This window comes from Danio rerio, chromosome 10 (genome assembly GCF_049306965.1).
Source record: "Danio rerio strain Tuebingen ecotype United States chromosome 10, GRCz12tu, whole genome shotgun sequence".
Lineage (NCBI taxonomy): Eukaryota > Metazoa > Chordata > Actinopteri > Cypriniformes > Danionidae > Danio > Danio rerio.
This window is the reverse complement of record NC_133185.1, coordinates 27704310-27765257: the sequence shown is the minus strand read 5'-3', so window position 1 is coordinate 27765257 and position 60948 is coordinate 27704310. Positions and strand designations below refer to the sequence as shown.

The 60948-nt window shown below is 34.7% G+C and overlaps 4 protein-coding genes and 5 non-coding genes across 19 annotated transcripts; 5 read left to right on the top strand and 4 right to left on the bottom strand.

Moving 5' to 3' along the window:
* Positions 1 to 6105: 6105 nt before the first annotated feature.
* On the bottom strand, positions 6106 to 13390 carry ap4m1 (adaptor related protein complex 4 subunit mu 1). Of its 4 annotated transcripts, none has more exons than XM_021479156.2 (15): positions 13087 to 13390; positions 12829 to 12914; positions 12628 to 12734; positions 12434 to 12530; positions 12217 to 12327; positions 11941 to 12021; positions 10334 to 10396; positions 10187 to 10253; positions 9958 to 10011; positions 9757 to 9863; positions 9584 to 9675; positions 8538 to 8582; positions 8402 to 8452; positions 8175 to 8330; positions 6106 to 6640 (listed from the first exon to the last, which is right to left on the bottom strand). In XM_021479156.2, the coding sequence occupies exons 1-14, from the start codon at positions 13142 to 13144 to the stop codon at positions 8201 to 8203; spliced, it is 1149 nt and encodes a 382-aa protein (XP_021334831.1). In that variant the 5' UTR covers positions 13145 to 13390; the 3' UTR covers positions 6106 to 6640; positions 8175 to 8200. The 4 variants fall into 4 exon arrangements, with proteins under 4 accessions (XP_021334831.1, XP_073769894.1, XP_073769893.1 ...); XM_073913793.1 differs by having other exon boundaries at positions 12434 to 12525; XM_073913792.1 differs by having other exon boundaries at positions 8213 to 8330; positions 12434 to 12525.
* A 35-nt stretch (positions 13391 to 13425) lies between these two features.
* On the top strand, positions 13426 to 19628 carry and3 (actinodin3). 2 transcript variants are annotated; one of them, NM_001025511.1, is made up of 5 exons: positions 13426 to 13584; positions 17475 to 17529; positions 17622 to 17663; positions 17777 to 17931; positions 18829 to 19628. In NM_001025511.1, the coding sequence occupies exons 1-5, from the start codon at positions 13564 to 13566 to the stop codon at positions 19441 to 19443; spliced, it is 888 nt and encodes a 295-aa protein (NP_001020682.1). In that variant the 5' UTR covers positions 13426 to 13563; the 3' UTR covers positions 19444 to 19628. The 2 variants fall into 2 exon arrangements, with proteins under 2 accessions (NP_001020682.1, XP_009303536.1); XM_009305261.4 differs by lacking the exon at positions 13426 to 13584 and adding an exon at positions 17276 to 17308 and having other exon boundaries at positions 18829 to 19626.
* Positions 19629 to 19883: 255 nt separating this feature from the next.
* On the top strand, positions 19884 to 19965 carry trnal-uag (transfer RNA leucine (anticodon UAG)). The gene has a single exon. It is a non-coding gene; the product is annotated as a tRNA-Leu (tRNA).
* Positions 19966 to 20191: 226 nt separating this feature from the next.
* Positions 20192 to 20265, bottom strand: trnat-agu (transfer RNA threonine (anticodon AGU)). The gene has a single exon. It is a non-coding gene; the product is annotated as a tRNA-Thr (tRNA).
* A 223-nt stretch (positions 20266 to 20488) lies between these two features.
* Positions 20489 to 20570, bottom strand: trnas-gcu (transfer RNA serine (anticodon GCU)). Its single transcript has one exon. It is a non-coding gene; the product is annotated as a tRNA-Ser (tRNA).
* Positions 20571 to 20779: 209 nt separating this feature from the next.
* LOC137496629 (U8 small nucleolar RNA) lies at positions 20780 to 20912 on the bottom strand. Its single transcript, XR_011017108.1, has one exon. It is a non-coding gene; the product is annotated as a U8 small nucleolar RNA (small nucleolar RNA).
* Positions 20913 to 22009: 1097 nt separating this feature from the next.
* Positions 22010 to 22091, top strand: trnal-aag (transfer RNA leucine (anticodon AAG)). The gene has a single exon. It is a non-coding gene; the product is annotated as a tRNA-Leu (tRNA).
* Positions 22092 to 22699: 608 nt separating this feature from the next.
* Positions 22700 to 29865, top strand: vamp2 (vesicle-associated membrane protein 2). Its single transcript, NM_200005.1, is given in 5 exon segments — positions 22700 to 22926; positions 26205 to 26307; positions 26406 to 26564; positions 26738 to 26789; positions 29520 to 29865. Coding segments are annotated over 5 exon segments (333 nt in total). The 5' UTR covers positions 22700 to 22924; the 3' UTR covers positions 29537 to 29865.
* Positions 29866 to 36747: 6882 nt separating this feature from the next.
* per1a (period circadian clock 1a) lies at positions 36748 to 57470 on the top strand. Of its 7 annotated transcripts, none has more exons than XM_073914087.1 (20): positions 36748 to 36908; positions 39709 to 40135; positions 44014 to 44267; positions 44376 to 44497; positions 45421 to 45622; positions 46520 to 46711; positions 48282 to 48360; positions 48441 to 48547; positions 48624 to 48777; positions 50206 to 50449; positions 51594 to 51702; positions 51793 to 51931; positions 52132 to 52250; positions 52436 to 52603; positions 52694 to 53014; positions 53272 to 54212; positions 54293 to 54461; positions 54566 to 54749; positions 54960 to 55110; positions 55517 to 57470. In XM_073914087.1, the coding sequence occupies exons 2-20, from the start codon at positions 39831 to 39833 to the stop codon at positions 55712 to 55714; spliced, it is 4158 nt and encodes a 1385-aa protein (XP_073770188.1). In that variant the 5' UTR covers positions 36748 to 36908; positions 39709 to 39830; the 3' UTR covers positions 55715 to 57470. The 7 variants fall into 7 exon arrangements, with proteins under 7 accessions (XP_073770188.1, XP_073770187.1, XP_005172684.1 ...); XM_073914086.1 differs by having other exon boundaries at positions 52433 to 52603; XM_005172627.5 differs by having other exon boundaries at positions 51790 to 51931.
* Positions 57471 to 60948: the final 3478 nt, after the last annotated feature.

Below are 60948 nucleotides of genomic sequence, written 5' to 3'. Positions count from 1 at the left end.
TGTTGATCCTGGACCATCATCATTTAAATACAGTGTAAATTCACTACTGTTTATCCTGGACCATCATCATTTAAATACAGTGTAAACTCACCAATGTTGATCCTGGACCATCGTCAAATAAATACAGTGTAAATTCACAAATGTTGATCCTGGACCATCATCATTTAAATACAGTGTAAATTCACTAATGTGGATCCTGGACCATCATAAACATTTAAAGACAGTGTAATTCATTAATGTTGATCCTGGACCATCATAAACATTTAAATACAGTTTAAATTCACTATTGTTGATCCTGGACCATCATCATTTAAATACAGTGTAAATTCATTAATGTTGATCCTGGACCATCATCAATTAAATACAGTGTAAACTCACCAATGTTGATCCTGGACCATCATCATTTAAATACAGTGTAAATTCACTAATCTTGATCCTGGACCATCGTCAAATAAATACAGTGTAAATTCACTATTGTTGATCCTGGACCATCATCAATTAAATACAGTGTAAATTCACCAATGTTGATCCTGGACCATCATAAACATTTAAATACAGTTTAAATTCACTATTGTTGATCCTGGACCAACATCATTTAAATACAGTAAAAATTCACCAATGTTGATCCTGGACCATCATAAACATTTAAATGCAGTGTAAATTCACTAATGTTGATCCTGGACCAGTGTCAAATAAATAGAGTGTAAATTCACTATTGTTGATCCTAGACCATAGTCAAATAAATACAGTGTAAATTCAATATTGTTGATCCTGGACCATCATCATTTAAATACAGTTTAAATTCACTAATGTTGATCCTGGACCATCTTCATTTAAATACAGTGTAAATTCACTACTGTTGATCCTGGACCATCATAAACATTTAAAGACAGTTTAAATTCATTAATGTTGATCCTGGACCATCATCATTTAAATACAGTGTAAATTCACTAGTGTTGATCCTGGACCATTATCAAATAAATACAGTGTAAATTCACTACTGTTGATCCTGGACCATCATAAACATTTAAAGACAGTGTAATTCATTAATGTTGATCCTGGACCATCATCATTTAAATACAGTGTAAATTCACTAATATTGATCCTGGACCATCATAAACATTTAAATACAGTGTAAACTCACCAATGTTGATCCTGGACCAGTGTCAAATAAATACAGTGTAAATTCACTACTGTTGATCCTGGACCATTATCATTTAAATGCAGTGTAAATTCACTAATGTTGATCCTGGACCCTCATCAATTAAATACAGTGTAAATTCATTAATGTTGATCCTGGACCATCATCATTTAAATACAGTGTAAATTCACTAATGTTAATCCTGGACCATCGTCATTTAATTACAGTGTAAATTCACTACTGTTGATCCTGGACCATCATAAACATTTAAATACAGTGTAAATTCACTACTGTTGATCCTGGACTATCGTCAAATAAATACAGTGTAAATTCACTATTGTTGATCCTGGACCAATATCATTTAAATGCAGTGTAAATTCACTAATGTTGATCCTGGACCATCATCACTTAAATACAGTGTAAATTCATTAATGTTGATCCTGGACCATCGTCAAATAAATACAGTGTAAATTCACTATTGTTGATCCTGGACCATCATCATTTAAATACAGTGTAAATTCACTACTGTTGATCCTGGACCATCATAAACATTTAAAGACAGTGTAAATTCACTACTGTTGATCCTGGACCATCATCAAATAAATACAGTGTAAATTCACTAATGTTGATCCTGGACCATCATTATTTAAATACAGTTTAAATTCACTAATGTTGATCCTGGACCATCATCAATTAAATACAGTGTAAATTCACCAATGTTGATCCTGGACCATCATAAACATTTAAATACAGTGTAAACTCACCAATGTTGATCCTGGACCATCATCATTTAAATACAGTGTAAATTCACTACTGTTTATCCTGGACCATCATCATTTAAATACAGTGTAAACTCACCAATGTTGATCCTGGACCATCATCATTTAAATACAGTGTAAATTCACTACTGTTTATCCTGGACCATCATCATTTAAATACAGTGTAAATTCACTAATGTTGATCCTGGACCATCATCATTTAAATACAGTGTAAATTCACTAATGTGGATCCTAGACCATCATAAACATTTAAAGACAGTGTAATTCATTAATGTTGATCCTGGACCATCATCAATTAAATACAGTGTAAATTCACCAATGTTGATCCTGGACCATCATAAACATTTAAATACAGTTTAAATTCACTATTGTTGATCCTGGACCATCATCATTTAAATACAGTGTAAATTCATTAATGTTGATCCTGGACCATCATCAATTAAATACAGTGTAAACTCACCAATGTTGATCCTGGACCATCATCATTTAAATACAGTGTAAATTCACTAATCTTGATCCTGGACCATCGTCAAATAAATACAGTGTAAATTCACTATTGTTGATACTGGACCATCATCAAATAAATACAGTGTAAATTCACTACTGTTGATCCTGGACCATCATCAAATAAATACAGTGTAAATTCACTATTGTTGATACTGGACCATCATCATTTAAATGCAGTGTAAACTCACTAATGTTGATCCTGAACCATCATCAATTGAATACAGTGTAAATTCACTAATGTTGATCCTGGACCATCATCAAATAAATGATGTGTAAATTCACTACTGTTTATCCTGGACCATCATCATTTAAATACAGTGTAAATTCAGTAATGTTGATCCTGGACCATCATAAACATTTAAAGACAGTGTAATTCATTAATGTTGATCCTGGACCATCATCATTTAAATACAGTGTAAATTCACCAATGTTGATCCTGGACCATCATAAACATTTAAATACAGTTTAAATTCACTAATGTTGATCCTGGACCATCATCAAATAAATACAGTGTAAATTCACTATTGTTGATCCTGGACCATCATCATTTAAATGCAGTGTAAACTCACTATTGTTGATCCTGGACCATCTTCATTTAAGTACAGTGTAAATTCACTAATGTTGATCCTGGACCATCGTCAAATAAATACAGTGTAAATTCACTAATGTTGATCCTGGACCATCATCATTTAAATACAGTGTAAATTCACTAATGTTGAGCCTAGACCATCATCAAATAAATACAGTGTAAATTCACTAATGTTGATCCTGGACCATCATCAAATAAATACAGTGTAAATTGATGTTTGGCTTTCTTGGACAGATACAAAAAAAGTGTAAAAATATGATAGTAATAGTATTATTCATGCGTCACCACTAAATATACTTGGGCCACTGTTAACATGGGCGTCCTGCTCAAGTAAAGTGTGTAGGAAGCACTGACATGAAAACAACAATGCCTATGGAAGCCTCCTACCTTACCTAAAAAATATTTAAGGGCTGATGGTATACAGTGGATAATAAAACTTATCAAGCTGACATTTTCACTGTATGAATGGAAGAAAATGAGATTAAAAAGTTTTTGTCAACTATATAAACTAATTTAACAGCATCTAAAATGGATCTGAAACAGAACTTAAGCTGTAACTAATACAAAACCTACTTTTTACAATTTTTTTTATTCATTCAGTCAATCTCCAGATATGGCGGGAGAACTTTTAGCTTAGGTTAGCATAGATCATTGAATTGGGTTATCCTCTTGCTTGAAATATATAATAAAATATGACTTTTGATAATTTCCCCTTTTTAAAGTCTTCTGTAGTTATATTGTGTACTAAGACAGACAGAAATAGTTGCTATTTTCTATGTCAATAAGGCTAGAAACTATATTGTCATTCCAGCGTAGTAATCAAGGAAGGTTGGAGCTGTACCATGGCTGCAGCAGGCACAATGTTATTTCACAGTGCTGTTACCTAGCTGGGGACTATTTTCAGGTGCTGCATAAGATCATCATGCTATTCTCATTATCCCAATGCACCTGCTGCAGTCATGCTACATCAACAACATTCCTTGAGCCCATATTCCAAAAAAAAAAAAGAGGAGTGGTCCTTTAATGTTTTTCAGTGTAAATCCTAGTTGACCACACAACATCAGTTTGTAATATAATATGAATATACTATATATTATTCATCACCTTTTTCTGAAACTAAAATATACTGCAAAGTTCACATGAGAATGGTAAGATACAAGAGCTCACCTGTGCTTTGATAACATAGGGGGTCAAACATGTCAAAGCGTTTGATGTATTTTTATCCAGCAGCAGTGTGGAATGACATCAAAGGAGTGATATTTTCCTCTCAGAGGATTTTTCCGACAGTGTATTATCAACACAATCATCATTGTTCGGGTGGGCTGTTTGTGAGGTTGTTTTTTTCTTCCTTATAATTATAGCTTGGAGGTCCTAACTTCACAGAACATTGCAAAGATTTCCCAACACACCAGTTTAAAGAGATAGGGAATTTCTTTTTGCTCTTGTTGTCAACTGAATCTTTACACCTCAGATGAGATGTTAGACCAAGCTGCATTTTAAACCTGTTTGACTTTCTTTCTTTTGTTGAATACGTAGAATATATATTAAAACATGTTGGGAAAAGCAGCCATTGACTTTTTTTATTATTGTATTTTATTTATTTATTTTGTGCTACTTTGATCTTTCTTTAATGTATGCCAATGGCTGCTGTTTAACAAAATAAAGAAAGTCAGAAAACCACTTAGTGTTAGTAAAGGGTGAGGGAATTGCCATTTTTGGGCAACTATCGCTTTAATGTTATTACATAATGGTGACAAAAGGGTCTCCATCAACAATCAGATAATATTTAACTTTTACATTATGTTTTTTTAACGTGATTAGATAATTTTGATATCTGGACGGGCCTGCATAATACATTATTTTTACTTGTTTTTGTGGATCTGTGTAAAAGGGGTCTTTTTGCCAACATTTTGACAAAAACACTTCTGTAAACTGCTGTCATTTAAACGTACCCTAAGACAAGTAAAGACCTATTTATAAGACGAGAGGTCAAAATTATGAAAAATAAATTGGCTGACTTAAATGCATAATAATGTCATATTTTAAATTTAAACTTATCTCAAAATACTGACTACAAAATATGATTTACTTTCTAAACATGATGACTACACTACCTGACAAATGTTTTGCCATCTATCCAAGTTTTAGGAACAACAAATAATAACGACTTTTAGTTGATCATTTGGCATCAAAAGTGGATTATATAAAAGGCAAAAGCCTCTAGATTACACTTATTTTAACAAAATAAAATATGATCATGTTTTGATTTTGAATTATTTAATTAGCACCGTAAGGTCTGACTTTGGTTAGACAAGTCTTGTCACTTAACAGAAATAATGTCCTTTATAATATATAAGGTCATGGTGAAGTGGGAAAAAAATGAATGTTGTGTATGACTCCCATGAGCTAGGAGGACTGCATCCATGTCTCTGCAATGACTCAAAAAACTTATTTAAACAGTCATCTGGAAGGGCAAAGAAAGCAGTCTTGCGGGACTCCCCAAGTTCATTAAGATTCTTTGAATTCATCTTCAATGACTCCTCCGTCATCTTACCCCAGACATGATTAATAATGTTCATGTCTGGTGACTGGGCTGGCCAGTCCTTGAGCACCTTGACCTTCTTTGCTTCCAAGAACTTTGATTTGGAGGCTGTGGAGCACCATCCTGCTGAAGAATTTGCCCTCTCTTGTGGTTTGTAATGTAATGGGCAGCACAAATGTCTTGATACCTCAGGCTGTTGATGTTGCCATCCACTCTACAAATCTCTTGCACGCCCCTATACCGAATGTAACCCCAAACCATGATTTTACCTTCACCAAACTTGACTGATATCTGTAAGAATCTTGGGTCCATCTGGGTTCCAATAGGTCTTCTGCAGTATTTGTGATGATTGGGATGCAGTTCAACAGATGATTTATAAGAAAAAATCTACCTTCTGCCACTTTTCCAAAAGATCAACTAGAAGTCACGTTATTTGTTGTTCCTAAAACTTGGATACGCGACAAGACTTTTGTCAGTTAGTGTATATTCTTACATTAATTCCTTCACTATTACATGCAGTTAAATTCCAAAAAATATAACACCAAACTTCAAAGTTTAAATAAATCATTTATTTGACATACACATCATGTGGATTATTTTAATTTACATAATATAAAGCCGCAAAAATGGACCATGTTTCATAGGGATAGGACTTTTTCACAGTAAAACTGTACACAATAATATTTTATCTCCAAAGATCTCTTTGTTCAGTCTCTCTCAAATAAAAAGTCAAAGAAGCACAACTGCAAATATCATATGTATATATACTCACCAATTTTAAAATAAAATGGTATTTCAAAAATGTTTTGTGGGCTAGCCAGGCACATAGTTGCTTCTTCAACCCTTAGTAATGTGCAGCATATATTAAATGTTTTCTCCATCTGGCTGGGTCAGATCCGTATGGTATAGGAGTCAGAATGAGTGACATATCGAACCCAGCGTTGTGACAGTCCAGTCTGTGTTGGAGAGAGTCGGAGGAAGCGGATCTGAAGGCCTGTGCAGGTTTGCTTTGGCAGTTCGAATGACATACTGACCGGTCCCACCTCCAGCAGAGAGGCAGAACTTAGTCCAGGAACTTCCACCTATGACATCACAATAAACCATTAGATATGAATGACAATTTGTGTCAATCATATTCTGCTTTTTTCACACCTGTCTATTCAAAATCAAATTCTGGGCTGTACTTCCATTTTGAGGAACTTTCATTCATAAGAACTGAAAGAAATCACTTTAAATAATAAGGTTGCGCTAAATAATCCATAAACACAATGGTAATTAAGAGGTACATTATTTTTATCTGTCATGTAAATAATGTTACACCTGAAGGCCAAAGCTCTTTTGATTTTTGATTTTCTCTTTGTATTCTCTACTGTACAATAATACGCTACCTGTAAAAAAGTCCCAAATTTTTAGCTAAAGCAACTTTAGCTTTGATTATGGCATGCATTCACTGAGCTAAAACAATTCAATCTGTTCAAAATGTTTCTGCAAACACTTATTCTTTTCCAGAGTTTTCCCAGAGCATTAGATTCTCAATAGGGTTAAGGTCTGGACTCTGTGATGGCCAATTCTTGTGTACCCATTAACATGTTTGATCACACCGGTGTGATCAGCATAGGCTGGTCACTGAAGTGTATGATCACATCGGTGTAGAAACAGTCTGCGGTGCTTGTGATGAATCACATAAAATCAGTGTTTTCGAACAAATAGTAAAACATTTAGTTTGTAAAATACACGCTAATGTCTATGGAGTTATAATTATTAATTATTATGTAATATAACTGAACAATGTGCTTTATTCACATAAGATACAGACTGTTTATGCTACTAGAAGATTTACTCAATTCCTCTCCTAGTTAAAGTCATATATTTTCATGTATTTCAGAGGAAAATTATGAACAAACATGCTGTAAATCCAGCATCTCTTATCTCTCCCGCAGCATAGACATGGCGGTGCCCATCACCAGTAATTTATCAGATAATATGTTCATTATTTACATGTTTAAAAGATGAAATACATGTTCTTCCACATATCTGATAATCAGAATATCAAATATTTCCCAATACAATCAGGACGTTTGTCAATAATTTCAGAAAAAAGAAAGAACAAGAAAAAAACTACATGTACATAAGTCATTGGGACTGCCATGTGTCATATGATAAATTCGATGCATTGCCATGAGAAGTTTAAAGCAATGCATTCTTCTAAATAATGGTCACAATAAAACAACCTTACACAGGAGGCTCAGTTGGAACATTTAGAACTTGCGTGTGAGAGGGTTAAGAAATGAGAAGCTAATCACGAAATCAGTTAGGATTGAATAAATTGTTACCAGTTAAAACATAATAATCCATAATGTAATTACCTAATGGGAGGTTCTTACCTATTTCCTTAGTTAAACTTATGTAACTTTTTTTGGACAGGCAGTATGTTATGTCCGTAATATTGCTGCGAAGGCCTATTTTTATGTAATATTGCTGCAAAGACTTGTTTCATCTTTAAAATTCTAGAAAGTTTCCATTTAATATTCAATTGATGAACTTTGAGGAGAATAATACAAAAAAAAAAAAACACTTCACTGATTTTATCAGAAATTTATCCCATTATTAAATTACCAAAGAAAAAAAGGGGCACAATTATATCACAACATCACATTGAAAAGTGCTGATAACTGCGCTCCTCCTGGAAAACGTGGGATCTCCCAGAGCAGGGCTTTGTTCTTCGGCTGCAGTTCAGCTGTCTGATCAGGACTACTTAGCTCCTGAGACATACTGTAGAAGACAGAGTGAGATTAGGTGGTCAATAAGACTTAATAACACTAATAATCCTGACAAGATCTTACCTTACAGATCCTTTTGGCACGGGGACAGTAATGGAAACATTAAGGGCCGTACTGCAGCACAAAGTAAAAACAATAATATGTAATTTTCAAGAGAATAGGTTGCTTGTTTTAAACAGCATGCGGTGTGTACACTAACCTTTTAGGTGGAAGATCACATCGAAGTTTGAGGAAGATCAACACCCTGCAAATAAAAATGATTAGAAATGTTCAAAGAAGCTAGAGGAACCTTGTTTCACTGTATTTGGCAGTGCACAAAAATTAAACTCTTTTGGGAAGAGGTGAGAATTATAAGTGGAAAAAAAACTATAGTAGAAGCGAACAAATATTTATAGACCTCAGCTTGCTTTATGCCAAAAGATGTGTAGCTTTGCTATGGACAAAGATGCAAAGACCAAACGCTACTCAATGGATAAAACAAATGTTGTCAAGTCTGCCATTAGAAAAAATAACTTAATATACTAAAAGCTAAACAACGTGTATTTGAAAACATATGGAGTCCTTTCATTTGTTATATCAAAGAAGTGGAATTAACAGAGGAAGAAGTTGATGAATACTATTTGATGGATAATGCAGTTCCAGCTTTATAGTTCTGCATTGATACATTACTTAATATATATTTGCTTTGCCTAGTACTTAGTATGATTATAATTGTCATGTTTGAATAGATTACCATAATTGAAAAAAAAAAAAAGAGGAGCAGTTTTTTTATTTTATTTATTTATTTTTGTTGTTGTTTGCTTTTAGTTTTTATTATATATATAACAGGTTATATATATTAACTGAATTTATGAACAGGTGGCTCAGTGGTTAGCACTGTCATCTCACAGCAAGAAGGTTGCTGGTTCGAGTCATGGCTGGTAAGTTGGCATTTCTGTGTAGAAGTTGCATATTCTCCCTGTGTTCGCATAGGTTACAATACTAAGATAATGTATAAATTGGTTCGTTTAATTCAAACTATATTCAGAACATGCAAACTCCACACAGAAATGCCAACTGACCCAGCCAAGGTTCTAACCAGTGACCTTCTTGCTATTGTGTTTTAACTTTGAGGCTTTAAAACATCACAACTCTTTACATGCTTTTTAAAGAAACAAGTAATTAAAACCTACCTGTATTTAAAATGAAGTTCACAAGTATGCATTAAATAAAAACGAACAACATTTCATTAATCAGTTTACCCACCTGTTCACATAATCCTTCTCTACAGAGGGGAATAACTGAAATGGTGGTGCACACGGCAGCTCATCACACAGCTGATACTGCATTATTGTTTGCTAAAGAAGAATAAAAAAAATCACAAACGGTCCATGCGGGAATTATTCTAAAGAACATTAGTCTGTGTTTCAAAAATGTACCTCTCCTTGGCTTGGACAGACTTTTAATATTCGGAAAGTATCAAATTCATCCAGTTTTACTGCCTGATGAAATCTGCACTCATCCACACGTACAGCTGAACTATAGCCTAAAGAAACAGATTTAAACAGTTGTAATTAAAGATACACAGCCTCTAGAGATGTGTATGCAAATATTATATTGACCAGTTTTGCATATTCAACCTTTCAGCTGCGACTTTCCAATATTGAGCTCTTCATTCAGTCCAATCCGCATCTCTACAAGAGTGATACACAATCATAGAAGTGAAGATCCGTTTACAATCTGCATTGGCATGGACCGCAATATGAAATCTAGACTTTACTAGAACTTCTATGTCAAGCGGCTTTAACAAAATCTACATTGTAAAATCGCTATATATATTAACTTGAATTGAATCTGTAGCAAACTCACCTGAACAGGTTGGAAGAAAGCATTTTATCCTAATCTCTCCCTGAATATCTGATTTCATTAAAACTCCCTGAAAAGAAGAAAAACGTGTGAAAAATCTAAATGATCAGTAGTTTAATGTCAAGCCATGATTCATTGAGCTTTACTTACATTGGAGCCAATAACCACAGACAGCCTCTCTATCACATCCACAAAGATCTCATTCTTTCCCCCCTGCAGCCAGAAAGACAAACGTAGGTACATTTTTATGCTATGCTAATATTGATTAGCATGTTGTTATTGTTTTAAATGGCAAAAACGTGAATTAGTATTTTGTAATACTGTGCTAACATTCATTAACATGCTAGAAAGCATGACTAGCATGTATTAGTATGGCGCTAACATGAATTAGCATGTTTACACTGTACTAGCTTTAACTGATATGTTGCTAGCAGGTTTCCAACACATGGCTAACATGTTTTAACATGGAGCTAGCATGAATTTTTTAACAAGTTTAACATGGTGATGATAGCACACATTAGTATGTTTTTACACTACATTAGTACTAATTTATGTTAATGGAATGTTTCCATCATGTTTAACACATGGCCAACATTTTAACATGGAGCTAGCATGCATTAGTATGTTTTTACACTATACCCGCATTAATTAATATGTTGTTAGAATGTTTACAACATGTATAACACATGGCTAACATGCAGCTAGCATGAATTTGTATGTTTTACACTATACCCCCATTAGTTAATATGTTGTTAGCATGTTTCCAGCATGTTTAACACATGGCTAACATGTTTTAACAAGGTGCTATTATGAATTAGTATGTTTTACACTGTGCTAGCATTGCTTAATATGTTGCTTTTGTTTCCACACTATTTAATACATGGCTAACATATTTTAACATGCTGCCCCTGCTAAAAAATCCAGCTTAAACCAGCCTAGACTGGTTGGCAGGTTTTAGCTGGTTGACCAGCCTGGTTTTAGAGGGGTTTTGGCAATTTCCAAGCTGATTTACAGCCATTTCCAGTCTGGTCTTAGTTGGTCAGGCTGGAAAATGACCAACCAATCCAGCTAAAACCAGCTTGACCAGCCTGGTTTAAGCTGGACGTAGCTGTTTTTTTCTGGACTCCCAGTTTAGATTGGCTGGTCAAGCTGGTTTTAGCTGGTCATCTCCCAGCCTGACCAGCTAAGACCAGGCTGTAAATGGATGGAAACCAGCCTGGAAGTGGCCAAAACCCCTCTATAAAACCAGGCTGGTCAGACCAGCTAAAACTAGCCAACCATTTTTCAAATCACAAAAATGTGAATTAGCATTTTGTAATACTGTGCTACCAACTTTCATTAAAATTAAAATGTTGTTAGAACGTTTACAGCATGTTTAACACATGTTTGACATGTTTTAACATGGTGCTAGCATAAATTGGTATGTTTTTACACTATACTAGCATTACTTAATAAACTAACAGAAAGTTTCCAGCATGTTTAACACATGAATTATGTGTTTAAATATGGTACTATCATGGATTAGTGTGCTGATACTACCATGTTTCCAGACTATTTATATGGCTAATGTATTTTAACATGCTGCGACTATGAATTAGTCTTATTAACACTATTTGACCTACCTATGTTTTGACACAAAATAACATCCTGCATGCATATTTATATCATATTTTAGAACAGTCGTGTTTATGATTCATAATAATATTTTATGATCATCACAGATTAGATGTAAAACTGAAGAAACTAGGAAAACTCACCTGCTCTCCTCGACTGGACATTATAGGACGACTGGCTGCAACACTTGGAGCCACTTTACTCTGCTGTGTCTCAGCCCCAAACTACAAAATAAGAAAAAAAGTTAATATTTGTACTTTTCAAGATAAAAAAAACAAACAATAGTGTTTTATGTTTTTTTTTATTAGTCAGTTCTTAAAAGCAAATTACTTTCAAGATTTACCTGAATCGCATTACACAGTTTTTTGAAATATTGAGTAAACAGACGCAAAATATTCAAAAGAAATGCAACAATTTACCAATCCAACATTACTGAGGTCAAAGAGACTGAAGGGTTTGGATGAAACAGCTTCTGTCTGGATGAAGTTTTTCAGTATGTCAGTTGAGGTTGTCTGTACGTAGCCAAAATCCTGTTGATCAGAAACACAGAGGAAATTATACATAGAATTGGGTTGCTTCTAAGTCTAATTCATTTGGTCTGAGAAAAATAAATATGCAAACAGAGAGAACATTTACCACCATCTCATCCAGCAGCTCATAAATTAGTGCGAAATTCATCCTCACTGATTTTTCTGACAAACTGCCACAGTAGTCCTTTGTAAGAGCTGCTAATCTGGGAGACACAAAACAGTCACTTATCATCATGCAATCTGCACACCTAAAGAAAATCATATTATCACATTACTGATCCAAAAATTATATTTGTTAACCTGTTAAGGAACTCAATTATGGTGAAAGGGGAAGGGTTTGTTTTGGTTGATGCCACCCAGTACAGTCCACCCTGCCTTACATGGATAAAATGAAGATCTTTGTGTGTCTACAGCAAGATAAACAGTCAGTGTTAGTTCATGTAATACACTAAACAATCACAATGTTGTTGTGTATATCAAAAAAACATAACTGTAGCCTACCATGACAACAGGAGGCTGATCTCCACTGAGAGCTGTGACCATCTCATAGAAGACATTTATTGAGTCTTTACTGGCCTCTCCTCGGACTGATATGCAGAATTAAGAAAATCATAAGCAGGAAGCATACATTTAATGTCATATGACCACTGATCTAATAGAGATAGCTCTGATTACATGAAGATCCGTGCATATAAACACAAGATTCGATATCAGACAGTTATAAACACATCACATCACACAAGCCCGTGGGAAGGATACAGTCTTTATATATGAGATGATCTCCTTTTGATGACAAGATGAAAATTTGACTGATCATTTTCTCCAGCACACGGGATTACCTTTATTAAAAGGATGTTTGTTAAAAATCACCCCGCTCTTCTTCTGCCGTCACTTACATTCAGAAATATGTCTAAACAAATGTCCTCATTCATTCATTTCTTCAACAAGTTTCCTCATTCACTGTTATTTGAATTCTTAAAGGGACAAAATAAACCCGTTTAGGTCTCAAATAGTGCAGGACTATGCCGTCATGACTGTAAACAGCCGGGTTTTTCTTCTTCGTGAGGTCATACGTGAGTTAACAGTACCGCTTACTGCCATCTATTGAGCTGGAATAAGAGCTGCTTCTTGGCATCATGAACATGAGCGAAGCAAACTTGTATCTTTATTACTCTGCATTTATGTACGTTTTTATTCAAGAGAGGAAGTAACAGGATGGCAGACGGCGCGAAATAGATGGATGAAGCCGTTTGTGAGGTAAAAACATGTCGAACACGCTGGTATCTTAAACGACTTAACGTACGAAAATAAACCACCCAAGCGAAAACGACGGTTATCGTAGTTAAACCATGTTAAACACAAGTTTTGCTGGACTAAAATACCATATTTGCAGCTGTGTTATAAATAAACAATACACCAAAACATGGTTAACTTCTACTGTAATAAAACCATGGTAATTTTTCGTATGAGACGTGTTTCTCGGTAACGTTTTTTTGTAGGAAACACACTTTAGATCTTTTTAGGGTAAGAGTTTTTTGAGTTATTGCCGATTATCACCGAATCTGTCAGGAATATCGAAAACAAAACCAACTTAACCGCGGTGTTAAATTAAACGTCTTAAAGTCGTGGCCAGTCTATTGAAATAGGTGGCTCTTTTTTTTCAAAAAAGTAGACCTTTTTGCAGTAAATCACCTAATTTTCCATTCAGTCATGGGGTATGGATGTGACATTTTCAGTATAAACATAAAACATAAATACGTAGGGAATGTCCAAGATCAATGAACATTATGCAGTTAGATCTACCTTTTACTCCTTTGATTTTCTTGCTTGATGTAAGACCCCAGGATATATACTATAAAAACCAGAGATATTTACTACATATATTTTTACCAACTGCAAGAAAGACTATGACAATAAATTGGATGAAGCCACATCCTCCAACAATAGCACAGTGGACAGAAAATCTTAAATCCATATATAGAATGGAATATATGACTGCCTAACTTAAATTGAACTAAATGTTTTAAATTGAACTAAATGTTTTAAATTGAACTAAAAGTTTTCTTCTGTAAAATGTTTTAATCTATATGAAAAAGTAAAAGTAAAAAAAAAAAAATACAGGTCCATTAGCCACTCTATTGAAAAAGGTGGTTCTTTTCTCTAAAAAAAGTGAACAATTTTGCAGTTAATCACCTCATTTTCTATTCAGTTGTAAGGTTTACATAATGTTACATTTTAGTGACAGATTAGCTTGTCAGATCCTAACCACAGTTTTTGATCTACCAAAAATAGTTCCTAAGCAATTCCAGCGTTATGTATGTGACATTATCAGTAAAAAAACATAAATACACAGATAAACTGTATGTGAACATTATATTGAAACATCTGTTTTTATTTTTCAAAGAACTAACCACAGATTTATGGGATCAGAAAAAATATCAGTCTGTAAACGTTTTTTGTATTTTAAATAGGGAAAATAAACATGCGTTATGGATGTGACCAAAAACTTTACAGAATACAACATACATTTTAGTGAACTAATAACCTACTAATTCTGTGAATTAAACTGCACAACCTAAAATAAATAAAGCTAATTAAAACCATGGGTTGGCTTGATAGAAGACAAATGATTGATTTTATTTAACTTTACATATTTTGGATTTATGAGGAATAAGCTTTTTTTTTTCTTTATGGATCCGATGCTTCTCCATTATGGATGTAACAGGTGTGATATTGCCACTTGTGTGACTTTGGCCAATTAAATATTGTTTGAAAGCATTGACAGAAACATTTTGAGTATTTTTACACTAATGTTAAATACAAGCCTACACAAAAAAAAATCTAGAAAGTGTTTCGCTATTGTGGTGAAAATGTTTTTTTTTTTCTTGACATGATTGACATTTGCATGGAATTGCTCTCCTACAATTTTATTAAAGTGCCTACCATACTATTTTACTACAAAGTATTTATTTGCAACTGTGCATTTAAACCAAGTACAGTTACAGTTTTATAAATAGTGTTATGAGATTAAAATTTTAAATGAAACATTTGATAATGAAATATGAAAAAATACTTTCTTAAAGTATAACATTATTACCATTCATTATTTAAAAATATTAGGAATCTGATAAAACTTGTTTTAAGTTAAAAAACTGTTGCCTGTAGGCAGATGACAAACTGGCCAGCTAATTCAACTTTCCTCAGTCAAAACTTGGCCATTTGAATAATTAAAAACTCTTCTTCTTCGAAGTTATTTTCACAATTTATGATGCCATAGCAGTAAAAAAAATGGGATAAATTAGCTCATATAGGGGCCAAATTCTGGACGTTGTCAGTGGGGAGTAGGTCTTTCGAACTACCCAAACCCCCCCTGACTATGGGCCTGAGAACAGTAAGACAGAACTGAATACCCCTTGGCTGCCTAGACAAATCATTTGAGCAGTTGGTCATAATTGAGTTCATATAAGTTGTGTTCACATTTCAACCTTGGTGCACACTAACAAAAGCAGATTAAGATATGGAATAATGGGGCTCTGTCTGCTGATATATGAAAACATTATGAACTGTAAACATCAGAACAAACCATAAACAAGGCATGGTGTCACTAGATGCATACATAAAAAGGACAAAGTTATCTATAAACTGTAAAAGTTAAATATAAACTGTCCATCACTGTTCAACAAAGCTATCCCAAACATGTCTCCTTGCAGCAGAACTTTGTGTGTGTGAGAAGGAGCAATTATAGGGCAGACTCATTTACACTTTTCAGAAGCTCTTTATGAGTTCACAACACAAAACTACCATCACATGTACATATAAAACATCTTTAGCCCAGGACATACTGTATTTCTATGTTTAGGACGTTTCTGTATCTTTTAATATTCAAAATGGCCTGTCAATTTATCAATTTATCTGAATGACTGCAGTAAAAGGAGAATGCAGAAAGGAATGGGAGATGAATAAGATGTTATTCTGGCAGGGTCATTATTCATTATTTATCATGATTGTACAGAGTCTGCATGGGAGCTGCAGAATAACACCTTGATGTAGAGTCCCGCAGTTATTATTATCATCTACCCTCTGTTTTCCCACATATCTCAGATTCCAGCTTTGCTTGATCACACCTGTTTCGTAAACTGCACACTAGTTTTCTCCACCTTCAAGTATCCTGATCCTTTTTCTATCCTGCTTCAACATATGCAACTTAAACATTAAAAAAGTTTATGTATAGCAATATATAGCTGGGGCCTACATTTACTTTCCATAAATCTTAAAATAATCAACCTTTAAATTATTAATGTGCAGAAGATTCTCCTCAAGATGTTTTTCTGTTCTCTGCTCCTAAGCTGGAGTTCCAGCTGTTTCTGTAAGGTTCAATTTTGTGCGGCGTCTCTAAAGAAGGGGGTGTTTATGTTATCATCACCTGAGTGTGCACATCTGAACCATTTTTCAAACCAGACAGCAGAAATGTTGAAGATATGTAGTGCTAAAATAATGACTTCTTGACCCTGTACTAAAAAATATGTATCTGAAGGATCAGATTTACAAAGTTATTAACATAACAGATCTTTATTGGTGTGATTTATGCCATAGGATCAATTGCACATAGATGTTCTGGTCAGCTTTTGTAAAACCCCACAGGTACAAAATATCTAGGTCAGGCCACAGACTGTAAAAGTAAGCTTCTATTTATTAGTAAACATTCAAAATATAATTTATAATATTCATTTACAAGTTTTTTAACCTCTAGTTTTAATTTAGCTTTTGGTATTCTTTCAGCTTACAAAAAAGTGATATATTTTGTTTAATGGTTTTATACTTTCTTTATAAATGAATGTTGTAAAACATGGATGGGAGGAACAGCTTCGTGTCCACAGCCAATAAAATGTAAGAATGCAATTGCTGGTATTGAGACCAGTATTTAAGGGCTTTGTCATTTGGAAACCTCATATCTGGACAAAGACCAAGGATGAGACAGGAGGTGAGTTTTATTAGAATTTTTACTAAATTAGTCATTTGCATGATTAAAAAAAGCTGACCTGCATGCAGTTGTTGCTATTTTGATTAATCGTTGCTCTACATTTTAACAGATCAGATAAATCTGTGGAAATAATATACTGCACTTAAATGTTAAAAACTGTTTTCAGGTGATATCTCTGCTGTGCCTCTTTGGGGCTCTGCAGTGCTTGATAAATCTGCCAGGTATGAATATTTACATCAAAAGGCTCTCTTTAAAACATATATGTATATTTATATAAAATTGATGTATTATTTTATTATTATTATTTTTGTAGTGTCACAGGCCACATCTCTTGCAAAAATCTCCAATGATCAAGGTGAGATTTAAGTTACTTAACATTAAGTGCCACTTTGCCAGTACAGCAACATTTAAGCATGACATTTTAAAAAAATCACTTTAATTATACTTTGGTAATTATTTTTTTTGCAGCATCTAATCCAGCCATCAACATTGACTCTAAACATGCCCATGACTTTCTGGCACATGCACGTCAGAGGAGATCTGTGGATCCCAACTGGTATCGCAAAAATCCCGACTTTCAGTCCTACTATCGTTACTATAATAGTATTGGGCACACAGAAGGGGTAAGAAGAATTTATTATTATTATTTTTTAAATAAAGCCATTATATATATATATATATATATATATATATATATATATATATATATATATATATATATATATATATATATATATATTTACTAGTATTAATATTTTTGATAGTATTTTTCACTAGACAAATGAAGACTGATATTATTATAATAATAGAATTTTAAATAAGTTTTTCACAGTTGAAGACTTTAAAAAGAGCTTTTAAAAGCAGCATTATCTTTAAACAGAGCAGTTTTAAATTCATAAGGTCAGTTTAAAGTTGGATGCACTGAAAATAATACTATGCTTTTATTTGCACACAAACATCTAAACTTTAAATTGAGATCCATTTACATATTTCTGATAAATTTAACAAAAGAACAGAAAATATCTGTCAATATAACATGAAAATTGCTATTTGAAATTTTTCCGGACCCTTTGGCAGATATGTGTCATATTTTAACAATACAGTTGCTTCATTTAGATCAATTTAACAGAAAACAAGACTTCTTATCTTTTAGAACTTTGTCTCCCAGTCCCAAGCAAAAAACAAAACATTGATTTGGTGCTCCTTGTAAATTTACACACTGAAAAATTTTGACTTGGTTTTAAAAAGTGGCAGAAGCTGCAGAAGCTGCAGAAATCATGGTGAAAGCCGAAATTTAAGCATGGTTATGACTCAATCATATATTTTTTTTACAAGACTCGGATTAGACTACTCCATTCCTAACCTTTCGAACCTTTTTGGCCTCTTCTCAATTGTCAAAGCTTAAGGTCTTATGTGTTTGAAATGAAAATGTTGAAGTAACTTTTTATTAATGTCTTCCTCAAAAATATACAAAAGAACAATGAAACAATGGTTTAACCAGCCCTCTCTTTCTCTTCTAGCTCTATGAGATCGATAAAATTAGAATGCTTTACCAGCAAATGCGTCATCTGGAGCTCACCTATGGCCCTGACGCATCGAAATACCAGAATACCCTTGGTCTAAAGCCGACCCCTCCACCCACAACTCAGCCTCCACCCCCTACTTTACCACCTGTCTCCAAGATGAATGTTATATACCTGTGCAATTCAAAAGACCCCCAGTGCAAGCCACATATTGTCTACCTGCCCGCCGGTGGTGTGCCTGTACTTTGCGATCCACGTTACCATCCAAACTGTAAACTAAGTCCTGCCCAGAATTCTCCCTCACCACCTGTAATTGTCCCAGAACCAGTGACGACTGTCCCTCTTCCACCAACACAAAAATCCACTCCACCACCACCTCCTCCTCCTATAATGGTTGTCAAAGGAATGGAGTATGACTGTGATCCTTACTGGGACCCTGACTGCCTGATCGATAATCCTCCAAGGCCAGTAAAAATGGTTGAACCGTCATCAGAGCTCCCAGATGAGAAGGTGAAAAAGGAAATTCCAGTCGATCCAGTGCCAACCTATGACCCATATGACTTCAATCAAGACCTGTATGACCCCTTTCGCCATGCTGCTCCAGCTCACTAATGAATTTAGATAGACATTTAGTAAATCTCCACTACATTGATGTTGATCAAAGAAATGTATAATTTGTAATATAAAGTAAACATTAATAAGCCATGGCCTTATTTATATTAAATAGCTGATGTAAGATTTGTGGTCTTTAATTGAAATAAACATGACGACAAGAATAAAGGACATGGGCACAGTTATTACATGCTTCCATTGTTTATTACCACAAGAAAAACTTTGATTTACTCCATGTATTGTGTATCCTTAATACATTTCGCTATTTGTGTCATATTTGTTTAACCCGAATTAAATTATTCGGTCACACAGACGCCGTAAGGTTATGGGGAGTAAATAATAACAGAAACGCAATTTATTGCTGTGATCGAACGAACTAGATGTAACGTCAGATGTGTACAGGAAAGCATTTGTATATGAGTTTCCCTGCGGTGCTGTGTGGTAGCGTGGCCGAGCGGTCTAAGGCGCTGGATTTAGGCTCCAGTCTCTCTGGAGGCGTGGGTTCGAATCCCACCGCTGCCAAACACTTTTTATATTTTATATAATTTTTTACTTATTAGGCCTAGACGCGCACGGACCATACACTGTGGTATATGATTGCCACAATGTTTATATTCTAATTTTGGTAACCATCGGTAAGTTACAACTATAAATACAGTGCAATCTAAACAAAGGCAAAAATAGAAATAATGCCTGCTTCTTATTTCTAAACTTCCTTACTCAAAAACCGCAAATTGTGTTTTACAAAAGGCACCGCTGGGATTCGAACCCAGGATCTCCTGTTTACTAGACAGGCGCTTTAACCAACTAAGCCACGGCGCCACCACGCGTTTGGCCAAAAGATGTATTTTTGAACAAACGCAACAGTAGTTTATGATTCATATTTGGGTTTTAACTGACATGCAGAAATGTCTCACTATCATTTGCAGATATATAATGGTAAGAATGGCTCAAGGTTGGAAACAAATTGCGTGAAATATATCTGAAAGACATTTTTACATCACCTAATATATGCATATACCAAGGCAACTACTTGAAAAGAATGCGACGAGGATGGGATTCGAACCCACGCGTGCAGAGCACAATGGATTAGCAGTCCATCGCCTTAACCACTCGGCCACCTCGTCTCTACGCCGGCGCCTTTTCAGCATAATTTTTTATTGCATACTCTTAAAAATGAATATTTGCTATTGTGGATATATTACGCACGTAAACACATATGAACATTTATTCATCTACAAAACCATTTACATTTGGAATGGAGTCACAGACTTACCTATAGTTTATTTTCTATATCAAGGCTTATAATCTGATTTTGAAACGGTTATTAAAATGTGTCAGACAGGATTCGTAAAGGGGTTGCAGTCCCTAAACAAATACGGTATATAATCACGTATTCATAGAATCCAATCATCATGATCTGTAACCTTATTGCTAAGGTAACAGGTAAGGATGTACCTCACTGATGTGCCACTCGGTTGTCCTCAAAATTGATTTGTAAACCACACATGCTTTTTAAACGACGGTAGTGAAATTTTTTAACTTGTTCAAATTTTTTCACGTTTTACGTAAGTACTTAATCTTATATTTCCCTTTGTGGACGAGACGATCGTTTAAGGATTAAATGTAGGGTAAACTATAGATTTTAAAGTGAGTTTCTTTGTGTTGTCACATTAACATACTGGCGTTTCCTGCGGTCTCATTGGTTGGATTGGAAAGTACCTCTCTTTTCCTTATTTTTCGCAAATAGTTTCTAGTAACTCTTAAATCTGTGTGTACGCACAAAACTTTTATAATTTTCATTCAATATAAGTTACATAACTCTGAAGTTATCTGTAATTTAACTTTAAAAAGCACAGCACATGACTGTGGAGGAGGAGCTCTGGGTGTCCGCCATTAGTTGCACACAGACGGGAAACTGCACCCGACACAGCTGAATTGCCGACTAAAATGTTTTTATTATATATATATATATATATATATATATATATATATATATATACATACACACAATTTTTTAGAAAATGTTCAGTATATATATATATATACTGAACATTTTCAATCAAAGTTCTGTAAATTCTTAAAAAGTAAATATATATTATAAATCTTTTAATAAATAATTTTATCAACATTTTTTTGTAAAAACTGATATTTATATTGAGTATGTAATTTCGATAATACTTGATGTTTTACACTAACGTTATTTGTAAAATGTTACACCGAGCTTATATATTAGGTGACGTGTACAGATATATATATATATATATATTAGTGTTATAGTGTTATTACACGTTGCATTCATTTGTTTTATAAGTTTTTTCTTGTTGACAGAATGTTGAAAATTATGACAAATACCACATGGACTTAGCGCCATCTATTGGTTGAAGCTTGGAATTCGAACGCGATTAGATGTGCCTGTTTGATTTAATTTTATATTAAATTGTAATCGGTGTCAGTATGTTTCTCTGTTTAATTATATATATATAGTAATCGATTGACTCGTACATCAAAAGTTTTCGGGTGGCTTTGATCAATTTTAATCCATGATACAAACTCCTCTGTCAAGGGTAGCGTGGCCGAGCGGTCTAAGGCGCTGGATTAAGGCTCCAGTCTCTTCGGGGGCGTGGGTTCGAATCCCACCGCTGCCAATCTCTTTTCATTTTCAACTTGTTTTGTGCGGTTTCTAATGTCATACATACCACACTGAAGGTAGTAATAGAAGCTGAAATCAGTAGAATCGCTCTATTTGCGAACATTAATTGTAGAGGGTAATGTGAATAATCTAACCTATAACTTATAATGTATGACACAGGGTTCCGCATGTGCTTTAAAACATAACGTTATTATAGTAGTTTAATGTCGCGCCAGATATTTTAATAACCACATATCCATTGTTTCCATCTTCAATTTAAGGTACAAGTAAGCATACGCAGCCTAGCCCACTCATCCAGACCGCCATTTTGTTTGTCTCATCAGTTCTTTGAATTCTAAGTAAATTAACCACGATGCATGTTGTGTGAATACATCCCATGGAAATAAACCCACGTCCTCTTACATATACAGCTGAAAGCGTTCCTCCGGGATAGCCTAAACACGCTCTGTCCCGTCTAAAGAAACTGTCAACAAGCAAGCATCCTCCATCTCCTGTCTCTCACGGTCACCGCTTCCAACCTGCAGCTTCCCGGATGACGAGTGACGTCAACGAGCCATCTTTGTTCCCTTAATCCGAGCATCTATTTTTTATGTGTACATAGTGACAGAAGCTAGTAGCTGTAGAGCGCCCTAATATTAAGGGAATATAAACGAGAGGCGCGGCACACCGGCGGAAAAGATTAAAAACAAATCTTAAAAAACACAAGGACTACCGCTTCACTGGAATAACCTGGAGAGCGCATTATTTATCCCGGAGACGGGGAGAAACGCCTGAAGCAGAGCGTTCATCCACACGCTTCTTGTAGACGCACATAAAACCCGGTTCAAAATGTGAGTACGGTTTTTAATTTCTATATCTAGTTGTGAATGACATTTTAGCAAGACTTATTTGCTCGATTATCAACACAATAAATATTGTTTGGTGACAGAACATATAAATATATACACATATAAACATATATAGGCACAAAATACGCATATAACATATTATAAAATGTTTATATTTCATTTTACACTCGCAATATTGTACATCTTAGCGTTTTTCACTAGACGCGCTGAATTCTAGACGAGTTGTATAATCTATAAATAGGCTCCTAATGCCTTGTGTTTTTCTATTTCATGCCCCTACTGACATAAAATCTGTCTCTATATAGTTAATTGTTGTCTCGGAGGTAGTTTATTTGTAACACCGAGGTTTTTGCGGTTTATTATGGCGTTTGGAATAAGCGAGTGTTAGAATCACGCCTAGACACCGGATTGGACTGGTTTGGCTGGAAATGGTCGCGCGCTTTTAAAATGGAAATAATTTATGAATTGACATTATTATTTGCGCATTAATATACCTTCTTGCCAATAATGCCGTCTTGACGATCATTTCTAAGTCAATTATAAAACCCAAGGGAATTTATCACAAATAGCCCAAGGCCCGTTCTCACCTATCTTTATGTCAGCTACAGATGACATTAAGGTGAAAATAATGAAAATATAGGCTACCCAATGCAAGCTACTTCATAAAACATCACTATACACACGATAAACTAGGGGCGTGATATCCACGCGAGTCGTGGGGGTTGGTGAGAGGACGGCCGTAGGCTATGCTTGCTTTATTTCGGCAAAACATGCTTTACCCTATTTTCTAATTATATTCTTCTTTAAACCGTTCAACATGTTTCAATACAACCAGAGCCTGATACTCATTTATTTTAGACTAGAATGAAGCCCAAATGGCTGTCACAAAGGGCGCAGGTGTTCCTTGGAAGATGGCCGTGTATACTAGTATTTTCCAGGCACGCTCGTTTACTGATTTAAATAATCAAGGCTGTAAATGGCACACACTTTCAATAATATGTCCATGTCATTTTTCCTACTGTAATCTTTTATTTGGGTATTACTGGGCCTTTAGCATAGAATTTTGATTTCATGATATATGCTGTTTATATGTTATACTGTTTGTCTATGTAATGTTCAAATAGGTGCATATTGTTTAGTGAAGTCTGAACAGCTGGCCCAGCTATTTGACAGAATGTATGTTGATCGTGACGCAACAATGACAGAGACACACGCACACTCTTGATGAAGGCCTTGTGTGGGGGTGGGGATGTTGTCCCCATCATTCATATGACCCTGCCTTTACCAGTCGACTGTAATGAAGAGCCTAGAAACAGGATATTTATTAACCCCATATTAGTGTAAAACTAAATGTGCATTCTCACTTGAATAATAAAAAATTGTCAGTGAGCATCAGAAAAAAATGGCTTTGCATAATCATGCCGTTGAGGCACATTAGAAATGTCAGAAATTCACCAATCTCAGTGATGACATGTAACACATTTCGTTTTAAATGGGAAATTTAGCATATTTCACAGCCACACTGATCATAATGAAAGTACAAGAGATTTTGGCTACATCCACACTGACTACTGCTAATTTATCATCAAACTGCAGGCTGTTTGTAAAGATTGTGTTTGAGCTCATAGATAGACAGACAGACCTATTGACAGATACATTATATAAATGAATAAAAAATTGTGACCAAGTGAACCATTAAACTCATACACATCATACAGAGTACTGTTAAATCTTTTCTTGTCAGTAAAGGTTACAGGAGCCAAGAATTATGTCTAAATATAGATTACTGTAAAGGAGCGGAAGCAAAATGAGAAGCAGAAATATGGCTTTTAAACAAGAATAAATATGTGGTCAGTTTGACTCCTCACTGACTCACTCCTTTTATATGTGTAGAAAAAGAGAAAGTTATTTCATAAGAAAAAGTATTTTCTTGTCTGTAAGGAAAGCAAACGGATTAGATCCAGGGATCTTTCAGAGGTGACCTTTATACAGAGTTTTGTCTTCCTCTGGTGGCTGAGATTGGCATTAGCAAGAAGACTTTTCAGAAATCCCCATTTACTTACACTCATCATATGTAAGCTTGTTTTCTCGATGGAAAAACAAATCTTTTACGTTTCTGAATTTGTACAGGTCAGAATTGACAGATATTATTATTGCAAACTCATAATAGCAAGTCGATTTCTTGCTATTCTAATTTTCTGAACTTACTTTTATCACAGTTGTGACTTTCGGGCTTGTTGCAGTTTTCGATTGCTTCTATAACTATTAAATAAAGTACACTCTCAGAAATAAAGGTACGAAAGCTGTCGCTGGGTGGTTCCTTTTTAAAAGCTACACATTTGTACCCAAAGAGTCCCTATTAATACCTTGAGGGTACATATCAGTGCTTTAAAAGTACAAATGTGTAAAATGTTTAGGTTCAAATGTAAGCTTTTGAGGTACCATTGTGGACCCTTTACAAACAAATGTGTATCTTTTGAAAAGGTACCACCTTAGTGACAACTCTTGTAGCTTTATTTCTAAGAGTAAATGAATTCTAAAATGAACATTTAATAAAGAATTACAACTTATAAACTCATAACTGCCTAAAAAATCTAAATCAAACTGTAATGTTAACTTCTCCATGGGACCTTTTGGTGTTCTTAACCCTTTAATGTGCAAGCTATATGCAATCTTTCTTAATGCACAAAATGTGTCCAAAACAACCAATATTCATTCTGTTATTTCAATAATAGCTGAGCGCTTCTTTGCTGAATCTGAATCACAAATATATGTATTTATTTTATTTTTTGTTCACACAAATCACATATATTTTTTCTTTATGAATTTCTTACTTTATTATCAATTTTCCACATATAGGTAAAAAAAAACTCCAATAGAATTCTTTGATATTTGGTCATTTTGCATGTAATGTATAATTCAAAAGGTATGCAAGGAAAAATTAAGTATTGACAATGGAATAATGAGTAATGAAAATAATTTCTTGCAAAGATGGAGCATGAAAACTCAACTGGGTGACTTCAGACCTATTTTGTGCATCAAATAGTTAAAAGAACACTTTATATGGACAATCTTCATAGATGTAAAAGGTCCTTCACAGAGCCAATAAAAATCCTTTATTTTTATGAATGTACAGTACATTTAACAAAATGTATTTTTTGGGGGGGCATCATTAATAAAAATAAAAGTGATTTTCATGTAATTCTGCTGTTACAAATCCCACCAGTAGTAATGTTGAATGACTGTGTGTTGGTTTGCAGGTCTGCCCCAGCCGGAGCCCCTGCCCCAGAAGGAGGAAACCAAGCTCCTCCAAACCTCACCAGCAATCGTCGCTTACAGCAGACACAGGCTCAGGTGGATGAGGTGAGTGAACCCCATCTCTGTGTCTTCCTTCAATGTTAAGTGCATCTTCAAAACTGACGTGTGACAGTTTACCAATTGTCACCTTCACTGTTTCTCAGGTCGTGGATATTATGCGTGTAAACGTAGACAAGGTTCTGGAAAGGGACCAGAAGCTATCAGAACTGGATGATCGGGCTGATGCCCTGCAGGCTGGAGCCTCACAGTTCGAGACCAGCGCCGCCAAGCTCAAGAATAAATACTGGTGGAAGAATGCCAAGGTAAACAACACACTGAGTGCCTAGAGTAAGGCTGAAAATTTTATGACAACAAATCTAAATAAAGCAAACAGTGAAGCTCAAAATAGAGTGCCTGTTTGAATGATAGTTTCTGAGTTTTGAATTGAATGTTCCTCATTAACCAATTGTCTTTCCATTTTACCTATTTTCTTTAGATGATGATTATCCTGGGGGTGATATGCGTGATTGTCCTCATTATAATCATTGGTAAGCAATGAACATTTCCATCATTTTTACATGAATGTTCTGAGATTAAGGCAATTATTTTGATGGTGAAATGTGAACTAATTTTAATATTTAAGTTACAATTTGGTTTTCTATGCAAGCAAAGTCTGTTTTTTAAACCAGTGCTACACGACTAGAGAAAAGAAGCAAACGTGTTGTTCCCTTTTGTCAAAATTAAATGCCTGATTTGATTGTCACTGGTCGGGGTTTTAAAAATACGGAAATATAATTTGAAGATTGTAGCAATAAAAAGCTAGATTTTGAATTACATATTGAATATTTCTTATTGATTAAAGCCACCTTTCCACCAACTTTGACATTCTTATCACATTTTCCCCCTTGTTTTTTCTTCATTAATATCATAATTCTGTTTAGAATACAATTAGGGGTGCTATATTTATCATGTATTATAACACAATAATTGTTGTTTTGAAGATGTGCGAGCTATCATTGAGTATGCCATTATTAGAATGCAGTTGAAAATCTCTCTTTACAAACACCTCTATATATATATATATATATATAATAAATGCTGTTTATTGCTGGTGAACATTCATCTTTTGAATTAATAATTTAAGTCAAAGATTCAGTGATTTATTCATAAAGACAATCTATTACTTAATTTCCAAATGAATCAGTCTTTTTAAAGCAATCATTTAAATATGAATTACTAATTCATCACCACTGCCTACAAACAGCTTTAGTGTCATATTTATTTATTGTCATATATATTTATCCATTATAGGCAAAAATCCAGCCAAGGTTTCCGCACAGAAGTACACTTTGACACTTTGACACTTGTTTAATGATCAGTACTGAAAAAAAGTCCATCAAACTCATACCTGCCAACACTCTTTTTTCTTTCTTCCCGGGAGTCTCCCGTATTTCAGAGCCATCTCCTGCCACCCTCCGGTTTTGTTATTTCTCCCAGAAAACTCCCGTAATTTCACCCCCAGCTCCCCACCCCCGGTCCTTATCTTTTTGGTTTCGTTTTTAACACCCCCGGGTCACCAACTTTGGTATAAGATCTGATTGCAGTGAGTGTCCAAAACAAAACAGTTAGCTCACTAACACCACAGTACAGTTACAAACCCAGTACTTAAAAGTGTTATACAGACACCTCATCCCTGAACACCCCTGCTCCTGGATTTTCAGAGACAAATGTTGGCAGGTATAATCAAACTATATATATATATATATATATATATATATATATATATATATATATATATATATATATATATATATATATATATATAGTTTTTTTTTACCAATATTGAACACCCTGTCAAAAGTTTAAATATTTTAATTCATTCAAGCACAAATTGAAACTTTGCATACGCATTTGGTCGCAGTCTGCATACTATCCTCGAATGAAAATAAATGGCTTACTGATAGTTTGTCAGAGATGGTGATAAAAAAATGGATTGAGTATGAAATAAAACATGGTCCCCTTAAAGCAGTGGTGGGTTAACTTTTAAAACCCGAGGGCCACATCAAGTTTTGCAAACCAAGTGAAGGGCCACATGTCAAATTCTTCAAAAAATGACTTTTATTTATAATGGCAGTGTGCATGGAATATGAAATATCGGACAGAAACATGTCACATTAGCACAAAACAGATTTTTTGTTTTATATTATTAAGTTAAATTTACAAGTCAAATTAATTTGCACTGCTATTTATATTTACTTACCAATCATCATAAAACAATAAAATAATCCCTAATAAAGTATAATAATAATAGTTATTGTTAGAATTTTTACAGTAGAGAATAGAAAAGATATTGTCAGTTATTGATAGAAAAAAATCTCATAATAACATAGTTACTATTAAGTAAAAATTACAATAATCTAATTTGCACTGATTCATCATAAAACTTGATGAAACCACAAATCTTTGATAAAATTACTTTTTGAAGTGGATGTAGGCATGGAAAAATATTCTGTGACAAAAATTTACACATTTAACCAGCAATTATTACATAATTTGAGTCAAATTGACAATAATCCCATTTGACCTTGTATTTATATGCTTATATCAATCATTACAAAACTATGAGATAAAACGGAAGCCTGGTCCCCTCTCTTTGCAAGGGTGTCAAAGTCTGGAGTCTGCTACAGCAAAAACGCGAGGCGCAGCAGACGGTTAAAACGCGAGGCGAGCAAGGCGCATAAGCAGTGCGCAAAACTCTAGCGGCTGTTAGTAAACATTCAAAAGAGGCGCCTCTTAATGCATAAAGTGCGTTCGGTGTGATCAGCCTAACTAATTTTCAGTCATTAACAGTCAAGTGCATTTTAATATCCGAGCATGTGTTCTAATTCTACTGGTTGCGCTAACTGTACCGCATGCAATACTGCCATCACATGGCGTTCACTTGTAACTGCATCATTAATTAACTAATTCTGAACCAAACTTACTCAGAAGCAGCATTTAAAAAAAACCTTGCAGGCCGGATGAAATGTTTGCCCACCTCTGCCTTAAAGAGTTTGTAAGTAACTTTGTAACAATATGTCAACTAGGAGTCGATAGAATTTTAGTAAACTGTGCTTAATATCTGCCTAAACTTTATTTTGGTCCTCTTCAAACATTTTCCTGTCTAAAATTAGCTTTGCAAAAATGTAATGTATTCTACTAACCTAACAACATACTAATACTCTTCCAAGATCCTGTTTTCCAAATACTGACGATAAATCATCTGCTTCTCTTTACAGTGTACTTCAGCACCTAAAGCGCAACATTCCTACCCCACTCTGAGCTCACGAACGCCCAATTCCAAGCCACAGAGAAATCCTTCCCCGAAAAAAAAAGATGGGAGCAACGACTTCTCACAAGAATCGATTTATTTGCCCTCAAAGAGTATAAATCCGCCCCTATCCTGAGCCCCCCTGTGCCCTGCCTCGACTGCCTCCCAGCTGGGCCCCTGTCACTCCTCGTTCGTCCTGTCCGTGAGTGTGTGGCCATGTCTCCTCTGTAAATACCTCCGGCTTTTCTGAAATACTGTTCATACTCCAAACCTCTGATTACTTGTGACAACGATGACCAATTTAAAAAAAAAAAGAAAGAAAAAGAAATCACAACCCTTAGAGTACAATAAGATGATACAGTATATATTCCAAATGTTCTTTGTAGAGTTTTATTCTGATATAATGGTTTTTTGTAGTTTGTGTGTGAGTGTGCATTTGTATATTTTTTTAAGTTTTGTAAAACTTATTTTTGCTTCAGGTTTAAACTACTGCCTCTTAATCTGGGTGTTTGTATCTTGCACGCTCTATTTCACTCTTTCTTGAGTATTGGTGTATTTTTGCACAAGCGATAGACTCCCTTAAGTGAGGTACTGAATCAATATTCCCAAATTTTCCTTTGTCACATGCACTCTATCTCAGACCTACATATTGCCCCCTCAAACCCCTTTCTTTCTTTCTTTCTTTCTTTCTTTCTTTCTTTCTTTCTTTCTTTCTTTCTTTCTTTCTTTCTTTCTTTCTTTCTTTCTTTCTCACCAACAGTACTTACTCTATTAGTGAACTGCCACAACAGACTGGACCAATGACTGTAGATGTTTATCTTGAGTTGATGTCTTTAGTGTCTTATCTCTTAAACATTCCTTAATAGCAGTGTAGATTTATGCTGTCTATCAAACAAAGTGTATTTAATTCCAAAAATAGGTCTTAAACTAACTTAAGTACTTGTAACACAGTCAAACTATGTTTTGACTTGGATGGCGAAGCAATTGATGGCATGTGAAAAATTGGGACTTTAGACCAGGGGTGCCCAAACTCGGTCCTGGAGGGCCTGTGTCCTGTATAGTTTAGCTCCAACTTCCTTCAACACACCTGTTTGGAAGTTCCTAGTATACCTGGAAAGAGCTGGTTCAGGTGTTTAATTGGGGTTGGAACTAAAATATGAAGGACACTGTCCCTCCAGGACAGAGTTTGGGCACCCCTGCTTTAGACAAATTCATTCTGCTGGTAAAGATTTTCAAGGCCAGAGAGTCTCCATACAAAGTGTGGGGGTGGAACCGTCGTCCGATAAGGGGAAATCGTATCATGCACAAAAGCTTGTTTTCGATGGCGCTTATTAAATAGTTAGTCTGCAGGTGCAACCGAGAGAGAACCAAACGCTGTGTTACTGTCTCATAGCAGAACTACTGCCAAACCCATACAAGATTTCATCCGTCGGAAAGCACACAGATTGATCCTACTACTTCAACGTGAGCTAGTTTTGACAGCTGTGGTTCTCTCTCTTATATCTAGATACTGCCTTTACTCTTTCTTTTAATTTTACAAATAGATTTATGTATATTTTTGTGTGTGAAGCATGCAGGAAAGGGATTACATTGTTTCAGGACTTGATGCTGTTGCCGCTTGCACAGCGAGCACCTTTTGTGTCCCTTGCTATTATCCAGCTCTCTGTGTGCCTGTTTGTTGAGTTCAGCTGTAGTTTACACACTGCCGAGCACCTGAGGGGATGCTTGTCTCCTTTTGTGTTTTGCTTTTCTTTTTTTTTTTGTTGCCGTGCCCTTCCTGGTTTGCTTTTACGCATATATTTATATACCTCCATCAGCATCAGCCTTCAGACTCATCCGCCCAATCTGTCGACAAGAAACGAGCCATGCGTGAAGTGTGCGTCTGCACGTGAGCACCCCCTCCCTTTCTCGATTTCCCAGTTAGCGCTATTAGCTTTTTTCACTTTGATTACGCCTCTAGCCAGCCATCGCTGTAGGTACAGGTTGTGTGTTAGGAGTAGTTTGGCTCCGTCCTGACAGATTAGGCTGCTTAGCCTATGGAGGTAAAGAAAGGCTGTACCCATGGAGACATGCTTGCTTAAACTAGAGGGAGGGGACAGATTAGCTGATTGATTGTGACATAAGGCGGAGCCATTTGGTTGAGGGGGCGGGGCTAGATTTGTTATTCCACCAGTGTGTAATGAAACAGCTTGATGTTTACTTTAAGGATTTTTATTAGTTTTTCTAAACAAGCAACCTGCTTGTTTATTTTCATTTGTTCTTCTTTAAAAGGAGATAGCCTTAGTTCATTTTTTCGTCCATTCACTTCGAGTCCCATTCACATTGAGCTATTATATTGAAAAATGACCAAAGACCATGTTATATCTTGCTTATACTGCCAACTGCCATCCAAAACAGGTAAAGGGACAACATTTCCCCAAATCTCTGGTTTTTAAAAGCTCTCATCCAGCAAAAAGAAATGAAAAATCCCCCGCATTTTTCAGGTGTAAGTTCATTTTACTTGAATATTATGTATTTGTAAACAAGAAGCAGTGACTGACGTCAGGTAAAGCAGTGTTTCTCAACCACATTCCTGGAGGACCACCAGCTCTGCACATTTTTCATGTCTCCTTAACCAAACACACCTGATTCAGATCATCAGCTCATTAGCGGGGACTGAAAGGATGGGTGTGACAGACAAAGGAGACATCCAAAACATGTAGTGTTGGTGGACCTCCAGGAATGTGGGTGAGAAACACTGAGGTAAAGCAATTGGAAACCTCAATTTGACGGAAATACCCCAGGTCTAATATCTGAAACAATGATAGCACAACTTCTCCATTATCTGTAATGCTGAGTATGAAACATGAAACTATTTCTTTGTAGCTGTTTAAAGAAAAAAGAAAAAAAAAAACTGTATCGTTTCGTGTTGTAGTGTGGGCTTTATCTGGGAGAAGGGGGTACTTTTTATTTAATTTTACATTTAAGGCAGAAACAATCTGGAATTATTCTAAAGTGTTCATATTACCAAAATAGTGAAACTATATTATATTAGACTCTCAGATTTTTTCTTCCAAGGTTGTCAACGTTTTAAAGGGGTCTACAAAATAATAATACACACTGGGGTAGGATTCAAATTGGACTAATTAGTCAAAGCATTTAAAATGATTCTAATAGGGAACGACTACAAATAATGTATGAGCTATTTTGTTTTTCTTTGTGTGTGCGTGTGAAGACATTTTCCTTTGTCTTAGCACTTGCTGTATGTTTTGTTTAAAACCACGTGGGTTTGAGAGGGATGGTGGGAGTAGATTTGTCATGCCAGCTTGTTGAAGATGCTGCATCTTCTTTTTTGGGAGGGAACCAATGAAGATGCAGAACTTTATCAGACTGACTCTAAAGCCACAGTGATTTCTCCATTACTCACATCATACAGTTGTTCAGTCTTTAGTTGTTTACTTTATTTAAAGCAGAAATTAGATAAGGCTTTACAGTGGTGCTCTGTGGCACAGCTTCAATGTGCTTAGCAAGGAGAGGGTAAATTTTTTTCTATAAGTTTAAATATAAGAAGGTGACCTAAGATTATCAGAGTAATACTGGAAAGTGAACCCTGCCTTATTAAAGGTTAGTGTGTCAAGAGTTTTTTTTTTTCCAGAAAGCTTGTACAGACTAAAATATCAACTTTAATCTGTTAGTTCAGAGAAACATTTTACAAAAGTATAAATCATGTTTGAAGGATTTGTGGACTGAATAAAGAGTATAAACAAGGAGAATTCCAGGGGTTTGCTTCGTGGAGGTCTAGAAACGCATTGAACCAAGAGCCAACTTGCTGTATTGATAACAGTTTATGTTTATTTATTTGATTAATAGAGTTTCGTTTGGAGAGGAAGGATTTAGATTGGTATTACCCCTGTTTGTCTGGCCTCTTTGGAGGGACTTGGCTGGAGGATCACGGGTAATGCGATCTTCAAAATCTGAATTAATGTTGTTGTTATTTTATTACTTTTATTTATTTGTCATAAGTTATAGTGGACTACATATTACACAGAATGAAGTACATTGTAACAGGGAATCATTTGGCAACCAGACATACATGAAACCAATTGTAGAGTAAATCTGTCAATGTCTATTATATGGATAAACATCTTGGGAAATATATATATATATAAATATACATATATATATTGCAAAAAAAGAAAGTTATGATGACCTGTGTTTATTGTTCCGAGTTAGAAATTAAAATGTGTGTGTGTTTGAAAACAATGACAACATAAAATAAATATATAATAAAAATGAACCTGTGTTGTTTGCATTTATTCATTCATTTTCCTTCGGCTTAGTCACTTTATTCATCAATGGTTGTCACAGTGGAATGAATCGCCAACTTATCTAGCATATGTTTTACACAACGGATGCCCTTCTAGCTGCACCTGGGTACTGGGAAACACCCATACACTACGGCCAACTTAGTTTATGCAATTCATCTATAGCGCATATCTTTGGGCCGTGGGGGAAACTGGAGCACCCGGAGGAAACCCATGCAAACTTCACACAAAAATGCCAACTGCCCAGACGGGACTCGAACCAGTGAACTGCTAACCACTAAGCTAAAAAACAAGAGCTAAAAACAGTAGCTGTGATTTTAGTAATTCACTTTTCATCTTCAAAGCATTAAATGAAGATATTTTACATAATAAAAACTTAGAAAAAGTACTTTGGTGTAACTGTAATGTCATCTCATCAAGTAATATGTATGATTTGCTGTATAATTTAACTTTTCTAAAAATAAATAAAAAGCTTTAAATTAAAAATATATATTTCATACCTATAATTAATTTATATTATTGAGCATTTATAGATGTTTATGGTTTGGTAAATCATGATTAAAATTTTAATTATGAGATACTAACTGCACTGTCATTCATAAATCCTCTCTCATGACCTCTAGTGGATGCTCACTTCAAGCAGCTGTTCGTACACATACTTTTGTCAACTGTATAATGAAATCAGAAATACTACTCAGTATGTTTTTGCTCACTGTATAACATTCAAGAAGAAAGGTTGATTTTTATTGTGTAATTTTGTTGCACATAAGCTATAAGCAAATTCTTCAGAGATTTTTAAAAACAATCTACACAATTAAGTCTACCTTTCAGAGGCACAATACAGCAAGCACTAGGCACAGCATCAAAGAGATTAACAATTTTAATCAAACAAATCGCCCTTTCAATGTCTCTTCTGGCATTTCTCCTGTGTGTTATCAGTCAGTAAAATAAATATAAAAATGTAGAGTTTGCAGGATGTGAGGCTGTTCATCAGAACAGTCAAGAAAAAAGTGGATGCCAACCTTGAAAATGTAGAAATCTTTGATGCTTTCCTGTAACATTAGCTCAAATAATACATCAGGGAATATGCACACAGACTTTTCATTTTCAGCCAGCAATCTTCAACGGCTTGTTTCCCATCGCCACGTTTAAGATCTGTTTTTTTTTTTATAAGTGATCTTTACTGCCTTATAGATAATTGATATAAATTGGGTCTCAGACAAGCACTGCATTAAATTCCATTTTTTCCAACCATCTCTTTAAAATGAACATTTATCTTACCTCAGTATTTTGAATAAAGTTTTAGCAGCCTGTTCTGACTGTGCTAACAGTTACATGATCTATCATCTTGTTTATGCTTAATAAATGCTTAGGTTTATTTAATTGATTGTATTTTATTTACATTACGATGTCAATGCTGTAAAAGGAACCTTATAAAATTTTAAATAGTCACAGAAACCTTTCACCGGAAATGTATCATCGGCTGAAAGCACTATCTGTGCATATAGCCCATCAATATTTTTTATATTCTTAGCTGCTCAGGCTAAAAAATGACCAGCTAAAAGCAGCTTGACCAGCCTGGTTTAAGTTGGACATAGCGTGGTCAAGCTGGTTTTAGCTGGTCATCTCATCTTTTACAGTCTATTGTCATCTTCCAGCCTGACCAGCTAAGACCAGACTGGAAATGGCTGAAAACCAGCCTGGAAATGGTCAAACTCCTTTTAAAACCAGGCTGATCGACCAGCTAAAACCAGCCTAGACAGATTTAAGCTGTTGTTTGTTTGTTTGTTTGTTTGTTTTTTCAGCAAAGAGGGAAAGCAAAAAATGGATAAATATGAACAAGTTGATTGAAGTGTCTAACAATCATCTGTCTATCTATTTAATAAAAATGCTATGTAGATAATAATTAAAGGCTTAACCTATCAACATGGGAAGTAAGTAGGCCTATTTAAGATCTAAAGCATGGAAATCCATGACTACGCTTAACTAGTGGCGATAAAGATGCCGTCTGTTCTTATCCAGCCATGCTTTATTATGCTATAATTACAACCAGCTGACAGTACACTATTCTGTACTATGGTATTATTACCCACAAAACAAACTACGGCACCGCCCCTAGTACATTCCTGAAAGCGACGGCACTGTTTTGAAGTCGCCCAAAACAATGGCCAAATGTGAAATTCAATTAATTATAACACTTTGAACAATTATTTATAGAACAATTATTTAAGGATTTTCAAGTACATATCATCCTGCCATGTTGTTGCTGTTTGTTCAAAGGCAACAAACGTGTGTCCAGCTGCGATTTACTTACTCAAACCTCCTATTGGAGCTGTACAAGAGGGGAGGACGGTCATGAGATGGAGATTTTGCACAGTAGTAGCTGGCACTGCCCTCACACACCCACATGTGTCAGCGGCAGGTGGACAGACACGGGCACAGGCACGAGGAACAGAGCGCACGACTCCGAGCAAGTGTTTATGTTATAATCATTATAAAAGAAGCGCAACAACAAACGGCAGAACCGTTGAAAAAATCAATCGAAGCATATGTCGATATTATTATATATATATATTGCAACATAAATATTTTAATTACTTGAATTTTACTAAATTTGAATTTTTATTATTTTAGTATACCGTTAACAGCAACCCTTTATGCGCCTCTATATTAGTTATTACGGTTGAGAGGAATTAGGACTTGACATTTCCTCGCGTCCGCACAGCTGAGAGGGAAACGCGAACAATAACAGCCACGCCCTCTCGACCAATAGAAGCGCAAGTTTTTCGTTACTGGGCGGATTTTACAAGCTACAGGCGTGGTTATGATAAATTATCAGCAAATCAGAGATGGGAGTTGCTTGCTACACGTGAATTTTGTTCCCAAGCAAACAGGAATGATGGTGGTGTCCGTGCACGGGCTGATGATATTCGACAATACGGGAGTTACAGTACTGAAGTACTGTACTGCACAGGCATTTATCCGGATACGACCTTCAAAAAGCTGCCTAAACTAACGTTACATTTCACATGTGCTTAAAATACTTTTATGAGGTAAGAAAAGCTGTTTGTTATGATGATATATTGGGCATTGTTTTGATAGTCTTGCGTCGTATGTGTAACAGTTATAAGTGACAGCTGAATCTGCATTTGACAAAGAAAAAGCGCCTAACTCTTATTTTTATAAAAAAAAATTGTTTATTATTTCCGTGCCTCTACTGAACACGTGCTATTTTATTTTGTGGGATTCAGAATGTATTTTATACTATGTGTAGGTAGTGCATTATGTTGTAAAAGTTCATTTAAATCTATTTCATTTAGCCTCTGACTTATTAATTCTGTGCATGTGAAGGGTTTACTTTAACATGTTATGTCTGAAACAACAATTGTGAAAATAAAAAGTCAAAATTATTGTTTAAATATTGTTCATTAAGAGTATCGGATATAAGATATTTTGTATGTCATTATTATGGACATTTCCTGGTGCCACTAACGTTAAACGTCTCTGATCAGTAGTAAAACAATTATGGTCGTTTTGCTATGTGTTTTTGGTATCACCATGGCTTTTATGGCTTGTTACAGGACATTTAAACTTTAATATTAACAACCTGATTTTTGTGAGATGTAGCTTAATGTGCATGCTGTTTAAGTGTATGTCTGTCTGCATTAAATGTCGTAGTTTCATTAAGTGTTTGTGTATGATGTCATTAATTACACAGGTCTACAGATAGAGGGCTCACATTTAGTTTAACTCAAGTTTTACTCCAATCAATTTTTTTAGGGCCATATATACTTGCAAAAAAAGTATTGAACAAAATAAATAAATGCAAATCTCCAAAAATCGCCAAGCGAAAATTAATTTTGAATAATAAAAAGTTTTGCTTATATAAATTAAGAACTGCAAAGGAAAACATAATTTCTGAAAAATACAAAGCATAAAAATAACTGCAAATAAAAATCAAGCAGTGCAAAAAAAAAAAAAAGTAAAATTAGAAAATTTTTAAAAATCAGTTTTTTTAAGTTGCAAATTTTTTTTTGCACTGCTTGATTTTTATTTTCAGTTCTTTCTTTGTTTGCAAATTTCATTTTTATTTCTCAAGGCTTAATTTTCCCTTTTGCAGTTGTTTATTTTTTCAGCAAAATTCATTATTATTTTGATTAAAATATTTAGATTTTTTTGTTTGCAAACTTTCTTTTATTTTGCAAGTATATACGGCCCTAGATTGACTCCAAAGATTATCAAAGAAGATTTTTTTGCGGAATTTTGCTGATTAAAAAAGTCTAATTCAACTACTAGTGGCATTTTGTGAATCAATAATAATACTAATATAATGATAACGACAACAACAACAACTATAATGATAAAATGCAGACAATAAAAAATTATACTCATTACTCTTAATGATATGTTTGTAAAATAATGATCTGACATTTAAGGTATATTTCAAGTTTCTCCTCCCACACAGTAATGATCAAGTAGGTTTCTTTAAAATGCTTGATGCACAGGAAATACAACATCCATTGAAAACCAAAGTTGTCAAGGTAAAGCAAAGCAGGTGAAAACGGAATATATACATGATAGCATCACGCAGTTGCTGCAGATTTGTCCGCTGCACATCCATAATGCGAATCTCCCATTCCACCACATCTCAAAGGTGCTTTATTGGATTGAGATCTGGTGACTCAGTGAACTCATTGTCATGTTCAAAAAACCACCAGGAGATGATTTGTGCTTCATGACATGGTGCGTTATCCTACTGGAATTAATGGAAGTACTGGAAACTAGTAATGGAAACTCAATCAATGTTAGTTTCATGCTAAGCAAACAAGCACCATTCTACACACAGTATATTAGATTATGCATAAAGCCATGACTGAAGTCATTTACAAGGATCATTTACAAATTTCTTTGTTAGAATAATTTTAGCCCAGTGATTCAGATCATCATGGACAGAAATTCACAGTACCCGGGCCAACATCTTTGTGTGGGATATATTTTCGTTGCCTTTTAGATCTATAGACCATTTTGAGGGATAAAACAAAATCAATGGTCCTAACATAATTCTTGTTTTATTTCTATAGCTTCAAAGAATCTGAAAAGAGCCATATATTCATAAATAACGTTATGATAGCTGTTTTAACATTAAGTTATGATTGAATTGCCTCTTGTTACAGTTATGAAATAGTTTGATAACAAGCAGGAAATGTTCATCGGCCAGTGACATGACCACATTGAAATGGTCTACAGAGAATGATTGATTATTAATCAGTGAGAAAATCTTTATTTAATTTAAAATTAAAAAATAGTCATCTAAAATTGTGTTTTAAATAATAATTTAAATGCTAAGGTTTTTCTATTGGTGAGTGTGTATAAATTGGTATTTGTTGAGTGCATATTTCAATGTTACCCTCTTAGCAACAAATATGGCATTTTTTACTGGGATTCAGAAAATATGCTATTTGCAGTATAGCATGTTATGGAAAGTGCATTATGGAGTTTAAGTTTAGTTAAATGTTTTATTAAAGTTTAAATTTAAATCTTTAAAATGTATTATGTGCAGATGAAGAGTTTACTTCAATGTATAATGTCTGAAATAACTTTTAATATTTAATGTCGGAAAATATCAATTCAAAATAAGTGTTTAAATAATTTTTATCTATTTATTTTTTATTATTAGAAAGTGTTTTTTTTTTTATATAAATGCTTGTAAATTTGAACTGTATTTGCCATTAAATAGCCAAAGATGCTGATATGGCAATAAACTCACTCCATGCTAAAGTCCTGTGCAGTGTTTACTATTAATTTTTCATATCTCTGTTGTTGCTTATTCTATTTATTATTATTTCTCAACAGATGGTTTGCAACTGTAAAGACATCTAAACGGATGAACAGTAACACTCTTGTTTCAACTCAGCAAACAATTAAGATGACCTAGTAGTTCGCTTGTGCAAGACAGATTTGATAAATACCTCATTATGAATAATAACAACTTTCAAGCGCCTGCAAGCTGTGGCGGTTTCGCAGATAAAGCAGCTATAGAGATGGATGAAGAAGAAGGGCAAAACAACATTTCACCTGCAATGACCGACAATCAATCTCTATGTCCTGGGCTGAACATCACGAATGAATCTCAGCAAACACATTCAGGTGACACCGATGCCCAGTCCAGCGGGATCGACTCAACGGAGAGGGAGAACGATGGACGTTTGGGACATGGAACCTCAACCTGTAGCTCACTGCACGGAAAAGGCTCAGCCACAGAGACGACGGAAAGCAAGAGGTATGGAATGTTTATGTTGAAATATTTTCATTAGAGGGATAGTTTATCCTAAAGTAAAAGTTCTGCCATCATTTGCGCACTCGTTGCTTGTTTCCAACCTGTTAGAGCTATCTCTTGTTGAACACAAAATAAGATTTTGTGAAGAATGTTGGAATATGAAGAATGTCATAGTGAATTTATCCCTCTGCGAATGTCTTTCCAACATTCTTTAGAAATTATTTTGTGTCTGAAAACAATTGGAGTAAACGTTGAGTAACTTTCATTTTTGGGGTGAACTATCTGTTTAAGGAATTCAGGAAATGACCTATTGCAACTTCACACAAAAAATAAATATATAAAGTAAAAAAAAAAAAAAAACTGATTTATTGAACAGAAACACTACCGGTCAAAAGTTTGGGGTCAGTAGGATTTTTAAATGTTTTAAATAAGCTTATTCTGTTCACCAAAGCTGCATTTATTTAATAAAAAAGTACAAATTGTAAAATTGCTAAATGTTATTGCTCTATGAAATAAGTAGTTGATCATTTAATTGATTAATTTATTTCAGTTATTTTTTTAAAGGTGAATTTTCATCTTCATTACTCCAGTCTTCAGAGACACATGATCCTTCAGAGATCACTATAATATTAATTATTATTGTTGTTTTTATTAATATTATTATTAATGGTAATAGTAATAAAAGCAATAATGACTTGAGTAATAATATTTAATATTTTAGTCACCCAATATATATTTACAAATAGAAAGATAATACTTTTAAATTCATGCAATATATATATATATATATATATATATATATATATATATATATATATATATATATATATATATATATATATATATTCATGATAAAATATCAACATTACATAGTGTTAGAAGGTACACATTATGTTGATCTCGAATAACTTTTTTTTATCAGCATATTTGAATTAAACGTGAACTATCTATCATATCTATATAAACTATCATTTGTGAATGATCATGGGAGTAATTATGCTGAAAATGTTGCTGCTAAAGGAATAATTGACATATTACATAAAAAAAACAGATCTGTTGTTTTAAAGCAGGACACTGGAGGCATAACAAAAAACCCTTCAGAATACAAATGTGAAAATATCTGTAAAGTTTAGTGTATCCACAGATAACTGAAGTTCAGTGTTGAAGAAAAACTCTGTTTGAGAAAAAGGCATAAAATATGTATGGTTAAAATCTACAGACATGAATTGACCATTTATGGTAAAAAAAACATATTTGTAATTTTTATTTTTGTATTTTTCTTTTTTAACCAAGAAAACTTTATGGAATCCAAAATGCAGAAAGCCTGTTTGTTTGCCGCAGTGTCTATTAAATTGTAATAATATTTTACAATATTACTATATTTACCTGTAGTTTTTTTATAAAAGGTAATTGATGTTGACCTCAAATTGATTTTACAAAAGCGAGTTTATATATAATACATATTTAAACAGAAAGCATATTAAATGCAAATGTCTGCTTTAATGTTTGAAATAATATGAATACCAAAATATTAAATCACATACTTATTCTGACCTGTTCTTAATTATATAAGAGATTATGTATCTATTACAAATATCTTTTATATAAGAGAATAAGTCATGTGAAATTGTATTACAGTGACTAAACACCCTTGAAGGAACACAGTTAAAGGAAGTTTAAATAAAGCAGTTATTTAGGATTTTGTGGCTGCACTGCGGTCCTTAATGAGAGTCCATTAAAATGTCAATGAATTATTTTAGGTCTAAATATGTGAGACAAGATTTTTTAGTATGATAACTACTTTTACACTGAATGACATGTTAGTTCCTGTAAATCATGTTCAAAAGGTATGTTTTTTTTTTCTCTCTAAGAAACAAAAATTAAGCAGGGCACATTTGAATATACACGTAATTAAAAAAAAGCTGTATTACACTACTAATGTTTTGGTGCTCGAAACTTGTTTGACTTGTATAAAGATAAAAATAGCTTGAATGCTATTAAAAGTCACTGCATCTTAGCCAAATCTGTAAGTATAATTCAGTGGTAGTTATCTTTGAACCACTTTAGCCAGCTAAAAGATAAAAACAATGCGTATAGGGAGGAGGCATATAAATAGCTCACACATTTAATTTTAATAACCCAATTGCAGGAGTTTGGTTAAACCTGGTACAATTTTCTTTCCTGGAAAAGGTTTTCATTTGGAACTGGTTGAGGCGTTGGCACAATGATGAACCTCTTATGGCAAATTAAAACTTGTACTTGTACAGGCTGTGCTTTTTGTTATAAATATTAGGCTTGTTTGGAAACTATAAGCTAAAAATAGTTCCTGGTTTGAAGCGGGAAAACAGAAGTAGTTAAAGTTTGCATCAAAATCATATTTGTTTGTTCTGAAGTAAATATTCTGGAAGTGGCAATTTAATTTTCATCATATCAAAGTCCATTTTAAAGTCTATTCAATTGGTGGCCATGTCTTTAAAATGGTTTATGTGAACAAAACTTACAACCATGAGCCATTAGATACACCACATCACATAGTTTACAATAAATTACTTTGTATTTGTTCCAAATAGTTTTTAACATACATAATGACTTCATTCTAGCCTGAAAGATTGTGTATTGAGCATCTTTCTGTGGCTTGAACGTAGTACTGTATTCTCTATATGAAGAGCTTTAAAAACATGGATGAAAGCTTCACTATACATTTGCAAACGTCAAACTCATTGCTTGCGGTAGAAAGTTGTACCACAGTTCTTAAAGTATTTTTTTATTGTTTTGGCAAACATGAAACAGATCTCAGATCAGAGTATCTTAGAGTGACAGATCTGAGATACAAAATTGATCATTATACAGTGCTCAGCATGATTGAAATTGAAAATGAATATTTGTATCCATTTCTCAGTGAATATAGACAATGTATTTTGGTGCGTTTAAACAAAACAGATTTATTACATGGATATATTTATTAAAATAATATTTTAGTCACCAAATATATTTAGAAATTGAAAGATAATACAATTAAAACCAAACAAAATATTGTTAAAACAAATACAACCTACAACATTCCAACATTTTTCCTTTTTTTTTTTTTTTTTGCTTGTCTCGAATTTTTTGCTCTTTTTAAAATTTGTATTTAATATTTTTTTTATAACATATAAATTTGGGTGTACTAGATTTGCCTTCAATACTGACTAATCTAATGTATATGCACAAATATACTATTATATAGCTTTCTATTAAAAATATAAATTTAGAAGATTTTATCTTATCAAAAAGTAAATTAACAGAGAAATTAATTAATGTCAAACCATGCTCCCTAACATTGAGAACACAATACAAATCTATATTCAGTAACAGAGTAACTTGATAACTTGACAATAACTAATTGTAAATTTGTAAAAATGTAATTATTCTGGCCCTAATTTTTATTAAAATGGAACATTATCTTCTATAATATCAAAATGTAAAACCTTAAATTTATTGCTTCAATACTATGTTGAATTGTAACTGTGTTGTTTCTATAATAACTGAGAAACACTGTTGGCAAAGCACAGCATTGACCATTTATAGAACATGTTGTATTTTATTGTGGGAAAATTCTATTTTTATAATTAGCGCTATCATGTTATTACCCTGCCTTTTCATTTATGCAAGTGCACTCCCTTACAAAGTCATCCAAAAATGTAATTAATTCTTTTATAAATAGAGCTATTCACTTATCTAATGAAATTGGTTTCATATCCAGTGTATGTCGCAGAAAAACAAAAGCAGTGTAAGTTTTCTCTAATATCGAACGTCCCTAGTGTCCTATTTTTGTATATGAAATGTTTAACTGTATTTAAAATATTAGCAAAATTCAACTATTATAAACTCTCTTTCCTCAGCTCAAATGGAAACAGTCCGTCTCCCCCGAGCAGCTCAGTGTCATTCAGTCTTTTGAGCGGAAGTTCAGAGCAGGATCATTCGACATCCCAAGCATCCAACAGTGACCAACCAGCCCGACTTCAGACCCAGAGAGAGCTGCTAAAAGTCCTGCGTGAGCTGAAGATCCACATGCCAGCAGAACGGCGCAGGAAAGGCCGATCTAGCACACTAGCATCTCTACAGTACGCACTTAGCTGTGTCAAACAAGTCAGAGGTACGTGAAAAAACAAATAACCCCCACCAATAATACAACCCCAACATTAATTTTACTTGAATGAGCATATGTGTGAGGACTAAAAGGGTGTGTTTTGTTGTTTTGCAGCTAATCAAGAGTACTACCATCAGTGGAGTGTGGAAGAAAGCCATGGGTGTTGTTTGGACCTGTCATCATTTACTATTGAAGAGCTAGACAACGTTACGTCAGAGTACACCCTTCAAAACACGGTACGCCCGGACAGGTTACCATGTACACCTACAATATTGTTTACAACTGGTAAGCTTTGCCTATATTTGATCACTTTCAGAGGTAGTTTTTGATCAGACATTTAATCAGATTGCTTTAGTAGTTTAAATAAAGTGTGGCAAGATAAGAAGGAAGAGTCTCAATTAAATCTAAAAACAATCTTGCTCACAAAAGACATTTTTAAACAATTGGTAATACCTGGTGGAAAGCTTAGGCTTCTTGGTTGACCATCATTTATGATCATACCACAAAAATTGCATGTTAAAAGTATAGTTTACCCAAAAATGGAAAGTTATTCACTCTTTACTCATCCTCAAGTGGTTTCAAACCATTGTACGTTTCTTTTTTTCACTGAACACAAAATAAGACATTGTGAAGAATGTTGGAAACCAGTGAAGAGATTATATTAATTATCAAAGAGTCAAGGATAACATATACACTTAATACACTTTAAACTCTTATTTTGTCAGGCTTTCTTGTAAATTGTGAGCTAAAAGTTATAAAATAAAATAGTTATAATATAAAATAGATTCTGCCTGGTTTGAAGTGGGAAAACAGAAGTAGTTCAAGCTTGTATCAGTATAATATTTTTCTGAAGTAAATGTTGTGGAAGTGGCAATTTAATTTTTATATAAAAGTCAATTTCAAAGTCTATACAAAAAAAGACACTGTGAAGAGATTATGTCAACCATCAAGGTCAAGGACAAGTACAAACAAAGACAAACTATTTAACTGCTGGTTAACTTTGAACTACTGGTTATGGCATTCAACATTCTTTAAAATGTCTTCTTGTGTTCAACAGAAGAAAGAAACTCATATCATGTGATTGTATCAAGTGGAGAGATAACACCAATAGTCTCAGGTTTAAGTCTAATGCATGATTTCTTCCTCTATTTCTCCTCAGGACACGTTCTCGGTGGCGGTGTCATTTCTGTCTGGTAAAGTGGTGTACATCTCATCCCAGGCGGCCTCTCTGTTGCGCTGTAAAGCTGAGAGGCTGCAGGGGGCGCTGTTTTCAGAGCTGCTCGCGCCTCAGGACGTCAGCACCTTTTACAGCAGCACTGCTCCCAGCCGTCTACCGCCGTGGTCCTCCTGTGCTGGAACTAGTGAGTGGGCTTAAAAATTTTTAAATATATATATATTTTTTATTACTAGCATATGTTGTTATTACCATAAATGTTATTAAGCAACTGTGCACATGTTTTCATGTGCCTCAACTAGTAATGCTGGCAGAGTAATAGTGTATTTTTTTAGGCATGGTCTGGTATGGGTACACTACTGAAATTGCATTGGGTCAAGGTTATGCCTCACAAACATGTTTTTTTTATGGTAATTCATGTGATTCTGTATCATTATTGGTTAGAAAATGCTGCCAAATGGAATCGGTTATTGACAATAATATTAGAAAACGATTTAACATGAATGTCTAAATTGTTTTTAAATGAAATTGATGAAATTGACAAAAACATTTAATTAAAAATTCATAAAATTCATTAATTCATAAACAAGTGGCAAATATGAAAATAAAAACTAATTCTTAATATTAATATAGTTAATATAATAATGTTAATACTATAAATATATCATTAATATAACATAATATAGATATAGTTCATATAATATTGTTAATAATATAAATATATATAATTAATATAACATAATATTAATATAAATAAAACCACAATACTAAAAGATACTGAAATAACACTGCTGCTGAAACAATCAGTTTGCAGATGTTTTTGTCTTTTTAATCTTACTATTTCATTTGAAACCAGATGTTCTGATGCTGTGGATTGCATACACAATACTGCATTTTAGTGTAGTTAAATTTTTTAAATATTTTTATTGTGAAAGTAACTTTTATGAGCTTGAAAATATTGTAAGTATGTGAGGAGGTAATAAAACAACAACAAAATTGTAATTTTAATAATGTGTTATTTTGTAAAAGTTGTCCAAAACTGTAGTAAAAATTCTGTATATATTAAAGCCCCTTTTGTGTTCAGGCTCACAGGTGGACTGTGCTGAGGAAAAGTCAATGTTTTGCCGGATCAGCAGAGGCAGAGACAGCAATGGAGAGGTGAAGTATCACCCCTTCCGTCTCACACCATATCAGCTCACTCTGAGAGACTCCGACACGTCCCAGCCTGAGCCCTGCTGCCTGCTCATCGCAGAGAGAGTTCATTCTGGATACGAAGGTAAAACAAGACACATTCATGTACACAGCACATACAGTATCATTCAAATTTTTGTGGTCAGGCAGATTATAATTTTTATTCAGCAGTATAATATTATTCAGCAAGGGCAAGTAGAGACTTTTATGCTGGTACAAAACAATTCTGCTGTTGATATGCTTCATATTCATCGTGTCATGGTTTCCAGAAAAATATTAAAGTTAAAAAATATTAAAGATATCATATTTTAAATATTAAAGTCAAATCCCTAAACCGTTGGATCAGAAATTTTAAGAATGTTTTTAAGAAGAAGGATCAGGTTATTTTAAGAAAATTTGAGTGATTTCTGTCGCTCAATTGAAATCTATTCATCCAAAACTTTAAAATATACATCGAACAACAAACAATCTTTAAAACATAAACTGAATTCCTGAAGGGCTGCAGCTCTGCACAGTTTTGCTCCAACCCTAATAAAACACAGCTGATTCAACTAATCATGTTGTTCAAGACTACTAGAGACTATTAAAGCTGAGGTTACATGGCTAGTCCATTCATATGCACGCGAATGCATAACGCAAGATCGTGCAACAAGTTTCGCAGTTTGCTTTGTTGGAAAGTCCAAACTCTGACCTGTTAAATTGCATCACATGATTGCGTGAGACCAATCGAAGATCATAACATGACCTCTCTGGACAGAAATTTAAAATATGGACCAATCGCTCGCTTTTTAAATGTCTAATCATCTGTGCAGAGCTGTGGCCCTTCAGGAATTGAGTTTGAGATGACTGCTTTACAGCATTCAGATTTGGTCAGGGAAGGTCAGTTCTGCTTGCTTGATAAGTGGGAACCAATGTGGTTTATTATTGTATGACACATTTGAGCTTCTGTTTATACTTGCAGATCAGATAAAATCCAAAAGTAAAACTTAAAAAGCGAAGTTGTCTCTTAAGAAGTTGTTTTGTATGGAAGCATCAGAATTGTGGATTGCATGACTTCAGTGGTTGTTCAAAATCTGAAATAGATTACATGTTTGGAGCAGCATGACATCCTCACTTATGAGCCTGAAAATGTATGTTAAAGCTTATACATTAAAATTATTAGCATATTTAAATGATTTCTGAAGGATTGATTACCTCAAAAGTGGTGTAGTGTGGGACGATCACAATAATTTGTTACATTATAAAATATATTATAATAGAAAACACTTCATTTAAATTCTAAAAGTTGTTTGCAGGATTACTATTCTTATTCCTCTTACAAAGAAATAAATGCCTTGGTGAGCATAACATAAGAGACTTTTTGTTAAGAGATTTGTTTTGTTAGCTAACTGAAACCCAGACTCACTGTCATGAAAGCATAATCTCCAAACTCAAATAATTCAAGAAACTTCACATACCATCTATTATAGATTATAATAGCTTTAAACATTGTTCTAGTATCACTTTAATTACTCTAACTACATCTTATTATTAGCCAAACGTGCCCTTAATTGAACAATCACCCTTATGTAATATTGACACCTAATTAAACACACCCTACTCTCTGTTATTGTTGTCTGTCTCAGGTTCTGATGTGTTTTGCTTTTTTGAAACAGCGCCTCGTATCCCAGCAGACAAGAGAATATTTACCACCAGTCACACCCCGAACTGTCTCTTCCAGGAGATTGATGAAAGGTTCGCATGTTTTGTCACAATTTAACCATCCATGTCTATTTTGGAGTAGTTGCAATAATTTTCTCCCCTCTCGTTTGCAGGGCTGTGCCATTATTAGGTTATCTGCCTCAAGACTTGGTTGGGAAACCGGTGCTTGTTTACCTGCATCCAGAAGACAGACTGCTCATGGTGGCCATTCATAAGAAAAGTGAGTCGTTCATTCTGAATTCAGTGGTGAATGTTTGCAAAGTAAGACTCGTTAATCAAATTTTCATCTTCGCTAGTTCTTCAGTTTGCCGGACAACCTTTTGATCACTCGCCCCTGCGTATGCGTGCAAGAAGTGGTGAATATCTGACCATTGATACCAGCTGGTCTTCCTTTATCAACCCATGGAGCAGGAAGGTGGCTTTCATAGTGGGACGCCACAAAGTTCGAACGTAAGTGAAAATAAAAATATTCATGAGCTAAAACAGTTATTTTCGTAAACTAAAACCAAAACAAAGGCTAAAACTATTGGTCAAGACTTGAATGAAAAACTAAAACGGAAATTTGAAAAAAAGCTTTATTGTGAAGAAAATAAAAAACATGTTTTCAGATTTAACAAACATGCATCCTCTTGGCACCAATAACCTTAGTGGTAAAGTTTACTGTAGTGTTCATGATGACCTGAGTTTGATTCCCAACTCAAGGATCTTTGCTGATTCTTCCACTTTCTGCCTGCTCCCCACACATTCCTGTGTTCGCTCTCCATTGTCCAGTCAATTAAAAATTATAAGCAATTAAAAAAAACATTCATCCTGAGGTGTAAAGAAATCATCTGGTCTCATCTGAGATTTTTTAGGGAAATACCTGTGGATGGCACTTCTTGTACGTCAAAACATCAGTCAAGCAAATGTCCTTCTCTCATTTCCTTCAGCTTTGTTGCTTTATACATCAGGGTTTGCCACAGTGGAATGAACCACCAACTTATGCAGTATATGTTTTACACAGGGGATGCCCTTTCAGTTGCAACCCAGTACTGGGAAACACCCATACCCACTCTTTCACACACATACACTACGGCCAGTTTAGCTTATTCAATTCACCTATACCACATGTCTTTGGGCTGTGAGGGAAACTGGAGCACCCAGAAGAAACCCACGTGAGAACAGGGAGAACATACGAACTCCACACAGAAATGCCAACTGGCCCAGCCAATAATTGAACCAGCGACCTTCTTGCTGTGAGCTGACAGTGCTAACCACTGAGCCACAAAAACATTGCTGTTAGATGATTTCTACTTCTTATTCATCTGCTGAAATGTTAACCAGACATGTTTAAATACATCATCTATGATATGAATAGTTGTAGCTTTCTTTAAACTATTATTTTGTTTTTATTACCAAGAGGTTTGCACAGGAGTTGATGTAAACTATTCATCAACATTGTACTTTTGCTCTGAACTGAAGTGTTCCTTTAATTCTGCTTAACTAGAATAATTACTAAATATGAAACTAAAAAGAAATAAATGTGCTCACAAAATATGTATGTGTTTACAATATATGGTGATAGACTCGTGTTCATTGTGTGGATATATAGCATCACTGCACTTCAGGCATCCTGAGTTTGAGTCCTGGATTGCAGACCTTTCCCAACCTTGTCCCCTCTCTCTCCAACTTCACTTTCTGTCTAAATGTTATCCTATCATAATCAAGTAAAAAAAACTTGAATAAATAAATGAATTAAAAAGTAAGTAAAATGTTATTTATAGCCAAATTAAAAATAATTAAACTAAATAATTAAAAAATATATAAAGCTATAATAACCTTGGCCAAAACGGAGATCTAGTGTTAAGGGGTGTAACAAAACTCACTTTCGTCCTGTAGGAGTCCGCTAAATGAGGACGTGTTCACTGCTCCTGAGGGTGAAGAGATGAAAACCATGTCTCCAGATGTACCGCAGCTGAATGAACTGATCCACAGGTTCCTGGTTCAGCCCGTTTACGGTGGCAGCTCACAGGGGTACGGCAGCCTGGGCAGTAGTGGCTCACATGAGCACCAGCAAGGTGCAACTTCCTCCTCTGAGAGTAATGGACATACATCTGAGGACCAGATCAAGCCCAGGAAACCAGTGAGCTAATTTATATTGATCAGTCCAGATCGTGTACACATGAAAGCGTTTGAATTTATACAGTGCTCAGCATAATAATATTTTTCTCCATTTCCCAGTGAATATAGGCAATGTATTTTGGTGCATTTAAACAAAACAGATTAATTAAACTGATATATTTATTAAAATCATATTTTAGTCACCAAACATATTTAGAAATTGAAAGGTAATACAAAATATTGCAACAAAAAAATGACAACCTACAAAATTTCAACAAAATATTTATTTATTTATTTATTTTTTGCTTATCTTGATTTTTCCTCTTTTTTTTCTTTTTTTTTAATGTATTTAATATTTTTCTATAACATCAAAATTGGGGTATACTAGTTTCTGAGCCGTTATCTTAAGTTATTTTGTTAGATAAGCTCCAGATTTGGCTTCAGTACTGACTAATCTATGCACAAATATAATTCGCACAAATGTAATACTGTATAGTCTAAAATACTAATTTAAATGATAGATTTGTGAGGGGTGTACTTTTATATTCTGAGCACTGTATAATGAAACACTAGTGTAAAAAATGTTTCACCAAGGGTGAATTTGGTCATCAAAAAAGTTAAAATAATCATGTTGTAAAAAATATTATTTAAAAAGTTTTAAAGGACCATTTGTGGATTTACTATATTTTTTAATGTATTACTGTGATCGCACAGATGAATTATTAGTAGCCATTACTTCAGTTTTTAGTGTCACATGATCATTGAGAAATAATTCTAAAGCTGCTAAAGTTTTACATGTGAAATGTTCATCTTGGAATAGAAAGTTATATTAAAAAAGCATTTATTTTATTTATTAAGTTTTCACTGTCACTTTTGATTAATTTAATATATCCCTGAGAATGTAAGAATTTATTTATTTATAAAGCATTTACCCCAATTTTTTAATAGTAGTTTAAATACAGTAAGCACTAGTAATAGTTCTGTTGTGCTGGGTATATTTAAAAATGAAAAATATTAATTGTGTCCAATCAACTGGTTGAATTTTTTGCATGCACAATTAACATAAAACAGTGTTTTTTTCCCTTTGCAATGCTAAATGTGTCAGCTTTTCAAAAGCTAGCTCCCATGTAAAAATTGTGCAATCTTTATTTCTTCGTCCTGTCTAGATGACATTTGAGCAGATTTGTCAAGACATGCACATGGTAAAGACCAGCGGACAGCAAGTTTTCATTGAATCACGAAACCGACCACCAGCTCTTAAACAGGGCAGCTTAGGTAAAAAGTTTCAACCAATAATCACCTCACTTGATCTCTTTAGCCTGAGGCCAAATTTTAAGTGACGTTACTGCTATCATGTTTCAGAAGCACTGGCAAAGGCAGCAGATACAGCAGAGGCCTCTGCTAGAGATGGTCTGGCAAGTTTAGCACTGTCCAGTCCACCCAGGAAGGAGCTGCCTATGATCTACTCATACCAGCAGATCAACTGCCTGGACAGCATCGTACGGTGAGTCTCTTGTCTGTATTAGTGTTGACAAATAGTTTAAATTGTGTGATTTGTATTTTATTATTATTAAATAAAATTATTTAATTACATTTTTAAAGCTTATTTTAAGAGACAAAGTATGTTGAATAAAACTTTTTTGGCTGTATGTGCGGTATGTGCATTGGATATGTAGTGATCTTATGTACATCACTGTTGTTTAGATATCTGGAGAGCTTTAATGTCCCTGGCACTGTGAAGAGGAAGTGTGGCTCTTCCTCTTGTACAACCTCTTCTACCTCTGATGATGATAAACAAAGGGAAGGAGCTGGAGCAACCCAAGGTTAGTAAAAAATTACTAATGCAATATTCACCCAACACCACCTATAAGTATTCAGGAAGTCAGAGGCAGAGCAGAATCATTAAACCAGTTAATTTAGGTATTCCTTCAGTATCTATTCATGAATGTTCTTTGTGAAGATGTGCAGAATTCACTCTTCAGTTCACTCTTCCTTTCAAACATAGCAGAGACTCTTGTGGTGACCGAGGGGTCAAAGGTCGTTCCTGCAGCACCGGCACACCCTCTAACCCCTCTTGCTCTACACTGTAAGGCCGAAAGCGTTGTCTCAGCCACTTCGCAGTGCAGTTTCAGCAGTACTATTGTTCACGTTGGTGACAAGAAGCCGCCTGAATCAGGTCTGGACAATGACCTATGGTATTGTGGTCTTGTATTTTATTTAGTGCTATTCTCAAAGAAGCTATCTTTTCTGTTTGATCTACATCCAGACATTGTAATGATGGAGGAGCCACCAACCACCCCAACAGCTTCCACGTCAGCTCCCGCCACCTCTGTTGCCTCTCCCATACCTGTAAATCCCCAACCAATGCCTTCCCCCACTGCAGCTGTGCATGAGAAAGAAAAGGAGAAAGAGAGGAGAAGTGGAGGAAGCGCAGGGAAGGGTCTCACGAAAGCCGTGTTATCCGCACATACTCAACAAGAAGAGCAAGCCTTCCTCAACCGCTTCAGAGACCTCAGCCAGCTGCGGATGGTCCAACCTAGTGGGCTGCCACCACCACGCAGATGCACATCTATACCTGGAACAAAAGGTACCTGAATTGTGCAGTTTTCAAGAATTTGTTATTTCGACCCATGCACAAGATGAAAAACTCTCTTTCTGGAGGGCCACAGTCCTGTAAAGTTTATCTACATTCCTAATCAAACTCACCTTTAAAGACAGAACCAATGTTTTTAGGATTACCTGAATATCATTGGTAGGTGTGTTTGATTAGGAATAGAGATGAAAGGTAGTAGCCCTCCAGGACTGAAATTGAATATCCCTGACTCCCTTTTTATTTGATTTTAGGAGTGAACAGCTCCCAGAACTATCCTTCTGTAGGCAACACCAGCAGTCGTCGGCATGGCAGGGGTGGGAAAAGACAGAAACATCAAGTAGATGGCAACATTCCAAACAATACCCCAATTTCTGCATCTGGCCCCTATAGAGGACCTAATCCTGCTCAGATAAGACCCAACTTCCCCTCTGTCCAGCAATCTTCCAACTCTTGGGCTCCATCTGCTGCATCCCAAACCAACGGTGCTCCAGTGGGTACATCTTTTCCTCCAAGCTACATGACCATGTTTCCAACTTCCTCACCATTCTCAGTAACCCAGATGGGAACTGATCCTTCCCTGCAAACAGGAGTCCCTAGATTTCCAGCGCAAGGCTTTCCTTCAGTGATGCCACCAGTCATGACATTCATGATGCCCAACTACATGTTTCCACAACTCTCTAATCCAGGATCACAGTTGAACCCAGCCAACTCCCAGCTCAACGCCCAAATGAACTCCTTTGGGCAGTTCCCTCCCCCTGTTGTTCAAATGAGTGTACCAATGTTCAATCCTGCAATGGGGCAATTTTATCCTTTGGGCTCCCAAATGAACCCTGCTATGCCTGCAATGATTCCCCAGCAGTTCTACAACCCAAATTATCAGTTAAATTTTTCCAACTCTCCATCAATGCCTGCTGCAAATGTCAGCACTACACCACATGGACAGTCTCGCTCCAGCACACCCCAGTCCACTGGGCCACAGGCTGGTGAGAGGGATGGGGCTGGATCTCCTTTGTTTCAGTCTCGATGCTCTTCCCCACTTAATCTTCTACAACTTGAGGAATTGCCAAGCAACAGAACGGATGCTACACAACAGACTCCACCTCCAGGGGGTGGGGCAACACAAGGCGGTGTGGTAGTGGTGCAAAATTCCAGCAATCGCAGCAACACTCAAGATGCCAAACTAAATGACCATGTAAGTATTAAGGACTATTTTAAACTCTTTGGTTTTTCCAGAACCTTGCTTCTTAGCTAATTTGACCTAATTTACTTTAGCCTGAAGTCAGTGAGTCCAACCAGGATGCGCTGTCAACGTCCAGTGACATGTTGGACCTACTCCTGCAAGAGGATTCCCGCTCAGGCACTGGGTCATCAGGGTCAGGGTCAGGGTCTGGCTCCTTCGCTTCTGGATCAAATGGATGTAGCACATCTGGAAGTGGCACTAGTGAGTAATTTGTTCCTGTATGCTAAGTTCTTAAAGTGATATATCACCAATGTACTGGTCACTCATGCAATTCCATTTTTCCCCTTTATAAATGTTAATCTTAGGGAGCAGTAATACTAGCAAGTACTTTGGAAGCATAGACTCCTCAGAGAATGACCAGAATCACAAACCAGCATCTGGAGACCTGGGAGGGGAACAGTTTATCAAATTTGTCCTGCAGGACCCAATATGGCTCCTCATGGCCAACACAGATGACAAGATCATGATGACATACCAGATTCCTATCAAGTAAGACCATTTTAACAAAGTAAAATTGTTAGTCAGTCTTGCAAATCTAGATTTCGACTACTGCAGAGTACAGATCCAGTTATGTTCTGACACCATTGCCGGTTAATTGCAAATAACCAAAACCTTGCTCAGAAATCTTAATAAGCTGGTTTTAGTACTGTATACATTGTTGTTGGAAGATAGACTACATCATTTTGTGAATGTTTACAGAGACAAAGATTCAGTACTGAAAGAAGACAGAGATGCCCTGAAAGCTGCTCAGAAGCATCAGCCTCACTTTACAGAAGAGCAGAAGAAAGAATTAACTCAGGTTCACCCGTGGATTCAAACTGGCTGCCTACCAAAAGCCATTAACGTTACAGTGAGTAGCTCTTCGAATTACACAAAGTCTGTACTCAAAAGCAGACCAATTATTTTCTTCTTTCCAATGCATTCAGATTTAATAGATGTAGTTCTGATGCAGTTCTTAGTGTGTATATCTTTTAAAATGAGTTATTACCAATAATTATATGCAGTAATATCCTACACTTTACTAATTCATGATGGTGGATGAAATTAACTCTTAATTATATTGTGTTCAACACTGAATATTGATTGAAGAATGTTAAAAATGGTTTAGTCTAGTTTATGGCAGACTGATATTTGTTTGCTTATGTATGCTTCTAAGAGTATTTAATTTGTGTAACAACATGTTGACAATATTTCACACAACTCATGCAATTTAACTTACCTTGCTTGTAAGTTAAAAGTTGTTTCTTCTTTCACAGTCTTGTACAGGATGTGAATCTCCCCCAGATTCCTCCACTCTTCCTCCATTTGATTTGGAATTCCATGAAATGGATCTCAATGTAGTTTTGAGGGAAGAGGCCAAACAAGAAGATAAACTTGCAGAAACAGCCTTTCCCTTGAGCCCCCCGTCATCTGATAATGAACAAAGAGACAACCAGGCCAACCTGAGCACATAGTGGACCATTACTGAAGTAAATGCTACATCATCAGCAAAAGTGAAGCAGGACCGTAGACTGCTGGACAGTGATTGGTTGGGCTTCTGCCTCATTTGTTTTAGGACCAAGTACCCTGTTGAACCTATGTGGATGGTTTTAGCTGGTACTTTACTGGTCATATGTTGGTCTAAGCAGCAAAGAACCAAAAGAAACCTACCTTACAATTATTTGCTGTTTTTTTTTCAACATTCTTGAGTTTGAGAAGTTTATGATGTTGAATTCACTCAGGTTGATCAGTATCAAGGGCATATTTTCACATCCTTCCTTGAAGGTATGTGTAGCTTCATAACCAGACTTCTGGTTAGGGACACATTTGAGTTGTTCATCTGTTGGACAAGGTGACTGTTTAAGGAAAAGTGTTGTTCCACTATATTGTGCTTCCAGGATCTCATAATTATTCATGAGCCTGCCTGGCCTTATCCAATGACTGGTGCTGTTTCATAATTATTCATGACACCATGTGACTGTTTTGTGTTTTAGGCAGTTCATCAAACTGTGATGTTTTTTTTTTTTTTTGTTTAGTGTTGAGAAACGAAAACATAAGTGAGGCACTTATTTAACAGACACTGTTCCTTTGCCAATTTCCCATCCGTTTAACATCGTTCTTTAAAATGATGGACAAGTAGACGGGGAAAAAAATCCTAGTTTCTCTTACCAGTTACCAGCAACCACACTTTTCTCTCATGCTTCTTTCCAAGGATTCAATTTGTTAAACCTTAACTGACTTGGCAAGAATAGTTTTTGGCCCCAAACAGAAGGTAAACCTTTTGAAAGGAAAAAAAAAACTGAGAGATATAAGATCTTTATAATCTAATGCAGCCATAATTTTGTATACTAAAATATGTTCCCATGTGAACTTACTCTGATTTAAGATTCACCAGTTTTATGGGCAGCACTCACACAGGCAGATGATTGTGGCTGGACACTCCTCAGGCTATAAATTGAAAGCAATTGTGAACAGAGGCACTTACTTGCAAATGAAAGGCACTTTACTGTTCCTGATTAAAAGGGAGAACGGTCGCTGAAAGCCAGCAGCCAAAGCTTACTTTTAGTGTTCATACAATCAAAATGCAGACACATATTAAGTTTGCTCAGCTAAAATAATTAGCATTCAGATATTTACTATGTTTTAGTTTTTTTCCACTGGTAAAGTTTTTAAAAAACTATTTATTTGTACAAATAAAATTAATATTGTGCATTTTGATGTGCGGCTTTCAGTCACAGGGATATAAGAAGGTTTTGATATTATTAAAGCCATAGAAGGGAAATAATGCTTTGATGATAGATGCAAGTCTTGCGTCTTAAAGCCTCTCAGATGTGCTTGATGCTCTTTTTGTTTTGTTGGATGTTTCATAGAAGTACAAGGTTACTTCTATTATTTTTTTTAGGTTCCTGTGTCTTGTTTAGTTACTCAACAAATGCAACACTGTGTTATTTACATATTTAATTTACTTGTCATGTTTCCTGTTGCCCTCAGATTATTTTATGAGGGTTTTTCAAAAGCTTTTCTGGGAAAGCAGAAAGGCCCAATCAGTTTACATGCAGTACAGTTCTTTTCAAAGCTTCTGTTGAATGTTCAGGAATTGTAAATTGAATTTATACATTTACCATGTCCCGAACAAGCATTTTTTTTTTTACTTAAACGTGTTTAATATGTTTTTTTTGTTTTTGTTTTTGTTTTTTGCCTTTAATCTAAATAAATACGTTTTTTATTATCTGTTTTGACCATCTTTTTACTACCATACGCGAATTGATCTTCATAACCACAAGAGGGCGTACCAATTTATCTGGCAACATTCACTAGTCTTGACATTGAGTGTGCTCTGAATTATCTTCAGACAATACAAATATTTTGATTTGCTAATAAGATTATGGCTCGTCTTTCATTTTTCAAATACTTTAAACTGTTTCCCAGCCCAAGTTGCTGAATTGAATGTGCATATGAATGTCTGAGAGAGGCGACACATGGAGAAAAAGAGAGCATTCCACTTTCTTTGCCTACTTTCCAAAGCTTAAATCTCAACTTTCCCCGAATCAAGAATGCAGCTCAGACTGTCAACTTACTCTCATTTCCACATCCCAAACTGTTCAGATCGGCAAAACACAAAGAGTTATAAGCTCTTCTTTCTTTTTTCTGAGAGATACACTTTAAAAAAAATGTTTTGCTGTTTGTTCAAGCTACTTGTTTAAACTGAGCTGAAACAACACAATTCCTTAGGTTTTTTTTGGCACAACCTAATTGTTTTATATTCAATCCACTTAAATTAGTAAAAAAATAATTTTTTACAGTGTAGGAAAGAGAAGTGAGGAGCTGTTTGTTTTTGACGTCGTGTGATTGAGGGTTTCTTATATAAACCATAATGAGAGAGGAGAAGACTGTAGTGGTGTGTTTCATCCCAGCAAGCTGTTTGCAGGGTGTCCATGGGGTCCTAAAAGTCTTCAATCTCAAAAGCTAAATTTAAGGCCTTAAAAGACTTAAATCTATTAAAATAATGTGTTGTAGGTCTTAAATCTTTTTTTAACACGTCTTAATTTTCCTTTTTTCGTGTATTGCTACCCAATCTGGCCATAAAATCATATGTAGTCATAAAATCCCCAACAATCCTAATTTCAATAAAGTTTTTAACTTCTTATTTAAAAATTGCATTTTAAGCATATTTACAATGGTGGTTTAATTACTTTCCTTACAGTAACATTTGTTTAAAAGTTCTTCATGTATTTACTGCTGAGGACACTAAGCAATATTTTTATTACTAAATTATTATTATTATAATATTATTAAATGAATTAAATTATAATCATTTTTGGATAGAGCAGCTGATAATCTTTTCAAACTAGGATATTCGAAAAAAGAATCCCTAGTAATTAGCCGTATAGTTGTATAGGTCTGAACATTTAATTTATATGGTCTTAAATGTCTTAAATTAAACTTGGTGAAACCTGCGGAAACCTTGCTTGTGTAATGGGCAATGACTGTTCTGCTTTTCCAATTGTTTTCACATACTTAGCTTCTTCTTTTTTTTTTTTTTAATTTAAGCATTTTGAATAGCACTTAATCATATATAGTTAAAAGTTGAATTATTAGCCTTTTTAATTTTTTTCTTTTTTTTTCTTTGTACAGAAGAGTCTTGAAATATATCTAGTCAAATATCATTTACTGTCATCATAACTATTAGAAATGACTTATTAAAACTAATATGATTAGAAATGTGTTGAAAACATCTTCTCTCCGTTAAACAGAAATTGGGGAAAAAAATAAACAGGGCTAATAATTCAGACGGGCTAATAATTCTGACTTCAGCTATAAACATTATTATTCTGTTCATCAAGCTAGCATATACATTAATGAAATCAAATATTTAAATACTTTTTTATTACATATTTATTAATTACTTTTTGTATGTGGTTTTAAATGAAATTATCACTCCAGTCATTATTGCTTTTATTACTTTATATAACTATATATTATAACTATCATTAATATTAATAATATTAAACATAACAATAATAATTTAATATTAGAGTAATTTCTGAACGATCATGTGACTGAAGACTGGAGTAATGAAGCTGAAAATTCATCTTTAAAATTACTGGAATACATTTTTTAAATTATAAAATACTTATGAACAGTTATTTTATAGTGCAATAGCATTTTACAATTTGGTCTGTATTTTAATAAAATAAATACAGCCTTGGTTAGCAGCATAAGTTTTTAAAATGTTTTTTGAAACATTTAAAAATCTTACAGATATATATATATATATATATATATATATATATATATATATATATATATATATATATATATATATATATATATATATATATATATATATATGTATATGTTATTTGTGCATTATTTGCTCCCCTCCAGCCATTCAAAACTTATGTTTTTTTATCCATTAAATACAAAAGATGTTTTAAATAGTTCACGCTGCTTCTTTTTATAAATAAGTAACTTAGTTACTTAGTAAATTACTGATGTCAAAACATTTAGCCTTTAAAAAAATTTTTTTTTAATTTTTACATTTCTTTATACAAATTTAAAGTATACATATAAATCATATGTGTTTATTTACAATATTCATAAAAACTTTGAGATCAGTATGATTTGTAATGCTTTTAAAAAGAAGTATATCCTTCTCTCCAAGGCTGGATTTATTTGATCCAAAATAGTTAAAAAGTTGAAATATTATAGTTTTTTTTTTTTCAATTGAATGTATTTTCTAGCTTTATTTATCAGCACCATTACTTCATTTTTCAGCATCACACGATCCTTTAGAAATCCTCAGGACATAAAGGGACTTTAAAGCAATATAACAAAAAAGTTTCACATTAATTCATATAATTTTCTTGCTAAATCCTATTCTATCAAATGTTATTGTAAAATCCAAACTTCAGATCTACTGCCTCCCCTAAAATCCCCTATCAGTGTAATTCGACTATACAGTACATCCCCCACTAAGTTCATTCCTCTCTACAGTATTTCTGTCCTGTCCCTCTGCCAAGAATACATTTTGATGGATTGTTTTTGTAGTGCTCCTCAAACCCTCGACCTTCCTCCAGGTCTTTTAGCCATTGTTGGCCCCAAGAGCACCTTCTCCTCCCTCCGCGGCCAGATTTCTCACTCCTCCACCCCCCAGCAAACTCCCACGTCACCACATTCTTGTGCTTTCGCCTGTCATCACAACCCCAATCACATCCCAGAGAGAGCAAACTCAACCAGACGCCAAAACCAACACACTCTTAACATTGAATTCACATTATAGCGTTTGACTGTGTACTTTGCTAATGATGCTTTGCTTAAGATCACTATTTAATATTTACATCATAGTGATTGGATATCCTGTTCTCTTTTAAGATCTGCAGTGATTTCTTTTTTTTTATTGGATTTATATTTCTTCTGAAGGTTTTATGTGGATATTTCCCTGAACAGGCCTCTCTGTAATGTCGATTGAAAGGCCGGAGTTGCAACAGAACACCATAAAGGGGTGAATTCTTCAAACGCTGTGACTCTTTCTGCTTTTACTCTGACCAGACACACACACACAGATAACATGAATGTGAGGTCGCTTATCCCAATTACAAGCAGAAGTGCCTTTTAATCTTGAAGGAATGTTCTGGGTTCAACAAAAGTGAAGCTATAGTCTCTGGACAGCATCTGCTGTGTGTCGAGGAAAAACACAGAAAACTAT

Excerpts from the sequence above, each read along its gene's own strand:
- ap4m1 (NM_001002672.1), bottom strand. The coding sequence starts at position 13,144 with ATGATCAGTCAAATTTTCATCTTGTCATCAAAAGGAGATCATCTCATA. Across the intron at positions 12,328-12,433 it reads AGCTGCTGGATGAGATGGTG|GATTTTGGCTACGTACAGAC; the intron begins GTAAATGTTCTC and ends TCTGATCAACAG. Across the intron at positions 6,641-8,212 it reads AGTTATCAGCACTTTTCAAT|GTGGAAGTTCCTGGACTAAG; the intron begins GTGATGTTGTGA and ends GTGATGTCATAG.
- and3 (NM_001025511.1), top strand. The coding sequence starts at position 13,564 with ATGGATGAAGCCGTTTGTGAG. Across the intron at positions 13,585-17,474 it reads TGGATGAAGCCGTTTGTGAG|GTGATATCTCTGCTGTGCCT; the intron begins GTAAAAACATGT and ends AACTGTTTTCAG. Across the intron at positions 17,664-17,776 it reads AAAAATCTCCAATGATCAAG|CATCTAATCCAGCCATCAAC; the intron begins GTGAGATTTAAG and ends TTTTTTTTGCAG.
- per1a (XM_005172625.5), top strand. The coding sequence starts at position 39,831 with ATGAATAATAACAACTTTCAAGCGCCTGCAAGCTGTGGCGGTTTCGCA. Across the intron at positions 48,778-50,205 it reads GGACGCCACAAAGTTCGAAC|GAGTCCGCTAAATGAGGACG; the intron begins GTAAGTGAAAAT and ends TTCGTCCTGTAG. Across the intron at positions 54,462-54,565 it reads CACATCTGGAAGTGGCACTA|GGAGCAGTAATACTAGCAAG; the intron begins GTGAGTAATTTG and ends TGTTAATCTTAG.